Below are 72089 nucleotides of genomic sequence, written 5' to 3'. Positions count from 1 at the left end.
CTCTCACATGTTGGTAGATTATATAATACCTCTTGATTAAATAATAAATTTGTAAAACACTGTAAACGATTAAAAATAGTTATGATCTTACATGTAAATTTATACTCAGAATTTCATTTCTTAAATCAAGCAAGTGGTCTGTCTGGGCAGTTAGTTTGAAATGTATTCTTGATAATGGCAGATTATGACATCGTAGATAGACTTTGATCGGTTCATGCACAATATAATATCCAGGAGGTGCCTGAGGCGTAAAAATGTACAAAATATCTCCTTACTGATCTTGATTTGTTTTTTGTTGCAAGATCTGTTTGATAACTACCATTGATTGCATCACATACAACACTGACTGCAATAGTTGAAGTTATATTCACAATTCCCGGCGAAATATGACGACATTCGCCATATCGATTATTGTTATATCGGAGACTATTTGCTAGTGGTTTTTTTATTTTTTTCATTCTTCGAGTATTTTAGGAAAATATTCATCGATGATATCGTCGGTTAATTTATTTAACTCGGCTGCGTTATATCCAGGAAAATTAAAAGTCGGTAGATCTGCTTTTGTTATTGAATATTTATTGAAAAATATCTGGCTTAAGACTCCATAGCTGGTACCATTATTGATATAACAATGATTTAATTATAGCAGCAGAGGAGGTGAGCAGCAGAGGGGGTGAGAAGACCACTTTTTAGAAGGGTCCAAATGCCGAAATAAGCCTTCCTAAAAAATAATTAAAATGGCGTAAATGACCTTAAAAATCAAAATATTCTAACCACGTTTAGGCTTTTCTCCAAGAGAGACTCTTGGGGGTTAGTTCATTTTTTTCCCCTCTAACGGAAAACTCAGCAAGATAGGCGCGAACATATTACAAATTGAACCAACTTGAGGTCGCACCGCCTCTGCTGCTGTAATTAAATCATTATCATATCAATCTCTCAACCAAATATTTTATCAAGACCCACACGATATCTTGTTCTGGGATCATGTAAATTTATTGTTATAAATCCGTGTGGGGTTGACTGTTCCCGCGAAAAGAAGTTTTTAAATTTAATTATATCCATGTCACCGCCACGCCAAATTTGATGACTATTTCGCAACGTATACGTATCGACGCCATTAAACACAACTAAAATATTACAGTTATCTCTGATCACTTTTGGTATTCGTGTATATAGCTGAGTAACATAAATCACATCAGAATTTTTATGTCTTCCTCGAGAAAATATTCTAGCTGGATTTGATTGTTTGTCCAGCATCACATCCTCGTATACAACTAAATTATTAATAAATTTGTCTAAATGATCAAAACTCGGCGCTTCATCAATATCAGTTATAAAATTTATAATATCATCACCATTTTTGTCCAACAATCTTGCGTTTTCATTAAAATCTTTAAGTACATCGTAGCATCTCTGATCATCGACTGACGGAGCTACTAAATACAACTTATCCCATTTGAGCCATCTCATTATCAAATTAAATAATAATTGCATCTTACCCGATCCAGATGGACCTATTATTATCATTCTGATAGAATTTGGTAGCGCTGGATGGTCTTTAACTGTCTCTTGCTTTCGTGTCGCTGAAAAATTAATTATATCTATATTATATAAATAATATGAATTTATATTGTTTACGTTGTAGAGCTAAAATCCCAACTAATGATTTATCTACTGTTACAACAGAAAAAAAAAATTAATAGCATACGGTAGAAGATGTGCAATATGTAACAGAAAGAAATGTTCGTTTTTACCCAGAATTCAGCATAAAACGGTGGTGATATTGCTACATTAATGTCAAAGTTTCCAGGAACTCCATGGGCTAAATACCCAGGAGAAAAACATCTTCCAGGATATAATTATTGTGGTCCTGTTACCCGACTTGATATCAGGCTTGACAATCAAGATCAACCAAAACCAGATGAATATCCCATAAATGATAGTGATAAAGCATGTCACGTTCATGATGTGGCATATAAAAATAAAGATCTAAAACATAGACATATTGCAAATATGAAGTTGATTGATTCATTAAATTCCATAAAAATAAAAATATAAGAGAATCATAAACTAATTGGTTGAGAAGATCTGCGATGAAAAGTAAACTAGCGTTAGGGGCTGGTAATTAATTATAATGAAATCAATTTAGTATAGTCCAAGGGGATACTGGAGAGGTTGAGCAGCTATTAGCAAACTCGCTGATGCAGCAAATATTACACGTTCTACCACCGCAACATGGTTAGCACGACAGGCGATATGGCAAATTTAACTACCACCACCGAAACGAATTCAGTTATTTCGATGTCAGCGTTCCTAATTAAGTTCATCAGGCGGATATTTTATTTTTACCACATGATACTATCAAAATTGGGAGACGTCAAATTACGTACAAATACGCATTAACTGTCATTGACGTTGCAAGTAGATATAAAGAGGCAGAACCATTATCAACTAAAACAGCGACTGAAGTTGTATCTGCTTTTATCAACGAGGATCTGTACCACAAGGTGGTCTACGATAGCCACATCTATTACAAGGTGATCCCGGCAAGGAATTTCTTGGTCCAGTATCATCGTTGATGAAGCGACATAATGTCAAAATCCGACGAGGGCATAATGCAATTCACCGCCATCAGGCAATTGTTGAGCGATTTAATCGAATACTTGCTGAGCGGTTATTTGGATATCAGTATACAAAGGAAATAATTCAGGATACGAGATCTCGCGAATGGGTTGCAAGATTACCAAGTGTGATTGCTGCGTTAAATAATGAGATTACTCGTATAACCAACATGAAACCCATTAATGCAATGATAAAAAAACATATACCAATACAACGACATGCTTTTTCAGCGCAGCCAGTACTGGGTAATGTTACTGTAAGATATTGATATGAACCCGGTGAACTTGAAGGTGGTAAAAAAAGAGCGACTGATCCTATTTGGAGTATTACAACACATAAAATTTCTAGCGTGTTAAGATCTACTGGTAGACCCGCAATCTACAGATTAGATTCAACTGCTCCTAAGCAAGGATTTACACATGAACAATTACAGGTGATTCCTGAAGATACACAATTACCACCGCGATCACTTAACTAGCACCTCTATACCGATTACATTCAAGACAGGTCAGCATCGTGTTTTCGCGTGTATGACCAAGACTACTATCTTTTCTGTCTACAGTAAATTGTCTTGGATTATTGTTCGAGTACTGCCACAACATTGTACAATTACAGCTCGCATCCTCAACAATATTGACATCAACTAAAACAATGTAGTTTAATACAAGATTTTGTTTCTCGGTCTGTACTGGTATATCAACGTCAATATTTTGCCGTCGTGTATCTGCTGGTCCATAACACAGCGGCACTGGTAATTCCGGAAACTTTTCTTTATGTAACATAAATTATTGTTGATGAAGTGTATCATGAACTATCTTTCTACTTGCAACTTTCAATTAATTTGGTCTCCACGTTTGCACAAAATCGTTCATGGAAGTTTCTTAAATTATTTCACTCATTACTTCACATTGAATTTTATTCGGTTGTAGTCTGATTAACTTTTTAAATTCTATTAATTCTACATCAAAAGCTCTATGATCATCAGTTATTTCTTCATAATAATCAACAAAGTTTCTCAGCCATTCGTGTGGAGTTAACCCAACAAAAGGTGGTGGATGACCATAATCGCCACACATTATCACAGCAGTATTTTTTGCTAATAACCAATCAGGAAATATTTTTAGCGTTTCTAAAGACATTACATATTTCATCCCAAACGATAATCTTTGGAATATATTTCTCTCCCATTCGATCAGGAGTCCATGCGTCACCCTTGTATCGAAAAAAGCCATGATAAGTACATGACTGCACTACTAGTTGTTTCATTTCTCTTGCGAGTCTGTGTGTAGGTGTTAAAACAACTATATCTGAATACTGTCGAAATAATTCGATCGCTCGAGTCGTCTCACCAGAACCTCCCGGTCCGTTTAGATAAACAGTCTTGTGTCTGGATATTGAATTGTACACAGATGCCGCAGCCGATAATTCTGATATCTGATTATTTTTATAATAAATATCTTTAATCGCAACATCTGCGGATTCGGAATAATTATATAACATTTCTTCTTTTATTCTCCATTTGCCCCATGATGCACCAGTACTTGTAAAACAAGTCAGTAATTCTGAATATTTTTTTCGATATAAACTGAATCCGTTGCAACTCTGACTGCAGTGACAGTGAATCTATTTATCATCGAGAATAAATTTATAGAAACATACGCAAGCATTGAAGATCTTAAATGAATAAATTGAGGTGACTCGAAATCAGTATAACCAACAATTGTACCTAACCGTGATAAACAAGCGTTTTCTCGACTCACAAATATATCTCCCTTTGTTGCATCAGCGATTATAAAATCATATTCAACATCGTCTATGATTAATCGTGCATAATGTCGTTTATGATCATATGCTCCACCTTGAGTAAATTTACCAATTATTCTTCTACCAAGATCTTTTGCGGTTTTATCATCATCAGGTGGTGGTAACCAAACGTCGGAATGCTTCCGATATGATATAATTGCCTCACTTGCAATCAACGATATCAGTATTTCACAATCAATCATATATCGTAATAAAGTTATTGGTGCCCAACGTTTTTCTGAAAAGTGTTTACCAAACCAAACATAACAAATAGGATGAAGACCCTTAGCAAACTCAAATGATATAATACGAGCGAATCCGGTTAGATCAAAATCGGATAGTCGTCCATTTACTGATAATCTTGTCATTTCGTTTCTTTTTGGTGTACAAGTCTTTTAATATATCCAGAGCATCCTCCGTAGCCAAGAAAACTTCCCGGACCATATCAACGGAAATAACGTCACTGTAATTATACTTGGCATTCCAAAATCCACCGTGTCCTTATCCACAGCAACTTAATTGTACGTATTCGAGAAGTTCAAATCGTGTCGGTTTCCACGAATTTTTCTGTCTTGCAAAGTGAGCTGCAACTGACTGAACCGTAAAACAATTGTTTAGTAATTGCTAAATATTTGTTGAACATTTCTGTGCAAGATTTTTCATGTCTTCGTGGAGAGATTCTTTACGATATATTTCGCCGTTAGGGCGTACAAATTGATCATATTTTTCATCATCTGAACTTTTAAATAGCCATACTGACACAGGATCGTTTTTACTTATTTCGTGAATAAAACCAAACATGTTTCTACCAAGGTCTTTCTCTGGGTAAAATCTTACAGTTCGATCTCGTGGAAACATTGTGACTGCGCTGGTCCAGGCGTGAGCATTATGATCAATGATGCTTATCAAACTCCTCTCGATTTATATTTCGATTCGTACAATACTTCACCTGGTTTTGTTTTTATTATTATTGGGAATTTTACTTTTTTTTCTAACTCAGCAACATCTTTTATAGTAGCTCCTTTTTCCTTGACCGAATCAACCCATTTGTTTATTTTTTCACGTCGTAGATCCGTTAACCCTTTTCCACGCATCGCGTTTGTAAAATGTTCTGTTACTCGTTCATCTACACAATTTATTTTTGAAAATTTCATTGGCTTCAGAATTTCAACGCTGTGTTTTTCATTTATCCGATAAATTCCATAAATAACCGCGGTTACAGGGTACGATCGCACACAATACGGTTTGTCAATACCAGTCCACATTCCTCGTTTGGAATTTTTACTCTGTATGGCAATTTTTTCATTATGAAGAACAGGATCGTATTTGTCACGGATAATCCAGTTATCTGTTTCTGTTAGCATAACAAATTTTACTCCGAAAAAATATTTTCGTTTGTCAAGGTAGTTACTGATAGTTGCTGCTCGTTTGTCGTTCATCGTGGCATCGATGACGCCGTTGCGTATAATTTTGAACGTTGACCATACGTGAGATGCGCCATCTGTGAGGAATTAATTCTTGGCGTCGTGAATTTTATTAATAAAACTTTAATTTTTTGGACCAACCAGAGTTTTTATTCGCAAGTCATGTGATATTCTATCAAGATTAAATTTATCTTTAGAAGGCTTGATCTTGGATAATCTTTCAAATTCGTTCATATTATAATCAAGACAAACATTTAAATAAAAAAATATTATATATACAATGTTTCAAGCAAGAGATAAATGCAAGTGACTGATGATGGACTCCTTGACTGCTTGTAACAAGGCCTGCGTAAAAGAATTCTGCGGATATCATTTGCAAAGCGTTCGTAATGGAAGTTTAGGACCAATACCGTGTCTGCGGTGAGGAGTTGGAGTTAGAGAAAAAACACAATTACGTGCACAATGTGGTGTTAAAAAATATAGAGAGCTCAAAAGATATTATGATAAAAAAATAATGACAGTGACAGGGCTATAAAGTGTGTAGAGGATTACCAAATTCAATTTTCAAAGTAATGATTTGCATAAATTATTATTTAAACAAATAATATTATATATGATGAGTCAAGAATTTGTAAAGCATCCTACAATAACGAATTATGAGGCAAATCGTGATCGTATAATTAGACACTGTCATTTGAAAAGACCAGATGGTTTTGTTAATAATCAGGGTTATCTAATGTTTAGTGTAGGGAAGAAAAAATTGCTGTCACAGGTTTGTATACGAGACTTTTCATGGGGTGATCAAAGATGGTTTTGTGATCGATCATACTGACTCAGACCCCAGAACAACTGTTTATCCAATCTGAGAGTTGTCACGCAAAGTCAGAATTGTAAATCTGGTGATACTGGCTGTAATGATAAGAGCGCCAAAGCAGTTGTATCCACAAATTTAGAGACTGGCGAAGAGATAATATTTCGACATATGCAGCTCGCAAATATTTTGATATTGACAGTTTTTCAATACATTCCGTAGTAAATAAAATATCCAAATCTGCTCTTTCAAAAATTGTAAACAACAAATACACTTTCCATTATTGTTAGAGATAACTGTCAAACTAAGCTATCTCCGGTGGGTATTAAGTAATTATGCCGTTTATATTCATTAACTATTTTATTTAATTTCTTCTTTTTGTTGATGTTGTTGTTGTTGTTTATATTCAACATCGCTAAATCTGAGATTTTAAAATAAATGTCAGCGTTATTGAAGGGAGATAACTCCGTTGAGGATACGTAATCCTATTAGAGTTACCTCCCTTGTTAAAGGTCACTCGACGTCTGTTAAGAATAGTACTTGTCAAATTCATGATACAATATTAATTTCGTCATTCTGAGATTTCTATCATCGATAGTCGGGGGTGTCAAACTTTATGACATAATGCTCATTTCGTCATTCTGGTCCTTTATTAACAAAAAAAGTAATAATCATGACATATGTTGGATAACGGAAAGATTACAGTCCTTACCCTTCTTGATTTGTCTGCAGCATTTGACACAATAGACCATGATATATTACTTCACCGTCTCCAGCATGTATTTGGCATTCATGATACAGCCTTACTGTGGTTCAAGTCCTACTTGGTCAACAGGACACAAATTGTATCTGCAAATGGAATACACTCTAGCCCAGTTGATCTATGATGTGGTGTTCCACAGGGGTCTGTTCTTGGACCTGTTCTCTTCATTCTGTACACTCAGTCGCTCTCAAGTGTCATAGATCATCATCCAGTGTCTCACCAACTGTACGATGATGACACCCAAATATACAAATCTAGCCACCCAACTGAAGCTGATGTTACCATCCAAGGTGTAGAGAGATGCATTTCTGATGTGAAATCATGGATAACATGTAACAAGCTGCAGATGAATGATAATAAAACTGAGGCCATTCTCATCACAACACAAAGACTTTCTCATTCACATCCTTCACCTCAAACAATAAATATCAGCAACACCAACATTAAATTCACACAATCAGTACGAAACCTAGGTGTTACTCTGGACAGTACTCTCACATTGCACCAACATGTCATGAACATATGCAAGGCTGCATATCTTGAGCTGAGACGCATCATCTCAATTCGCAAATATCTTTCAGCTGATGCCACTAAAACACTTGTGTGTTCATTAGTACTTTCAAGACTGGACTATTGTAACTCAGTTCTGTCTGGTTCATCTCAATATCTGCTCTAGAAACTTTTTTTATCTTATAGGTGTTGTCTAACGTTGTGAAGCGCTTAGAGCTTCTAAAGTTTATGCTCTATACAGTCTTTATTATTATTATTATTATTATTATTATTATATAGTTTGTTGAGATTGGCTTAATAAAGTATTAGTTATCTCCCTTGTAATTCCCGTTGTTTATTAAGGACTGTCAGTACAGGTAGGTGTTATCGTTTATTAAGGACAAATAATATATTTTTTAAGAAACAATATTTTTTTTTTATCCTGGTTCATCTCTAATTTTTTCTGTGATTGTAATTAACAAAATAAACAGCGAGTAACCACAACGTTTTCTGAATTATTTTCGGGTATGTATATTGTCCAGAAAAATAGCTAACTTTTCAAATCTGACTTGTTGAGCAGAAATACGTTTATATAGCGAATTTCTTCTGAATTCGTGTGTTCAGAACTAAATTCTAGTTACATCTTGCGATCAAACTGGGAATAATCCGGAAAATATATATCCGGACTTTCCGCATTGACATATATATTGATGATTTCTAGCTGTTAATAAAGGACCGGAAAGGTTTTATCATGAAGTCTGGCGCGGTACAAATTGTCCTGTGTAAATAGTGTGTGATGAAAAGTAGTAAATTTTATATTCTTATACACGGCTAACTTTATAATGATTTCTAAAACATATATCTGTCAGATGCTTCCGTAGCTCATTGTTAAAGCATAAAACTGTGATACTCGACGTCTGGCGATCGAATCCCACGACTGACAAATGTCGAAGGTTACGCATATTACGCGATTTTTATATATACGTGGGGGCTTCAGCCCAGCCTCGAAACTCAACAGAAAAAACACACCTCCTCATCACGTCAGGCAACGTGGTGGATGCTCATTTAGCACCACTCACGGGTTTTATATTGGGTGTGTGTGCAAAAATCTGTTGAGCGTAGAGAATGGCTCCAGTATATGTGCTGTCCTTGTTGTATATACTATATGTTTTGCTGTCCTTACAGTAAATATTGTAAATACTGTAAATATATATTCTTGAGCCCGCTAGAATGTTATTTGACAATCTAGGGGTTTCATTGGAGATTGTGCCGTCCTTATATATACTATATGTACTGTTCCGTCCTTACTGTATAATTCTGGACTTGCTAGGATGTTATATGGACCCCCTAGGAGTTCACACAAGGAAATTGTGTACTCTGTCGTCCTCCACTAAACACGCCCTCTTGAGCCTACTAGACTGTTGTTTGACAGGTTAGAGATTCACATAGGGGGTTGTGTTTCGTGTGCCATCTGAACTTTCTAGAATGCTAGGAGTTCACATGGGGGTTGTGTTGTGTAAATATTTCGTGCCCTCTGAACTTTCTAGAATGCGGTGGCAAGCTATGAGTTCATGTGGGTGGTGTTGTGTAAAATATTTTTTTAATTTTAAATATATATTCAGCATATATAATGAACTATGAAAACATCAGTGATATTATTTCTGCTATGAAAAAATTAGAAAAAGACGGCATTAATATATCTGATGAAATAAATCCTGAAAAAATTATTTCTGATTTTAAAATATTGCAAGAACGTAAATATGATGGTGGATACAGGCTACCATCTGAATACAAGTTCGTAAAACGAATTCAAACGGCGATGTTTCAGTCGCTAGCTGCAGTAAAAGACGACAAGGTGAGAGAATTCATCCCTCTCTCTACCGCAGTAGAAAAAATTAGATTAGAATTATCCCGTGAATACGAAGCAAAGAAAACAATTAATACTCGTATAAGACAATTAAGAAAAATTATGTCTGTTACTGATGAAGCGATATAAAATAATTAACTTGGGTCCCTGTCTCTGAGCACGTGTAATCTTTGGTCTTTCCGATTTATTTAGTTTTCGAAATATTTTATTATTAATGATTTTTATTTTTTCTGAATTTTGATCAAAATTTCTTATTTTTCATGAAATTTGGTTAAAATTCATCGGTTTTTTAAAACCCATTTTAGTCGTTTTTGTCAAGCAAAATCTAAAAGATTCTCAAAATCGTGAGGGTGAAAACCCAAGCGATTCTCTAATTGATTTTGTGGGATTTTTTGTGCTTTTTGTCCCAATTTTGCTTAAAAATCACTAAAATTTTGTATTATATTTCGACCATAAATCCTAAAATCAGTTAGAGAAAAGGGTGCTGGAATTATTGCCCTCAAAATTTAAGAAATTTGACTGATTTTCTTTGACAATTTTGCACCCAAAAAAATAATTTTGTCATCATAATATTTCTCGCTGAGGTTGAAAAATCGTTAAGATCCTAACAAAGTTAGGGATCGTAGATCTTACATACAGATTTATAATCAATTCTTCCCCACGCAGGTCAATTAAGTGTCCCAAATGATCAGTGAGTGTGAAATTAATTCGCGATAATAGATTATTATGACACCGTAGATACACAGGATTGATTGGTTCTTGCACAATCAAATCCCCAGGAGGTAATCGTGGCGTAAATGTGTATAATCCTTGTTGAGCTTGATTTGACTTTCCAAGATCTATTTGATAGATGCCGTCGATTACATCACAAATAAGATTAACCGCGATCGTTGATGTTATATTGACGATTCCTGATGATATATGACGACCGCCCCCGTATGGATCATTATCATGTCTGAGAATAACTGGAGGTGGATCTATTTTTTCCATGCCTCGACGATTCTAGGAAAATTCTCATTAACAACATAGTTGATTGATTTTTTTAGTCCGTCGGTGGCAAACTCCGGTATTATAAATGCTGGTGCATCTGATTCGGCTATCTTATAATGATCAAGAAATATCGGTTTGACGGGCTCTTCACTAGTTGTCGATCTAAAGATATGTGTTTAGAGCCAATTAACGGTCAATTTATTAATATGATGAAGATCATCCACAACTTTATTCAAATGCTGTAATGTCTCAATAATTTTTTTCTTTACATCGTCATTAGGATACTCGAAAATATAATCCTTAAATAATTTATTTAATTTTGCAGATATAAGTGTATATTCGTCCTTAACTCGTTTAGCTAAAATTTTTATTGCCGATTCATTGATGATCATTTTATCATCTTTGCCAGGAATAATTAACGAAAAGTAGTAAATATGTCGATCAGATTCTAATGGAGTAACAAATTTTGTTCGATATTCCGGGGTTGTTATGTACGTCTTTTCGTCCATTAGAAATTCATTTAACTTCGGTTCTATTGGTCCATGATATTCCGGTGGAACATCGGGCCAACCTAGCACGGTTCTTATCGATGATTGATAAATATCAACGACGTGATCAGGAGAATTTATTTCAATCGTATATGATAACGTCGGTTCATGAACATTAATCAATATTTTTGAATCTCTTCCGGTTACTGATTTTATTTGCGCCGACATTCATCATTGATTTGTTCAATCTCATAACTGCCAGTGGATATTCCAACAACCTACCAGTCGGGAGTGCCATCTGGTTTGTTTTTATTTGCAAATACAAGCGAATTATTTGCTGGCAATCAACCAAATAATTTTGATCTGATGTTTGGCCAGCTGTAATTTACTCGTAATTGTGCCAGTGCGATTTCTTTTACTGGAATCGCAGTTGGAAAGTTGACGTTAAATTCAGGATTAGTCCAAGTTACTGAGATCATCGTGGTTTTCAACGGAGTTGTGTTTGCTACAATTTGTTGAAGTAGCTCTTGCGATGTTATTATTATTTAAATTGGACACTTTTGAACCTTTAATACCAGCGCCATCGTGATATATTTTAATCATTTCTGAAAACTCAAAATCAGAAATCATTCCATCATTAAGGCTGTTTGACAATAATGATGATAATTTGGAGTATGCTGTTGTCGCTGTGTGAAACTTTATCGTATAATCATTTAATTTTTCATTCGTGCAGGTATATATTTTTTTGCAATGATATTGAGAACACCGGCAATTGTTGTTGTAGCTGAAATACAGATCATTACAGCTACTGGTTCCTTCATTGTTATCGTTGATAGTAACAACAGCAGACACTGAATAAACAATTACATTAACAATAATTGCGACATTTCTTTATTTTTATTGTGTATTGATCGACGTATCTTTTAATTTTGCTTGCCATTCACGTGCTTGATTGTACCTATAATGTTGCGATGCAACGTCGATTGAGGTACTCGTTATATTTTATACAGTAACCAACTGAGGTGTTTCAGCCCCAAATTCTAGACACCACCAGTAAGATGTTGCGGTTAATTTCTTATCAGCTGCTTCTAGAATAAATATTTCTTCGTTTCCTTTATTTAATATGATAGACCAACTCCAGACAACTTGTCGGTTGAATGACGCCATGGATACGTTGTAAATATCTCGAATTTTGCAGCACTGAACCCTGATGATACTGTGTATACTATGTTGGTAATCTGCCCGTGCGGGACTTTAATCAGATTAATTTTGTTAATGATCTCAGGAATTCCACTTACGACATCTTCATGTGTTTTTTTAATCGTGTCAATGTTCGTCTTGATATCAGAGAGTTTCATGGCAACGGGCAACGGAGTACCAAAGAAATCATTTGCGATTTTATTAAGTTTTTGAAAATTTGAATATTCACATGAACGTCATATTCGGCCCGCAAAGTGGATAATTTATCATCTACTGTATTGTAGTTAACGTCTACATATTTTTTTGTCGCAGCATCTTCATCAGATGCTGGATCTCTTAAAACAACTATCTTATTCCCGTTCATGATGAGTTTGCCTGTCATTGTATCACCGGTATTCCGCAAACGATTAGCAACGCTTCTTGCAATTTCATCTCTGATGGTTGCAAACGATATACATGAGTCTCTGATTCTACCGCCGTGGGTAAATATTGGAATGTTATCCGTGACCGTATCGATTACTCGTCGAACTATATCATTCCATTTGATGTTGCTCGTTTTTAAAACACCGTATTTATCCTGAAAAACAATAACTTCATCTCGGTCAACTGCAGCAAGATTCATAATATCAGCAAGTTCATCTTTAGTCGCGTATTTTGACAGATCAATATCATCTTTTTTTCTTTCTTAACACTGGTGGAAGAAGATCTTCCGTAAATATTAACCATTATAATTTAAGATCTGTTTAAAACGAAGCGGTGACTTGAATGCACAATTTTATGAGGTGCATTGGAAGACTCTGATATAGCGTTAAGTACATTAATTACTTCACGGCCGCATATTGGAGGGTTGTGTCATTGTTTGTGTTGGTAATGTTGAATATCAAACTTTTGCGTGAAGTGGCGCGACATACTTGATAAACTCATGCGGTGGAGCTAACCCGTACGAATCGAAATAAACGATTCCACGTGGTTCAATTGCGTATGATACCCAATGAGTACCGGGTCCTGAATTATCATCAAGATTAATAATACCCGTTTCAATATTGTTTGGTCGTTGTGGTAATTATTCTCGCATAAAAACACCTCTGAAGTTTTTTTAATTTTTAGTTGTTTAGCGAGATCAAGTAAATCAAAATTTGACATCGGTAAAAAAAAAAAACTATCTAACGAAGTGTTCCTGGAAGCCTCAGATCTTTTCCTCGATGAGTTCCTGGTAATCTTAGACCCAGTCCACGAGTGGACGGCACTCTTTTTTTAAATCCTTTTCCTGTTGTTTCTTTAATGCCATTACAGCAGCGGTTCCAACAGCACCTAAAGCGGCTGCTTTGGCTACGGCAGGTGCGGCTGCGGAAATTGACGCTGAAATAGCTGCAAGAAGTGGAAAAATACCACCTGTTTTAATTGAGTCTTTAATCGCACCCGCAGAGAGATTAAGTTTGACGCCTGTTTTTGATTGTTTAGCGCTGTTGAAATGTTTAAGTTGACGTTCTGATAATGATAATTTAATTTGACCACCCGTGATTTGATCTCGCTTTGGTGATATTTTCATTCCGTAGTTCTTTGCTGAATTCGATTGAAGTTTTTTAACCTGACCAGGAGTCAGACTGACACTAACGTGATGATATGACATTTTATGATAATACTCGTGTTTGTAAATAACGTGGAATAAAGATTTTCAACTGGAGCATCAATGACTCCCATTCGTCCACCAACACCTTCAAGCAACATTGATTTGTCGCTAAATATAACAGCAATTGCTCTGTAAGCACCATGAACAACTGGTGGACTAACCGCGGAAACATGAGGTTGTGTTACCTGAGCTCGAAAGTGAATATCAACGACAGATTGTCTAGATAAATCAAGATGTTCCAACGAAAAGTAATAAATCGGATATAATGTTATAAATCTAGTTGTGATATTCGTAGAACAGTATCTATATTTTGATCATGTCCCATGAACGACATCAAACGATGATATGCACGCGCTACATGATTTTGATCAAAATTTAACAATATATCTTTAGCTGGTTCTTGATGTCCATTTATCCGCAAAGAAACCTCATTAACTCCAAGTTTGTCAAATATCATATGACTACGTGTTTGTGAATTTATTTGCGTAAATTCATGAAAAGCAACAAATATATGTCGTGGTGCAGAAACATCCTGCTGTGAAGCAATATGCCATGTAAATAAACCAGCAATATTGCTCTGAATAATGTCTGTGGTCACTGTCAGCCATGATAACAATGATTTACCGCCTGAATCCATAAAAGAGAGTAATTTTTGTTCTTCAGCAATTGATGGAGTCATTACTGGCATCCACAATGATAGTTTTGTCAGTATTACTCTACCAGCATCACCAGCAGGTCTCCAAATTGCATCATCGTCGGTAGCTTTTCTTACCAGTGCAACTGTATGTCTAGCACAAATGATAACTTTTCTAACATTTCTGCAAAATCCAAAGATGTGAGATAATGGAATCGCGCATGAAAATCTTCTACGATTACCTCCTAACGTCGATCGTCGTGTTAAAAATCCTAGATTGTAATTTGGATTAGCATCATGAACATCCGGCCACATATCAGCATCAGTGTTAATGGCAAAATTTCTTGGTCATCTGATAGTATACTGTCTGTGAACTGGCGAACATCATTGTCGGACCGGCTGATCTTGTATAATCATCTGAATATCTTGCTAGACCTATTTTCGTTGTGGCAACATCAACGTCTTTTTGAATCTATTCAAAATTTCTTCCATCAATCACATATGTGGCACTGTCAAACAACGCCATAATACCGTTGTTGACAAAACCGATTCTAACATCACCTGCGTATTCAGTATCATCTGCTTTTATAATTTCACCTTCTACTTCAATAAATGCTTCAGCGGGTAAGAAATATCTGCTTGTATCCTGAACTTGTAATTCGATTCGACCACGTTGATTTGGTTGTCGTGCGTCGTAGGAATGAAATTGATAATCGCGTATCGATTCATCTTTGAGAACTGGTGCGTCTAGATCAAACGCCGGATCGGATGCACGTTTAAACATATTATTATATTTATTAACGTCTAACACGAAAACCGCTTCCTGCTATTAAACTTGAGGCTATATTTTTTTCTGCTTCACCAGCCCCATGATTTATCAAGGCTGACAGTTTTTTTATTTGCGGCTTGATTTATTATTTTACTGACATTTGCGGGCATAACTTCAGTGCTGGCCAGTTTCACTGGCTGCTGTGGTTTACGTCTAATTAACCGTGCTAGTCTATCCTTGATTGTCGAGATCGCTTTACCGGCAACATTATCAATTGCGCCAGGAATTTTATTACGAACAGCCTGAATAGCCTTCATCCCTAATTGTTTTGCAATCGGTATTGCTTTTGGAGCCATCCTCCTGAAAAGATTTATTTCGGTATTACCAAATCTCTCTCTGTAAATTGTTCTGTAAGTTGGCAGTCGTCAGTTTACTAACCTGACCATGATCGGTCCACACTGAGCAGTGTGTACAACCATTTTTTATATATCTACTAGTTGTTTGATCACTGTAATGATCATCGGCAATTTCATCAATGAGAGATCGATAAATGCTGCGATCCATAATACCGCCAGTGAACAATCTTCGACAAATATCAGATATTTCATTGATAATTTCCGGACAATTATTTCCTGTTCGTTTTCCTCCTATGAGAATTTCTAGTCGTTCTACGTCAGAGAGAACATTATTAGGACAACCAATAACACCACTTCCTGATGTGATCGGGAAACCACTTCCTTTATCTTCAGGAAAAGGCTCATCAGAATGAACAAGTTGTTATCTTTCTCTCTCTGTGGGATCACCACGACATCGTCCTCTTCCACTCTCTACCTTTTCCGACGACTGTCTTGTGGCGGAAGGAGGATCATCAGGTGAATCTGTTTGTCGTCGTTGAATTCTAGGAACAGGAAGGGGAGAACTATGAAAAACAATATCTGAAAATCGTTGTCTTTCTTCTTCTACTCTTTGTCGTCTTTCTTCGTCTTCTCTTTGTCGTCTCTCTTCTAGTGGTCCTCGTTGTACCCCTGATCTTCTTCGTTGTCTTTCTGCTTCTTCTACTTTTTTCGTCTTTCTGCTTGTTGCTTCGCTCTTTCTTCTCTTATTTTCTCAACCTTCTCTTTTTCTTGTCTAATATAACCAGTCGCATTCTTCATTTGTGCTTTTGATATTTCTTGCTGAATAGATTTTTTGGTGAAGGAGGTTCTGTTAACAATTTTTTTGGTAGAGAGGGTTCTTGTTTTTCTGTTTGTTGCAGAGGTGTAGGAAGTTGATGTGAAGGACTTTGCTGTGGTGGAGGAGGTTGTTGTTGACTTTCTGTTTGTTGCAGAGGTGTAGAAAGTTGTTGTTGTTGTATAAATGAGATATATTGATCTACCATATAAATAAATAAAATATATATAGAATTAGTGTTTCTAGCTTGTTCAACTCCATAATGTATACGAAATATCCATTTGTACCAGTTTTCACGACCTATAACATCATTGCCATACTCGGGTTTTAAAACTTTTTTTTCGATCATCATAACTTTGCACAGCGTACGCAGCTAGATCCCTTACGTCTTTAATGTTTTTTATGAGGTTAATGTTTTTCATTAAATATTTCGTTTAGAGCAACTCTGATCCTTGCTTGTCCTTATTTTGAAGTAATTTCTTTAGTTTCATCGGAGGGAAGCTGAGCAGCAGCTATTTCAATTGGAAGATCTCGTAAAATCTTTTTCGTTTGTTTAGTTCTTCTTGCTATCTTTTCAGTTTGCTCAGCAATGTGTCTTACTGATGGAAGCAGACCTTCAGTAGCTGTTGCAACTCTTTCAGTAACTTTTGTAACTGGTTTAAATAACTGTTCTGTGCCTTCTGCAAATTCAGCTTGTGCTTCTTGACGTTCTTGCAATTTTTGTCTAACAGAATCACGAACAGGAAGAAATTTTTTGATTGCTTCTAATCTCTCTCGAGCTAATCTAGCAGTGTGAGATTCTTTAGTTGGTGGCATTATTGATATGATAATGATTTAATTACAGCAGCAGAGGGGGTGCTACCTCAAGTTGGTTCAATTTCGTAATATATTCGCGCCTATCTTGGTGAGTTTTCAGTTAGAGAGAAAGAAAAAAAAATGAACTACCCCCCCCCCCCCCAAGAGTCTCTCTTGGAGAAAAGCCTCTACGTGGTTATAATATTTTGATTTTTAAGGTCATTTACGCCATTTTAATCGTTTTTTTTAGGAAAGCTTATGTTGGCATTTGGACCCTTCTAAAACGTGGTCTGTTCACCCCCTCTGCTGCTAGGTGCGACCTCAATGAAGCGTCACGGTGGGGAAAACACGCGCGCATAATTTTTAGAAAACACTAACGACAACAATAAAGTAACAACAACAAAAAAAAACACAAACCCAGTTAGAGATACTCTTGGTTAGTTAGAGGCTTTGGTTTGACGTTATTGACCTTGTGTTTTTCTTTTCGTAGGAAGCCTTATTTTTCCAGCAAAAGGTCTGTCCACCTCCTCTGCTGCTGGTTCTGTTAATTTCTTTTTTCCACTTCACCGTGATACTGCTATAGTTCAATGAATACCTTGACATTATCTGACTTTATCAAGAAATAAAAGAAAATATGGTCCAGCTAAACAACGTACCTACATATTTACTTGATGACACTTAATTTCTAATGTGCAACACCTTTCAAATTCACATCGCACTACCATCTTTAATAAAAGCATAATAAATAAATAAATAAATAATTTTTATAGGTGATACACTTGCTGAACTACCATCTTTAATGAAAGCATAATAAATAAATAAATAAATAAATAAATAAATGATACACTTACCGAACCTTTTCAACCAATCTAATCTTGAAGAAGAAAAGAACATAAATACGTTGATTATCTATTAAATGTGATATGCATATATTACATGAGGTTTAATTTTACACTGGCAGCCTTGATGTGAAAAAATTATCTCAGTTCTGACTCTGTAAATTGTGTTGTCTACGTTGATATATACGGTAATTCGCACTCCTGGTTTGCAATAAGAAATTATAATGAATTTCCTTAAGTTGCAAATCGGTTACCAATTGTCTATAAGGAAGTTACTTGATTGTATTACTGAAACATTTTTAATCTGTCGTTTTCCTTCCCTTTACTACACTTATGTCAATTCTTTTTTTTTATACATATATAATATGTGAACTAGTTCCCATTTTATTTTGCAAGTAGAAGAATTAATTTTTTTTACATCAATATAATTATGGGGGAAAAAATCTGCATACTTCAAAAAGAATTTTACGAACTTAAAAAATGCTTTTGTGAAAATAAGAATCCTTTAAAAAAAAATACTTGTTGTAAGTACTAGCAATTTGTTTCTCTCTTCAATGGTAAGTTTCAACATGCTATTTACGCTATAAATTGCTATAAATTGTGATAATTTCATCTCCAATATCGTTTTCGTCATCGTCTTGTAACAAATTAGTATGCTTCTGACTGGTTCCCATTTCGTTTGTACAGTGAAAACGTCCCTGACCTTTGATGATTAGCATGTCATGTGATGCTTGTTATGTCTGTGCGTCCCACCATTGTCACAGCTGAAACAAGCGAAGGAAAGTCTGAAGAAACAGAGCACCAAAATGTTAGCCTTTTTCCAGAGAATATTAGATTGGTTCAGAAGCCTTTTCTGGAAAGAGGAAATGGAGTTAACGCTAGTTGGGCTACAATATTCAGGAAAAACCACTTTTGTTAATGTAATAGCAGTAAGTATCCCCACCCCTCTGTTAAACGGTAACGGGTTGCTTCCTGTAACAAAATCGTTAAGTTATGTCGCCAAAAAAAGAAAAGGAAACGGGGAAGCATTTTTAAAAATCTCTTAAATAAACAGTTTTCGCATAAAATCGAGCACGCTTCATAAAAAATAAGGATGTGGAATGAAAGCTACCTATGTAAACAATCTAAACCCATTTCATTGGGACCCATTTTCTTCTCTCAAAAGTGAGTATTCATTAGCGCAGTGAAGAGTGGGACATTCACAAGAGAGTAATTAATCTGTTCACAGTTATAAGTTGTTGTAACATCAGCATACACAGAAACAAAATGACCTGGATCTACTCTGTAATCCAATTTTAAAATCGTATAATAAATTTACGTTTTGGGTATAAGGCAGTTCTTCAAAACATGATAGGCTTTACAACAAAGCAGCCAGTATAACTGGTGCAGGAAGAACACGTAAAAAAAAAACCCATTGGAGGCTACTGGCAAACTTTCTCATGTACCCACATTGGCAAAGCCTGAGACTCGAACCCATGGAGACGGGTGAGATGGCAGTCATCTGTAATGTTAAGTGCTTTAGACCACTTGGCCACCCTGGGCCCCAACTTATTTATGTAGGATCAATAATAAGTAGTAATACCAGTGTTTTCCAGAGATATCAAAACCAAAGAGTCATTTGACCCTTGGCACCAAAATCTCGAGTCTAAATGAAAATCTTGAATCAAAACTGGTATCAAAGTGTTATTTGTTGTTTAGTCATGATCTCATAGCTGGGTTTGTTTGTTATTCATGGAGCAAACTGGTTTTTAAGATTTCTGTATAACTTTAGGAGATGTATTATCCTTTTCTTCAAAATTGTTATAAATTTTCAGTTTCTTTAGAGTCAGAGGGTCAGAATGAGAGGATGTTAGCCAAAAAATATTGTTCTCTGAGCTGTTATGATTAATTAATGCAAGACAGAGTATGACAATGGCCACTTTATGAAAAGATGCTGCAATGTCATTGCATTAGATGTTTATCCACCAGAGTTACAAATCAACAACATTGCAGAAGTAATGAAGGACACATAGACAGATTAATCATCACAACATAATTACAGTTTGATTTTGCTATCGTCATCATTATCATCATCATTACCATCATAATCATAATGATGTTGGTGAAGTAAATATCAATGTCAGTAGTTGTCTTGTCTAGATTTTCCCTTGAATCACTTTATTTTTCAAAGAATAGATAATGTCTTTTCTCTATCAGAATGAGAATGTGGCAGTGACAAAACCACGCTCAGTCAGCAATTAAAGTTAAAATTTTTGTTTTTCTTTGGCAGGGTTTTTAAGGTTACTGATTGGTTTCCATATTCCTCCAATCTAAGTTCATCCTGAGGAGTAAGTGAATTAGTTGGACATGAGATGTATTCCCAAACATTCTTGTGAGATGTCCCACCATCGCTTAATTTGATGGCCAGATATCTATTGTTTCAAAATATTGGAACAATAATTTGGGTTTTACACCTCCATTGGTAGTGATCATAAGCATGAACTTTTTTGTTGCAAACAAGAAACTTTCGTGGCACAATAAATATGCTCCAATCACTATGAAAAAAATGCTTTTAGTTTTGTTGCTGCCTTCTTTTGATGAAAGGTCTTCGGCTTGCTTTGGTGAAGATACAGGTGTTGAAGGACCAAAGAAATGCTAGTTTGTTATTGCTACAGCAATATCAGATAATTGTAGAACATTGAGATAGACTTTACTTTTTGTTTTCTCCATTTGCTTAGTATATATGCAGAATGATTTAATCAGTTTTGTTTGAAGTTTCAGGAAAACTATTCTTTTCTGGTACATTTGTCCAAAAGAAAAAAAATATTGTCATTGTCTTGTTGATTCTAGTCATTCCCACCTTCAGATGTGGTCAAGTTTAGCTAGTAAGGAAGCACAAATATTTTGGTTATATTACAGCACACAGTGCTAAGGCCAGACATCAGCATAAGCGGATTGTGATATAACAACACCGTGTTAGGGTGGTTTGTCAATGTGAACAAAGGATTTGTTTATGCAACAGTAGATTCCAGTGCAATTTTATATCCAAGTTTGCGGCTTCCTGTCATGTTTCCTTTGAATTTCTCCACTACGAACCCAAGACTGTATATACAATTTTTAACAGCCAAAAATGTTGTTTCCAAAAAATCACCAGATATTATATTTTGTCGCCAATAAGGGGGAAAATTGCATTTTGCGACATTGGCAAAGCCCAGCACGATCCCTGACTATTCATACATAACACTCTAAAATGCATAAAATTACAGATACCACTCCTTTATAGTTGGTATATGAACTAAACCCTTCTTTCCAACCAAATCAATACAGACATAAGTGTATCTATTTGTAGAAGGAGGGTTTTTTGTAATGTAACCACTCATTTCATATAGCTTCTTTACAACAGTCCATTGACAGGATTGCATATTTGTGGTTTATTTTTTTGTGTACATACTTGTAGTAATTTTAGGCATTCACTGCTTTTTTTCTCTCCATATTTTCAGTCAAGTCAGAAAACAACTTTGACCTTAAAACGCTTCATGCGAATTATGCAACACCGCATTGTCCCATAGGTTTCTGACCTGCATAATTGCATTTTAAAGTTAAATCTTAAATAACATAAAACCTTGGCTTTTCTTATGAAAATAGACAATCTGATATATTAAACTGGTGCTTTTAGACTCAGCGATGTCTTCCATTATTCCCTATTAATGGTTCACTTACAGTTTCAAACAAATTTTTTGATGAAATTGTGTACAAGAGGCATTTAAAATATTAGGCTACTTAGGCACCCACTTCACCTCTTAGCCTAACCCTTGGTTTTATTCCAGAAATGGGAGAAAGATTATGTTTTGGCATTTCAACATGAACTAAAACATATATCAACTGCCCTTAAATATTCATCTAAAAACATGTTGAACAAAACAATAACAATTGAATAATACACTCAGCCAAGTCATAAAAAATACTTATAACAAATTGTACTAGCAGCTTCTTCACTTGGTGAACAGCATTAAGAGGCTAGCATTGGGACTGGTCGGCCTGGTGTCAAATAATGTGACTGGGTGGGACATCATGCTAAATGCAGACATGATTTTTGTCCATTTTAAAGCGGAATTCCGCTTTTCTCCTGACATGAATCAGATTTTTCTTGATATAGTCCGTTTTTATATCATCTCTGATCCATTTTTTAATATACAAAATGGTCTGTCCAGTTACATTCCACAATGACCCTTGTAAATTATTTGTTCCATATATTAGTTAGCACAAGAGTCTCCTAAAGAATATTCTGATTGGTCAAAAGTTTAAATTCATCCAATGAATCTTCATGTAATGGAAATTGATAGCAATGGAAAGAAGAAGCATGCTTGCAATACATGGCGTCCTGAGAGAGACCATGACACAAAAAGTTTAGATAAAGGTTTAAAAAATGTATGGAAATGGGAATGGCTGGAGCGAAAAGTTGAGGGAAATTTAGTTGGTCAGTTTATAAGAAAACTGAATGCTAGAGGACTGGCATTTTGTGACCTCTGCAAGAAAGATCTGAATTATGGTAATTGCAGTTGGAAGAGTTTGGAACAGCACCTACAAAAGAAGCTGCATACAGAAAAATTGAAGCTCAGAAGGCATCTGGAAAAAGTGCAGTTAAATTACTATAAGAAGAAAGATTTCTTGCAGGAGAGAACAGATGTAGCCCTCTGTCATAATATGTGTATTGCATGTTGCCAATACAAGAACCAGCTTGAAAGAAAAAAAGGCTCTTGTTGAGAAGGAAATGAAATGATTGCACATTCAGCAAAAAAAGTCAGTGCTGAAAAAACAGGAAGGCTAAAGAAATCTTTGCCAAAGCTGCAAAAAGCTCCCGACTGGTATATCAATAGGTTGTGTCCACTTGAGAAAAAGACAAGTGAATGTATGGGATTCATTATTTGTATGTAGTTGATGTACTTGGGTGTGTATTTTACAGATTTGTTATGAAAAGAGAGAAGTATAATATGTTTGCTGCATAAATTGACAAATTATTATGACTTAATTACAATGTGAACACTGACATGCACATGAAATAACTTCAGCATCAATAGTATTGGAGAACAAATTCATGTGATAATAAATATTGTAAAATTATAATTATTCAAGTTGAACATTTTTGGTAAGTTTATTAGTTTTTCAGATGATTATTTTGTTTTATATTATGATCATAAGTTGCACCAAGAGCATTTTTTTATGATTGTAAAATGCGTTTATGGAGCCCTGGATCTTTGGCATTTGCCCCTTGAGACCCCATTGGGGGAGGACCCCCAAACCCCCTTAAAAAATTCAGCTTTTTTATGGAAGACCAAAGTCATGTCTGTAAATGTCTGCAGCATGATGCTCCAGTGCTAGACATCACTATAAACTGCCACACGGCAGACATCGTAGCGATATAACCAAAAAAATGTATAACACCATGTTAAAAATTCAAAACAGTTGAAAGTGTTACTGCCTAAATCATTTTTGGGTTGGTCTCCTTTTTATCTCACCTCTGCCAAAGGTCAGTGGATTTTTATTAAAAGACTTGAAAGCCTTGGTGGACCACCTTCTGATCCCTTTATTGTTTATAGCACCTCATAAAAATCCCACATTTGGTCAACTGTGAGGCAATCAATAAATGGTTTGTTGTGTACACATATTAACCATCATATGGTTACTCAGCACAAGAAAGGTGCTAGATTTCAGCTTGAAAATGGTTTATATGGTAGAGGACCTTTAAAACAATTTTTTTCTTATTACTGGTAGAGTTGTATATATGTTAATGGGCAACAAATGAATACTGATATCTGACCAGAAGGTAATCAAATCATGTCATAATTTATCCCTTCTTCTTCAGCTGTCATAAACCTCAAAGATAATTTCAAAATAATTTAACCATGATGCAGTTATGCCAACTTAGCATGACTATTGACTGTTAGCTCAGAAGGGTTCATATTGATTTTGCTCAGATACAATATTATTAGCAGATAAAGTGTAAACAGTAGTCAGACAAATGTTGATCACTGGCATATACAGTCAGTTTGTTATGAACATTGTAAGCTGAGTAGAAATTATGTCAGAGGGTGAATCAAGGGTAATTAAGAGTTAAGACAGATGCTCTGGCCCAAATCAATGCATGTCATAAAAATTCACAGGATGGAGTTTTATGCTTCAGAAGTGGGTAAAATTTAAATTCCAAGCATCAGAGCCTGAGAGTACATGTCTGTTGACAACCCTGAATACAATTAATACATATAACAATTAAATAACCTTGACACAGTTGGTTATACAATCGTCATAAACAGTTGTGATACATGCATACATACATACATACATTGTGGGTTGGTGGTTCTTTCCAGGGTTCTTCCTCCACCATTAATACTGGCCACCATGTATAGCCTATCATGTGCTGAAAAATGGCGTTAAACCCTACAACAACATACATACATACATACATACATACATGAAGACATAGAAGTTTGAAATGTTTACAGACAGTAAATGTAGACACACAGGTCCAGCATCACTCTGCAGACCACTGTATCACACTTCCATTAGTCATGATGCTGCAGATAACTGTTAACTGGTATATTTGGACAAAAGTATGAAACATTCTTACATTTTCCCCTTAATACTCCACATTAACATTATGCAAGCAACAGCAAGATGGCAGCATTTACCAAAATGTCTAGAAATGGTTTATAATAGCCAGAAGTGATTTGAAACTCGACATTTTCCCATCTAACAGTTAGGCTTACTAATTGTTGACAGCTGTTGAAATGTCGATGCCATACTTCACTCAACTTGCAATTGTTAAATTTTCTGAAAGTCTCTTACCTCTTATTATAATACGATTTGGTTTGTTAAGATACTTTTTGTATTTTGAGGTTGGGGCCCTAGGTGGCAGGGTGGTCAAAGCACTCACCTTTACCGATCACTGCCATATCACCTATATCCACATGGGTTTGAGTCTTTTATATGGCCAATGTGGGTATGTAAGCATGCCAGTAGCTTCTTGTGGGTTGGTGGTTCTTACCAGGGTTTTTCCCAGGTTCATCCCCCACCATTTGTAGTGGCTAACATATCTAACCTATCATGTGTTGAGACATGACATGAAACCCAAAACAACATTTTGAAGGGCAGCCTTGTTTTTATTGCATTGTAGCACTCAGTTTATCATAATAAAAATAATAATGTTAATTCATTACTGGGCAGAAAATACCTTGATGATATTAACAAGAATTCTTCCTCCCATTATGGTGAACTAGAAGAGTTTAGAACAGGTTTGAACTGGTCCTACCTGTAGATACCTTGCCCGTGTGCACTGCCCTTCAAACTATTTTTTTTTTGTTGCAGTCATTACAGGCTGTTTAAAATGTGTCATAAATTGCCTTCTTTTCATGTTCTGTGTTGTGATTTGAGTTTTCACTTTTTATGCATCATTATTATCGTGTGCAATTGCCCCTGATATTTTTTTCTCTTTGAATTGAGCTCTCAAGAGAGTTATTCTTAGTTTTTACTGGTTACTTCTGGTATATTACATTTAGGTTCTTACCATGCAGGTGGAGTGGCCGAGTGGTCTAAAGTGCTGTCCATTACGGATCACTGCCATCTCACCTCTGTCTGCGTGGGTTCGAGTCTCAGATTCGGTCAATGTTGGTATGTGAGAAAGCTTGCCAGTAGCTTCTCGTGGGTCGGTGGTTCTTTCTGGGGTTTTCCCAGGTTCTTCCTCCACCATTAATACTGGCCGCCATGTATAGCTTATCGTGTGCTGAAAAATGGCGTTAAACCCACAACAATAACAACAACCATGCAGGTGTGTTTGGGTAATTATTATTGATGAGAACTTATTTCTTCCTCAGGGTAGTTATTTAATAAATATCCCTACCGTTGCCAAATTTGGTCTAAAGACATGATATTGTTATTTGTTTTTTTTTTTTATTATAGTACTAAGTTTCATATTTCATATTTTCCTGTAATATGACTTTTATTATTTTTATCAGGGGGTGGGGGAAGTGGGTTACACATCAGTCTTTCCCTTTATGTTGTGTTTAGTTTTTGAACACCAGTTCACTCACGTAATTAGATTTGGATAGCATTCCTTTTTATAAGCAATCTTTACAAACTATTTCTGACTGTTCTGATAGCCTAAGTGGTTAGAGTATCTGCTTAGGATGCAGGAGGTCACAGGTTTGAATCCTCGCCAAGTCATACCAGAGACTTATAAAAATGGTACTAACAGTTGCCTGGTGTCAGGATAATGTAACAGGCTGGGACACTGTGCCACATGTCTGCGGCTTGATGCCCCAATGCTGGACATTATTATAAACTGCCACACTGTAGACATTGTAGCGATATGACTAGAAAATTGTTAAAGCTATGTTAAAAATCCAAATCACACGTGCAGTCAATACACACGTTTTTTTTGTCACCAAACTACTCCTTTATTTAATCCATTTCTACAAAGTAAGTATTAATCATTAAGTGGGCTGGCTATCAAAGTACATGTGACTGCAAAGGGATTCCATGAAGCAAGCCACATAGGTTAGATCTTAGCAGATAAGGAGACTATGCCACTTGTTGAGTATTTGCTGGTGTGAAATGATCATTTTGATCAAAGACTACATGTGATAACACACATGTGCTGGGACACTAGCGCTTTGATAAGCATCTGTTGGCCCATTGTTAATCTGTCATTTTTTAAATCCTTCCATGATGTTTGGAACACTTGCATTTTAAAGTATACCCATATAGAGAAAATAGTGCCATGATTCTGAGACTTATTTTTTGTTGGCAGATTACAAACTTTTCATGTTAATCATCATAAATCGTCATCAAAACAGGATGATTCTGCTATATTAATTAGGGCCATCTGACAGCCTCAATTTCCATTGCCGGCCAAATTTTTATTTTGGAATATCCCATTTGAAAGTTAGTAAAACATGAGTTTTGTGAATATGGTGCCACATTCTTGGGGATGAGTAGATGCTGTCAAGTGAAATGTAACGTACAGCAGACATAAATCTATAAATACCCTTTCCTTAAATTTGCCATTATATATCAATTCTGTGAAGTACACTCAGCCATAATGTTCACAATTTTTTTATTATTTACCTTTAGTCTTTTGTATCAACAGGTTTCAGTGTAGAAAATTATATGTATGAAAGAGAAGTCTGTGCTGTTCCTAGCCAGATTTAAGAAGCCATTGAACCCTGCCTTCTTAAGGGGATGCACTACTCTTTTGGGGTGCACCTTGTTGGCTGTCATGTTATAAATCTTTGAAGCTACAATAAATAACATATGGTTACATTCACTATGTGTAATGTAGGCATCAGCTTTGTATAACTGAAGTCTTTTTTATATACCGGCAGCTATTCACTTTAGTGCAGTGCAATACATAGAAAATTCGTTCTTCTAGAGAGTTTGCCACAGATAATTTACTACACTTAAAATTCCCTGACAGGCACATAGCACCTTGCCCAAACTATATGTAGTGGTCTAGTGACAACGCTAATTCATGTCTATATAAAGTACATAGATTTTGTAAAGTACAACATTTTTATTTCACATTAATGATATGCTGCATTACTGCAGTAACATCACTGATATGAATTTCCTATTTATTTTGCAGTCTGGTCAGTTCAGTGAAGACATGATTCCAACAGTTGGTTTCAACATGAGAAAAATAACAAAAGGAAATGTCACTATTAAGGTACTATATATATATATCACACAAATTGTTGTAAGTCTTGTTTGCGATCTGTTTCTTATTCTTTACTGAAGGTTTAGCCTCCACCTTATCACCCCGTATCGAGATGCAGGAACCATTGGTAATTGCCTTAGTTTTTTTGTGCAGCTGTCCGTCAGTGCGTTTTTTCATTTCTCTCTGTTCAGACTTCTTATAAAAACCATCATTGCCATGCAACTCTTATACGATTAGATTCTGTTGTTGCTGTAGGGTTTAACGCCATTTTTGAGCACACGATAGGCTATACATGGCGGCCAGTATTAATAGTGGAGGAAGAACCCAGGAAATCCCCGGAAAGAACCACCGACCATCGAGAAGCTTCTGGCAAGCTTTCTCACATATCCACATTGGTCGAATCCGAGACTCGAACCTACGCAGACAGAGGTGAGATGGCAGAGATCTGTTACAGACAGCGCTTTAGACCACTTGGCCACTCGGGGCCCCCGATTAGATGCAGTTGATAGGTAAATTGTCATATACATGTATATCAGACTTTTAAATGTTTCCTCTTTACAGATTTACTTTTGACTTGGTTATTGACTTACTTCTATCCATATTACATCTCCACAGGAGATCCAAGTAACTAGTCTAGCTTTGGAACATTTCAGCATATGCTGATGCAGTTTGGCATGCACTTTGTCTCAGACCCCTTTATGTACATAGTATGAATTTCATCTCATAAACTCTATTTTAAATAATTATGGCCTGTGACAGTTAACTCAAGATCTTCACATTGATGTTTGTTGTAAATGGCATAGCTCATCAACTTTTACACATAATTGGATGCCATGTTTTAGGCCAATTGCCTGTGTACCTTTTAATGGTTTTGCTTTTCAGGTCCAATTTAGCTGAAGTTACTTGCCTTTATCCATCAGTATTAAGAAGTTGACTGCTTCAGATATTTTAAACCAGCATAGCTCAGGAGCCTTTTCAGCATATTCTGATGCAGTCTTTTGTGTAAATTGTCTCATAGCCCATGATATGTCCTTTATATGTTTTGTCTTGTCAGCGTTTGTTTGTTGTTTGTAACACATTTTTAATATATTATTGGCTACCGTAATTAGCTGTGTATAATGTGCACTTTTTCACCTAATGTTCTGTTGATGAGCACTTTATAGAGGTCTTTTTTTCCATTTTGATCTGATGAAAGAATGAAGGCGCTATAGCTGCCTCGATATCATTTTTGTGAAATATTATATCTTGTGCACATTGCATTGCAACTAAATTGTTTTACTGGTACTAGCCTTATTACAGGAATAAATAATGCTTACAAACCTTGATAGTCTTCTTTGGTTGCTTACGTTAATAAACTCATTTTATTTCAGTATCTATATTGCAGATGTAGAGTGCTGAATAATTGGATCTAATACATCTTTGTCTTCGTTTATTTTGGTTGAATTGAAATATATTATTTAGAATTCAAGCGGTGTTAATGTTCCTTTAATGATAGTATTTTGTATTTTTTGTGACTAGACAGTGATCAGTGCTTCATTGACTCTGTGTAGGCTTTTCAAGGTTATTAGCAGAACAAGTATATGATTACCCTACCGTAAATGTTCATTATTCGATAACTATGGATCTCATTCATTTTTCATTTGTTCGTGGTTGAATGGAAATATAATGCTTAAAATTCAAGCAGTGTTAATGTTCTCATCAGAGGCACATTTAGGGACGTCTTTTTCATGGTTATGGTTAGTCCATTACTGCCCCGGTGACCTACATGGTTAGAGTTTCTGCCTTGGATGCTGGAGGTCGTGGGTTTGAATCCTGGCTGAGTCATACTAAAGACTTATAAAAATGGTACTTGCAGCTGTCTCGCTGGGCACTTAACATTTAGAGATTAGTGTTAGGACTGGTTGGCCTGGTGTCAGGATAAAATGACTGGGTGGGACATGGTGCTATGTGACTGCGGCATGTTGTCCCAGTGATAGGAGTGAAATTTTTTAAAAAGCTGCATTAAAAATCCAGATCCCACACACACACGTTTAATCTGTTACAGTAACACTGACACGTCCTGAAACAAAGTAACCACTGTTTCAAGGAGTTGGACAATATTATTTTTTTCCTTTGGCAAATAAACTTGGTTTTGTAGTTTTATTTCTCATCGTAAATCATAGTATATGATATATCTTTTTGACTTTACAGTGATTAATGCTTCATTGTCTTATTGTGGTATTTTAATGGTAATCAACACCAGCTAAGCTGTACTGAGCATACTTACATTGCTTTGTCTGGGTAAATTTGTGAGTTGTTTACTTTTCATCAGAAAATAAGCTTGGTCCTTTGTTTTATTTCTAATCTTAAAACACAGTATTTGATGTATTTTTGTTACAATAAAGTGAGTGCTGCTTAATTGACTCAGCATTGTGATTTTAAAGGTAATCAGTACTGGCTAAAAATTTTATATGCTAACATAATTATAAAGTATTGTCTTGATAAATTCTATCTAGTTCAAATTAATATAAATACGGGATATAAACTTTCCTAAAAGCATCATGTGTTTGATCTTGAATTGCCAGGAATCATGATACACAGTGGCTTTTTGAGAGCGATTACGAACCTAAAAGTGGCCATTTTAAGGGACAACCATTTAATCAGAAAGATATACTTTAATGCTTGCCACTTTCTCATTCTTTCTTTTATAATATCTGTATTAAAAAAAGTATTATTATCAGGTGCGTGTACAGGCAGGAAAAACTCTAAATAGTTATGTACTGGTTTATTCTAATGAATTCAAACTTCATTTCAGAAATGATGATTAGTGGACTGTTAAAAATGGCACCTTGAAATTATCAAGATTTTAAAATTTGTTATATCACATGTGCATTATGTAGCAGAATTACATTTTTACCTCTTATTCTGGACCAAAAATTGGGGTGTGCATTATACATCAGTACGCATTGTACTGTATGTCATGCTGATAAAATGGGAGCTAAGTGTCTTTCTTATTAAGACTCACTGAGGCATCCCTAATTGTCTTATCAACTTCATTTTGTATACAGTTATGGTCCTTGAAAATTAACTTAATATCTTCACCGAGGAAGTTGATTTTCAATGGCTCAAAAGCTAGTCATTATATTCTGATACAGATATGTCTGTGACTTTTATGTTCTGTTATTGGGTTTAGTCTTCATTGGAAGAGTTATGGCACTTGTCCATCTGACCTTGCTTTCTGCAAGACAACTTCATCAGATTAGTTGGATTTCAACCAGACTTGGCATATGGTGTCAGATAAGTGAAGCCTTGAGTGATATCCAGTGTTCCATGGCATCATTTACAGGAGTTTAACCAAACCCCAGGTTGTCTATCATCCATTTGTTTTCTGCTTTATGCAGCTTTTATGCATTTCAAGTCATATTGGGCATGCAGTTTAATATAAATGAGATGAATGAGTTTAATTATAAATGGTCCACATTTATCATATAGAAAAGTCATGGTCCTTGTTTGTTCTCATAACATGCTTCTTGTGGCATAGCTTTACTAAGGAATATTTATTGCATTTCATTTATCAGGCACCTTTATGCTAACAACCTTGAATGAGTTGGATTTCCAGCACACCACATCATTTAGAAAAGTTATGGCCCCATAATGTCCATTTTCTAAAAAAATTAGTTTTCCAACAAACGTTCCAAGCAAATGTAGACCTCCACCAATAACTTCTAGATCTGGTTCTCTTTTTTTCTGTTATTCTTTTTTTCTCCCTTTTTCTTGGCTACTTGATCATTTGTTTGCTATATATATATATATATAGCTTCATAGGATAACTAACTCACTATAGTTCTCCAAAGATCTGGTGTTTATAAGCATGTTTATATTTTTTTAGGACCAGCATATCTCAGAACAAGGGGATGGCAGCTTTCTTCTTCAAGTCACATTGACAAAGATTGAATTTTATTTTAGGCATTGTTCATAAGATCTCTACTTCATTTCAGAAATGATTTTGGCTACACAAAGCTTAATGGACATGGGCATATGTTGTGCAAGGCATTTGCCTGTGGATGTTAGGTCATGACATTCTTGTCTGTTGGATCTGTTTTAAGTTAAGCAGTCATGTAGGCCTGTTTGTGGATTGTTGGAGGATCTATTCTCTTCATCAGTGCTATTCTTTTTCATTAAGAGAGGAATGTGTAGCGTTGTGCTGAAAACTTTTTTGATAACATTTGGATTTGTTCATGTAACTTTAACAGTTTGAGTCATATTGCTACACTGACAGCAGTAAGGCAGTTTATAGTGATGTCTAGCACTGGGACATCATGTCCCACCCATTCACATTATCCTGACACCAGGCCAGTCAGTCCAAACACTGACCTCTTAATGCTAAGTGCCAAGTGAGGCAGCTGCCTGGTACCATTTTTGTAACTCTTTGGTATGACTCGGCTAGGGTGTGAAATCGCGACCTCCCACGTCTGATTCTGCCAAGATGCTCTTTCAAGATCGTTAAGAACTATATTGAATCAAAATTGGTTGACTCTTGTTAATTGTGATCTCTGCTTTTTGATGGTTCATTAATTTGCTTCTGGATAACCTTTGAATCTGCTGGTAACATGATAAGATGTATTTATGACGATGTGTATGCTGACATTTAAATTGTTATTTTTATCTCTTATCTGATTCTGGAGTCAAATGTCAATAACTGAAAGAAGAAAAATGACTTTGGATTAATAACTTAAACCCTACATAACAGACTAACTTACACTTATCTATGCACATACTTGTAGTTGGCTTGGAATGCTGTAAGCTATGTACATACATGTAGTTGGCTTGGAAAGCTGTAAGCTGTGTACATACATGTAGTTGGCTTGGAAATCTGTAAGCTGTATACATACTTGTAGTTGGCTTGGAATGCTGTAAGCTGTGTACATACATGTAGTTGGCTTGGAATGCTGTAAGCTATATATATACATGTAGTTGGCTTGGAAAGCTGTAAGCTATGTACATACATGTAGTTGGCTTGGAAAGCTGTAAGCTGTATACATACATGTAGTTGGCTTGGAATGCTGTAAGCTGTGTACATACATGTAGTTGGCTTGGAATGCTGTAAGCTATATACATACATGTAGCTGGCTTGGACTGCTGTCAGTTTAAAATTTTGCAGGAGAAATTTTGTTTTCCACAAATTATTTCTGTGTTTTAACTTGAACCCATTCAAATAATTATAGGATTTACTTGAACCAGTTATGCATATGTGTGTTTATATTTTACAGAACAAATGGAAGTATACAGTATAGCAAAATTTACCATTGCAGCCAACTACCTTTTGCATGTTCATTTTAATACTTCAGAGAAATGCTGATTAGTTTCTTGAGATCACAAGTGTCAGTGTTTTTTAAAAGTCATATTAATTGATACTGTTTGTTTATTCTTCCACTATTTGTTATTGTGATCTATGCATGCTGACATTGAATTTTATTCATAGATTTCAATTTAGTTTTCACTGTTTTCAGTTGTGGGACATTGGCGGCCAACCTAGGTTCAGAAGCATGTGGGAGAGGTATTGCCGAGGGGTAAATGCAATTGTGTAAGTTTGATATATATTGTATTTTCTTAGAATCAAGAAGAATTCTTCATCTCTGTACTAATTTTAGTGTTTTGTGCAAAGATTATTCAGTGAAATTTACAACCTTGAAAATATTCTGAGGTCTGTGATCATGAACACTGTCAAAAAGAGCCATTTCTGTTCCTCTAAAATGGATTCGTTAAATTTACTGCAGTTACTAAATTTAAGAGATTCCTTCAGCAACATTTAGCTCGTTGGCCATTAAGTTACCCATTGTGCATGATCTGTTTACAGTTGTTATTTACTTACTTTATAAAAAAGAAACACTTTACAAAATTTGACTAATTCTGAAATCATGCACCATGGCATGAAGATTTTTAAATTTGTGCATATGACGTTGGTCAATCATTAAATATGAAAGCAGTTACTAAATTTAATGGGAAACTTGAAACAGCATCTTGCAAGTGCTTAACATGACTGTGCCAAATTTGACAGAATGGATCTTGATTTAATGGTCTTGAAGATTTGTGGCCGTCATTGCTAAAAATAGGTAAACCTGAAAAAGCAAATTGATGGATAGCAACCTGGCAAAAAGGTCTTTCAAATTTGTTATAATAACACAATTCCACCATCAAACATGGCTGCTGTTACTAAAAATAGGAAACTTTGCGACTGCTGATCAGAATTTGCCCAAGCATCCAGGCATAGATGGCTTTCAGTATTGTATATGAACACTTAAACATGAGTGCCATTACCAAATGTAAAAAAAAACTTAAAAATACTTATTTTCAGACAACACTCAACAGAATTTGACAGAAATCATTCAGGTTTAAAGAGCTTTAAAATGTGTACAAATGATGCCAATCCAAAATCAGATATAGCTGCTGTTAACTAAAAAAATTTCCAACATGAAACAACTTATCAGAAATTGCTAGGCAGAAACTGATCTGATTTTTCAGATAGCATTCTTGTAAAATTGGGCATTTAGATTTTTACAAAAGAGATCAGTCTGCAATCATACTACCACCATTCCAAGTTTGTACAAATGGTACCAATCAGCTATAAAATATAGCTGTTGCTGTGGCAAATAGACAAAACTTGAAACAACTTATCAGAAACTGCTAGGCAGAAATTGATCAAATTTGACAGCATTCTGGTAAGAATGGGCATTTTTACACACGAGACCAGTCTGCAATTGATATGGCTACCATTACTAAAAATATGAAAAAAATCCTTCAGAATCTTCTTTTCAAAATTACTAAACAGAATTTAACCAAATTATACAGAAAGCATTCTGAAATAAAGTGACTTTAAATTTATACAGATAATGCTACTCTGCAATCAAATATTGCTCTGGTTACTAAAGATAGAAACTAAATTATTTTTAGCAACAATGCATCACATATTGCAGTTGCCTTGCTTACCTCATTAAGGATGATAGTACTCTCATCCTAGCTCATAATTCATGACCCCCATGCCATAGGCCCATGCTGGATATACTTCCTGTTTTTCTTGAACGTTCATGTAAGGCGTGTGCAGGTCAGTCATGGATAATTTACCTTTTGTGTTCCAAAGGCGCATTTTGCAGTTTAATCTGTTTTCTATTTGAAGCCAGAAGGGGTCGTTCTTCAGAGCTCATTAGACCAGAGAAGAAACTACCTTTCACATAAAGGTAGCTTTTTCCTGGAAAGGTCATCAAGTCCTAATGGTTACATCATTGTTTTCACATACAAGGGGCCTTGATTTTTGTAAGACAAAGCCATTGTGTTTAGAATCATCATGTCTTGTGAGGAAATGCAAAAACTGACTGATAATAACAGATGACTAACACAGATTTTCAATAAAGATCTTTAATTTTGCCATTTTTTTGTACAAGATTCACGTGTATACATTAATTCTCAAACACATCTAATAAATGAACCAATACAAAGTCAAAGCATAGCACTGTCTTTAAAAGAATAACTGCTGCATATTATTGGGTAGTGGGCTTGCTATCCTGAAAGAAACTCATGAGAACACAGACTATGCTAAAACGGTTTCAGACTGATTTATTTTGATACTGTTTGTAAGTTAAGACTAGATACAGTTATATTTACTCTATCCGTGATATTTGAGGATTTCATTATTTTGGAGAAATGTTCTGATGCTTTTTATTTTGGAGAGTAATAAAACAAAGCTTTTTCCTTTTTCTATTTATTTTTTATCTTTTTCTGCCTCTATCAATAACAGAAATCAAATTTAGCAGTCTGTGCTTTGAAAATAAATATCTGTACCAAATTAAGGAGAGTAATATTCCTCAAATGAGGTAAACTGTTTAACAGTTAAGATCATAATGTGTTAGTGATTGATGTGACATAGTTATTACTTTTTTGGTGATAATGCCATCATCAACATTATCATTCTTTTTGTGACTTTTGAGTTAAAGATTTTGCATGTCAGATGTCGTGGTAGTACAGTACTTAATCACTGTTATGCTCTTTAAGAAAGTCAAATTAAGTTCCATGTTGCAGGTGAGGTTGTCTTGTATTGGGGTATGTTATTCGTAGTACTTTGCTATTACATAATGTAATTGGGTATGTTACCATACTTGCTTTATAAAAGGGGTTGTGTTATACTGAGGTACCTTTTAGTGAGGGACCACTGTAGATGAATGCAGTGCACATGCAAGACACTTCTGTGAAACTCCTGTACTTAAATGGTAAATCTTTCAAAACTTAACAAATTTTTAGTTGTGTTATAACAGATTATTTGATACTAACAGCATTAGTTTTTTTTATTAACTGGTTGTATAATTTCAGATACATGGTTGATGCAGCTGACCAAGACAAGATTGAGGCTTCTCGAAACGAACTACACAATTTGCTCGACAAACCTCAACTTCAGGGAATTCCAGTTCTTGTTCTAGGAAATAAGAGAGATTTAGCAGGAGCATTAGATGAAAAAGAATTAATCGAAAGAATGTGAGTTATCTTTTTTACCTGTAGGGCTTTGTACCATGTGTATAGGATCATCAGAAATAAAAAAAAAGTTATTATTCCATGCTGAATTTGTGGAAGGAGTGTATAATATTAACTCTTTCCATCTGGCCATTCTTGTGTCCATCTGGTTAAGTTTTGCATATTGGCCAGCCTCAAGTAAATTTTTGGCTGCAGTCACGCAACTTCTGGACACTCCTTAGTACAACTCCACCCTCCCAAAATTTGATGTCTGTGACATTTATTCACACTTCAATGACTTTGGTTCATACAAGACAGTTTCATGAGAATTTTTGATTGTAAAATCATGCATAGCTGCCAACCCTTACGATTTTGGTGTGAATTTAATGAATTTCATGAATTTTTCACCAATTCATGGATTCACACAGCATGCACAAAAATCACAAAATTCCCCAAATCTCAATTATTTTAAATCTTTAATAAAATAACTGATTTCTCATTAAGCGCTAGTCATGATAACGGCAGTTGCCGAAATGGTCCGGTACTGCTGGTCGCGATATTAGTGGAACTATAGATGATTGGTACAGTTGGCCCGGTAGCAAGCATTTTAGCATATTTTAATCTATATGTATAAGAGTAGTTTACAAATGCTTTTGAGAGAAATTGGGGCCTTACTGGAATTTTGCACCACACATGTGCTGCAGACACTGATTTGAATTACCATTCGGTACTGCATCTTGAAAATGTCTTCACCAACAAGGAAAAAGAAATGTGTTGCACAGTTTTGACAAAAAGTGAAGTTTAGTTTGAAATATACCAAAAATTGGCCATGCATTCAGCCATCAAACATCATGATTTTGGCACTCAGTGTGCCACAAATTTTAGCATTGGGCATGGTGGCAAAAAGCACATAGTGGTTGGGAAAATTAAGAACTTGCAGCAGATTTCAGCTCTCGATGGAAGACCTGCAAGATACTGATGCTGAAGCATTGTTTGTGAGTGTTCTTGTTGAACACAATCTACCTTTATCAGTTGGAGACCATGCTAAACATTTGTTCCGACAAACATTCCCAGACTTGAAGATCACTTCACGAATTCGTGTCAAAATTCACAAATTGTTATCCCTATTTTCACTAATTGCGAGCCTGGAGGGTTGGCAGCTATGATCATGTCATTTTTTGTGTTGATGCATCTTTGTGTATACAGTATCATGCTGAGAAAAGGAAGCCACTGTGAGATCACATTTCTCTGCTGTGAACCCATTTTTGCATATAGTTTTATAGTTTGAATTTATTTTAGTGCTCTGTTGAATTGGCCGAGAAATGGGGTAGTTTTTTTTAATACACATTTTTTCCCATTCTTGCAACAATACAGTTTATCTTCTGTAAACATCTGTTAGATATTGATGTCCAAATTATCACCATTTAGAACTTATGTCAAGTAGAAGAGATCTGTGGCATTACCCTCAGCATCAAAGTCTACACATGCAAGACATACAAGTGCAACATCGCATTGGAACCATTTGTTCTTTTTAGGTATGTGGGCACCAGTTTGGAGTGGGTTTCATGGCACCCGTCAGCTGGGAATGTGGCTATGGGAGCTAACTTTGTTCAGACATGACACATTATTGGTTTCTTTATGCTTTCCGTTTATGTCAACATATATTTTAATACCCTTGTCATAAGGCATGGAACATTATTACTCAGATGTTGCCCATCTTTAAGTGCATTCACCAATTTTGTTTTTCACATAATAATTTGAATTCTCCACCATCTAAAGTCATCAAACTTTGTAGTTGGCTTGCGCTTGGAGTAAAGAAGAATCATGTCAATTTCCAAGTCGGAATATCAGAAGTCAAGGTCACTGTCTGAAAGAATAAAAACTATTTCGTCTTATGCTTTCCACAGTCACATTAACATAGGAAATAAAACCCCACAAAGCTCTCAGATTCAGAATATTCTGTATGTCGTGTCTTGTTTTTTCCGTTTTGCTTTCTGGGGGTGAAGATACGCATTTTATTGTCATTTCTGATATACAGTGGTGGCGAAATGTGATTAATGCAAGAATTCGTTCATGATATACTAAGCCTACACAAAATACCTGGGGGGGGCCCCCGAGTGGCCGGGTGGTCTAAAGCGCTCTCCGTTTCGGATCACTGCCATCTCACCTCTGTCTGCTTGGGTTCGAGTCCAGGATTCGGCCAATGTGGGTGGGTGAGAAAGCTTGCCAGTAGCTTCTCGTGGGTCGGTGGTTCTTCCAGGGGTTTTCCTGGGTTCTTCCTCCACCATTAATACTGACCGCCATGCATAGCCTATCGTGTGCTGAAAAATGGCATTAAACCCCACAACAACAACAACAAAATACCTGGTGGCATTTCCTTTCAGTGTTTGCAGGCCAGAGGAACATGCTTCATGGCATTGAGAGTAAGTCAAAGCCATAGAGAGACAGGCCAAGTCAAAGTCCATGGATAGACTATGCATTGGTTAGCTTTGGATGAATTTCAATGCTTCATTCATCATGTCTTTCTAGAACAGGCTTTAAATTGGCGGGGGATAATCCTCCCAAATGTTGGCAACCCAATGAGAATAAACTCCCCTCCCTTCAAGCCCAAGCATGGGCTAAGTGCTAAGTCCTGTCACCTGAGGTTTCATACTGACAGCACCAATATGTTTTATCAGTCGTTGTGGCTGCCAGCCACCATCAGTTTCACCATCCATCTAACTATTCAGCCAGCCATTCCAGTGATATGTTCCATGTTAGTTGCCCAATGTTCATAGCATATCTGGTAAATAAATACCTTGTTATACCCAGGGATGTTATGCTTGGATAGAAAGTGATGCTTGATAAGAACTACTCCCACAGTGAGTGCATGGAAGAACCTTGATCTGTTGGCTCACTTTGATGATGCAGTGGACAAGGTGGTTGATAGGGCAGCACTGCTCATTGGCACTATGTTCATTGTCTTCTGATTTATCACTGTTGTGTGGCAGTCATAAAGAGGCTGCGAAAAATACAAGCTTTTGTCAGCATCAGTCTCAACCACAATGGAGAGATACTATAAAAGTCTTAATCACACTTATCAACTTTCTCAACCACAACTTAATTATAGCTGGCAACAGGTTCCAGTCTCAAAGGCAGAATAATAAAGGAGACAGGAAACCAAGTTTCTCCTTTCCCAAATCAACAGTAACCTAAGCACTTAATCGTTAATTAGTCACATGGTTGATATCGAGATGCCTTCTTTGTCCTCTCTCACCATAAAGATGCAGAACAGTCCCAGAAGATATTGTATCTGTGAATAAAGTTTTTGATAGTCTCATGGATGATGTTGAGATGCCCTCTCCACCTCCTCATACAGATGCAAAACAGTGCCAGGACATACTGTGTCAGTGAATACAGTGGAAAGCACAGGCAATTCCAATCAAGAATTGGAATCATATATAATTAGTATGCCTCAAAAGACTTTGTTGTTGATATGTCAACAAGAAGAAATGGCATGTATGTGTTGGAATACCACTGGCAATAAGTCTGGGACCCAGCCAGTGAACCCTGAGGGCTCACAAATAAATACATGTATGACCACACTCATGAGGTGTGAGTGCTTGCAGTCATCCCACCTACGAGACAATGAGGGTTGACAGTCAAACTTGTCTGTTGTCCTCCACTTGCAAGTCAGCTGTTTGGTTGTATTGACTATTCCACACCAGCTGACAAGACCACAAACCATATATTATCTTTGGTATGTCATTCTGACTGCTGACAAAATAGTCCAGCCATTTAAACGAGCTATTTATGATTACATTGGTCAGAGTCTGTTATCTCCTACTGGCGAATTGGTCTGCCAGCCACAGAGACTGCATAACTGGCTGGCCTGCTGTACTAACCATACCACACCAGCTAGCCAAACTGCAGAGCATATACCATCTAAGGTGCACCCTTCCATCTGTTCCAGCCATAAAAACAAGATGTGTATGTTTACAGCAGGGTCAGGAGTCAGTTCAGTCCAAATGGCGAGCCAGCCACTTGACTGGCCACCCAGACAGACCAATCGACCAGGCCACCCTTCCTATGAAATTCATTGCAAACTAGCATTACTTATGAAGAATTCTGACTGAGCCAGACTGGCCATTCCAGATCAGCATTCTATAATGCAATCACTATTGACTGTATATCCGATGGGCAAAATGATGATACATGCAGATGATACTTCATTATCATTTCCATGTGGCTGTAACCTTTGACTCTGGGTGTACAGGAGAAGGACAATCCCCACATTGATGAAGGGTGATGAAACATAAATGCCAGAACATACTGATCACCAATGGAACAGGCAGAATTTAGTTCATGGCAGAGATAGAGGAAATATGTATGATTTTGTCTCCGTCAGAATGCCCTCCTCCACTTTCAATCATATCTACCTACAGTGTCATTGTCCTGATGGATGTAGATGATGATGTAGGCAGTTTGCCATTCAGAATCTTGCCACAGTTGTTAAATACTGCAAAAAATTACTGGGCATCTTTTCGAGCATTTCTGATCCCATTAATGCCCCATCATTCTTGCTGGTGAGTCAGTTGCATGCAACTTTCTCAGCCCACTGGTAAAAATTAACATGTTTATTTTATCTACACATACCTTGTCTAGATGTTGATAAAGTGCAAAATAAGTCTTAAATGCCACTTCAAGAGTTGCCCTTTAGCTCTCAGCACAATCTCCTATCTCTGCATGACCCTGTTAGGGGACATACAAGAATAGAGATGATTTTCACCAGAAAATTCACAGAGGCAGTTCTCAACAAAGGCAGGTTTTTTTTCTCCTGGCAATTGTAGGTAGTCATATGCCCCTAGTTTTGCAGGCAGGCAGTCAGGGGAGAGGGAGGAATAGTTTCTCACCAGAAAATATTGTTTTCTGCTTGAAGAGGGTAGTGCAGATAGTTTTGGCATGTCTAACACCTAGTTCCTTATTCAGATTCATGTGGCTCCAATCTAGGCCTTTCAGCGTTCACTAAGAGTTCAGGATGTCAGCTGTGGAGACAATTACATTCAGGCACGACACAACCAAAAAAAAGTTCAATAATTATTGATTCACAACATGAACAACCTTCCCTCATTGTGTGGTGGAAACACAATATAGAAAAGTAGAACCTTATCCCTTCTCAACATTTTGTCCATTCAGGTATGGAAACCTTATTCAAATTAACTTGGTGTATTCCTTCCAAATGCATAAAAAGTATCATTCTTGCATTGGAGAAGGCACCAACCAAGACAATGAAGTTGGACCTTGGGTAAGATGTTGGACCTAGTTCAGGATGTGGAATTCCTGGATGACATACTAAAAAAGTCATTCAGTATGTATGGTTTTGGTTTTATGGCATGAACAACCATACTTCTTTCATTTGCAGTACAGAGTGGATTATCAATTTAGAGATGTCTGACCTTATCCCTTCTCAACATTTTGCCCACTGGGTGGAACTGGTTCCATGCCAGTTTCCTGGGTTATGGAGTGTACTTACTACTAGGCTTGTGATGGTCATTGGCACATTGACACTTTAAGAGAATGCTTCACATCAACCTCTTGGAAATGAAAGCCATTCTCAGTGCCTTTCACATTTGGTTAGAACATATTCATGGAAACAGTCCTAATAATATCAGACAATTTGATTGTGGTGATGTACCTCTAAAAGGAGGGAACAGTCACAAGACCTTTGCCTCATAGTAGGGGAATACCTTCTTGGGTATTCCCAATATCAGGTAATATTAAAATCCTACACATTTCAGGCCAGCTTATTGTCCTGGCCAACTCCTTATCAGAGGAGGACAACTGCTTCATAAAGATTTGTCTTTTAGGAATCTTCCATCATCATATGGCATTTAGGGCCATCCGATGTTTGACATTTCTTTTTTTACATTTTCCCACAACCCCAGAAGCATGGGCCACATATACTCTATCAATCAGCTGGGAGGTAATGCAGGCATATACCTTTCTACATCAATATTGATGATGACTATAATTCAGAAATGAGGGGCACAAGCTGCGGTAGCGCTGATTACCCCACAACGATGAAACATCCTGGAAAAATATTCTGCCCGATTTAGTGATGTAAGTAACTAGGCAAGTCATGGCAACCTCCACTCCACTCAGGTAGTCAAGATTGCAATTATTCTATCCATATCAGGAGTAATTACTCCATCACATGTGTCTTCTTTCAGGGATGTCCTGATTGAAAAGGAGTTCGGAGCTTCAGTCATAGAGGGGATTGCAACAGCTAAGATCCTCCACTTTGAAGACATACTTGAGAAATCGTATTGTCAGTGACTGATGTCACACCACTCTCAGCACCCATTTCCCAATGACAAACTTCTTTCTCTTAAAAAACAAGAAGTTGGCCCATATTACAATCAAGGGATACTGTTTCGTGGTCTCAGACACGTTCCTACTTCATGGAAGATACATTGTTGGCTAGATCAGTGTAATCTTGCAGTCCAGTTATGACATACCCAGACCATTCTCACTGAAGTAGCTATCATATATAACTTGCAATTTTTGATAATGTTAACTTCAGCATTCAGAGTGTGCAAACCACATACAATATCCGTTAATCTGAACTACATGTATATTCTGATGGTTAAGTCATTCTGCAGACATAACCTGGTTTCCTTCCTAAGCACAGGCTGCTGCTGTTAGTCATTGAACAAATAACTCTTCACTCACTCTCAGTCTGTCAAGAGAGGTAAAGCTGCAGGACCCCGTCTGTATCCTCAGATGTTATCTGAGATTCATGGATAAAATCTGCATAAACTGTAAAAGTCTGTTCCTACCACTGAAGACATGAATGCAAGACATAACCCAACAAGTGCTGGCCACTCGGGTAATACGAGTTTATTAAATCAGCATACTCTGAAGTATCACAGGCACTAATGAAGATTTTAGCTCACAAAATATGAGGGACTTCCATGAACCTGGTCTTGAATATAATGTCTCAGCTGAGTGGCATGCCCAGTCTGCCTTCTGTCATTTACATTTGCATGACATTGCCTCACTAAGCACAGAACTGAATTTTATTGGGTTTGTGGTAGCTACACAGGCAGAGACCACTCTCCATTCATGAAAGTATAACCTTAGACCCAGGCATGAATTTGCCACTTGCGCAGGATTTATCAGGGAAACTTTTAATGGTGAGACGGTAATCAAGTGCAGAATCCCACAGGGATCTCCCATACATGTGTACAAAAGAATTGTCTCATCATTTTAGTAGAGCAATCATGCTTCTACTTGATAACACAGGTAGAGGTAGGATGCTCAGCATTTTGTTTCTCTTAATATTCAATGTGATTAAGTAATATATTTGACAGAAAGCAAATTTTTCTTAGTAAATTATGTTTCTCCAGTAATACTTCCTTGAGTACATTAAAAATAATTCCTCACACCTTTACCTACAGTGCATGCATCCTTTAAGGTTTTGTTCGAGTAAAAACTGATACATCTGGGTAAAATGGTAGCCACCATGCAAGTAGAAGGGGAGTTAACCTGTAAGAGTTGCTTCCCTTTGTTTATATTGGGCTATAAACAGACATTTTTCATCTTTCCGGGAGAGCTGCATTTGGAGGTAGCAAAGAAAGGTATCCTAATGTAATGTGATGATGTTCATATAACTAGAGAAACATAGTTAACTAAGAAATTTGTTATGTTTTAAATGAAATTCTCTCAACCTTTTATTTATTTTGTTGATTTATGGATTGCACATGGCTATTGATGAACCATTCAGCTTTCACAATGTTTGGGGCTTGCTTGTAATAAGAATTATCTTTGTCAAGTTACATGCATGATCCAACGTGAAGAAAATTGTGATAACCATGTTTAACTATTCATTAGCTTGCTGACACTGATATAACAAATATCATCCAGTTGAAACAAAGTTACTAAGCTGTGGATAAAAGATCTCAAACGTAGATGCATAACATGACCACGTTACCCTTTATTAAAAGAAGTCTTGTGATGAGTGTCTTTATCTCACGGAGTTTATTTAATATCTCCAGTGTGGATAATGCTGAGACCTGCATCCAATTAAATACCAGTTGCATATGTAATTATTGGTTTCTGTGAATAATAATTATTTATTTTAATAAAATTGAAAATAAGCAAAGATGTCATAGCCTTTTTTGTATTTTATATGTTAGGAATATGAAGTATTCAAAAATAAGCTTGTTTGCTGTTAGTCTTATTAAAGAGTCAGTACAAGTCCACACAAACTTAATTTCAGTATATGACTGGTTGTAGTTTTAGTCCGATTTATAATACAGGTGTAGAATGAAACTTTGACAAATGAAAACTTCCATTTTACTGACTTCATTTTGGTCACATCAAAACATTGTGATGAATCTAAGCAGGTCCCCATTTCATTATGTTTTTTAGATCTAAACTGAAGTCATTTTTGTTTGGTTCAACTAAAGCCAAGCTTCAAATTTTACCCAGTCAAAGGAATTAGTTAAAGAATTCAGCTAAGTCTGTATGTTGGTGGAATTAAAGCTTGGTTTAATATGGCTATCTTTCTTGCTGTTTAATCCATGTCAAAATTCTGAAAGTTGTTACCAAAGTGTTTGGACATTGACAGTTTAAAAAAACTTTTTTTCTTCTTCCGATTCAAATAACTTTTTTCTTTAAGAAACTCTAAATAAGTTGATACTGAAGAATGAAATGAAAATTATATTTGCCATTTTTAACTCAATTTATACACTAAAAAGAATATGTGCAAAGTGTGTAAAAAAGTTACAGGCAATAATGGTCTGCAGCTTGTAGGTGTTTGTTATTTATTCACAGCTCCAGTATTTAACTTGCTTAAACGTGAAGTTGTTCTCATAAGTCATTTTTTAAATAAAGATCTGTCTCATTTCTTTCAGGAACCTATCAGCAATACAAGACAGAGAAATCTGCTGTTACTCGATATCATGTAAAGAAAAAGAAAATATAGGTAAGTAACATATGTAAACAACATAATACATATATGGAAATTGAGACCTTATCAAATTTTTTACAGATTCTGATCTATATATCCTTTGCTATCTAGCATTAATGGTTTGCCAATTATATACATTTCATTACCTCAGAAAATACTTTTAGTTCTGTTGGTCCTATACTAGACAAGCTTATGGGATGGTCTATTGTTTATTATCTGTCATAACTTTGTTATTGCCACTCCTCCTAAAATACTTAGTGGATTGCCTGGAAATTTGGCACACACATTTATCCCATGGATGAGTTGGTCCTAGATGAAAATGATGCTGCTCAGACGTCCAGCATGGCCTCTACTCGCCATTTTGAAAATCTTGTTATTGCTTCTACTTGGATGTGAGAGGAGTTAGGACTGGTTGGCCTGGTGTCAGGATAATGTGACTGGGTGGGACATGAAACTACATGTCTGCAACATGATTCCCCAGTGCTAGACATCACTATAAAGTGCCACACTGCACACATCATAGCGATATGACTGAAAAATTGTTAAAGCTATGTTTTAAAAAGTCCAAATCCAAATGCTACTCCTCCTCAATGGATGGTGATATCAACATGGTTTTTGCCCCAAAAAGACTTACTATGATGTCTAGCTGGTTCTAATTGAAAAACTGAACTGATATCCAGTATGGCCACCACAGCAGTCATCTTGAAAATCTTATTGCTAATACTCCACAGTAGATTATCATGTAAACATAGGGTATTCACTTAAAGACTTCTTATGAAGTCTAGTTGGTCCTAAATGAACATATCATCATTGGATTGTCACTGAAAGACTTCTTATGGTGTCTTGCTGGGCTTCAATAAAAAATGGTGCTGATCTGAAGTCCAGTATGGTCACCATGGCAGCCATCTTGAAAATCTGTTGTAACTCATCCTGAACAGAAATATTTATTAATGTGAGGTTTCCACAAAAGGACCTCTTATTATGTCCAATTGGTCTAAAATGAATATGGTGCCAATATGACATCTAATATGGGTATTGCACAGTGGCTGTCTGGAAAATATTTGTATCTGTTGATACTCCCACTGAATTGATGGTCATATTAATTTGAGGTTTTCAGTGAAAGTCTTCTTATAATATCTCTTTAGTCCTAATTGATATTGGTGGTGATTAGACATCCAATATGGCCGACATAGCAGCTGTGTAGAAAATCTTTTTTATCACTACTCCTCCCAAGCAGGGGAAAACTACATTGACATCAGATTTTCAGCAGAATACTTCTTATGATGTCTATTTGGTCCTAAATGACAAAACCGCTTTGGTGGTCTAGTGGTTAGTGAATCTGCCTCGGATGCAGGAGGTCGTGGGTTCAGTCCCTGGCCAAGTCATACCAAAGACTTACAAAAATGGTGCATACAGCTGCCTCGCTGCATGAAGAGGCTAGTGTTTGGACTGGTTGGCCCGGTGTCAGGATAATGTGACTGGGTAGGTCATCATGCTACATGTCTGTGGCATGATGCCCCAGTGGTAGACATCACTATAAACTGCCACACTGCAGACATTGTAGCTATATGACTGAATTTTTTTAAAGTTATGTTAAAATTCAAATCACATACACACACCTAAATAAGAATGGTGCTGATCAGGGGTCTAATATGGCTGCCACAGTGGCCAGCTTGAAAATCTTGTTATTATAATTTCTGAATGAATGAATGATTTTATCATCTTGGGTTTTTCACTTAAAGACTTCTTAAAACATTTTGATGATCTGTAATTAAAATGGTTCTTATTTAATGACCAGTATGTGGCAATATTGAAAATCTTGTTTTATCTAGTCCTTTTAAAGGGGAATTCATTCTGACATGGTATTTTCATCAGAAGACTTTTTATGGTGTCTACTTCATCCTAATGGAAAAATGACAAATTGTTAATATGGCCACCATTGTTGCTGTGCTGAAAATAGTGTTATCTCTAGTCCCATATTAAGGCTGTTTCATCATGGGACCAATCTTGTAGTCTTAAGTGGTTAGAGTATCTGCCACAGATGCTGGAGGTATCGAGTTCAAACCCTCGACAGGTAATACCAGAGACTTATAAAAATGGTACTAGCAGCTGCCTCGCCTGGCACTCAGCATCAAGAGGTTAATTTTAGGACTGGTTTGCCTGGTGTCGGGATAGTGTGACTGGGTCGGACATGATGCCACATGTTTGTGGAATGATGCCCTAGTGCTAGACAATACTATAAACTGCCACCTTGCAGACATCATAGTGATATCACTAAAATTGTTAAAGCCATGTTTAACATCTGAAAACACACAGATATATCAACATGAAGTTTTCACCAATAGACTTCATATGATAACAAACTGAAAATGGTGCCAGGCATACATCCACAATATGGCTGCCATTACAGCTGTCAGGAAATCATGTTGTCACTACTCCCCCGGAATGGATGATCAATATGACATGGGATTTTGACTAATAGATTTCTGTGTGATGTCTACTTTGTCCTAAATGAAAATGGTGCCAATTTAACATCCAGTATGTACACCACATTTACAAGTTAAAAATCTTATCACTTAAGAATATCAGAGATGGTTTCAACTCTCAGAACTTAAAAGGTCTTACCATTAATTCCTGGAAATAATTTAAACTTTGAAGAGTGTTAGTCCCTTCAAGGGACTCTTGTTTTTTTTTTTCTTCTCTGATATACCTCTTATGTGTAATATTACAGGATCCTACTTAACTGTAATAATGTGGCACACATGAGTTTTCATGTTATTGCGGTGAATGACTGACTGCGCTTGAAATTATAAAAGTGGTCTGTTTCCAAAATAACTAGAACGTCTCTAAATTAGCTGTTTACATTGCAAACAGATCATTTGGTCAAATTATTATGTTCATTTGTGTGAATATTTTCATTAGCAAAAAGAAAGTAAAGTAGGAAAATCTTTGTTATATTGCAGAATTCTTGTTTCAAGTCAAAGCATTGGGATTTTATGTATTTTATGTCACAATCATTGCAAATCTAGAGAAAATCTTGCCATTTTAAAACAAAGAAATTAAGAAATTCAAGCTTGGAAACAATCATAATTTCTAATCAACCATTTATTTTGTTTCCAGACATTACACTGCAATGGTTGATTCAGCATTCCAAGACGGGGCGTTAAAACCAACAATGTTTACACCTACGGCAGTAGAACAAAACTTGTTATTGACATTAACTGTATAAATGACTGGTCTGCTTAATTGGCAGTTCAGTTCAGAATTACAAAAGGAAGACGAGTGAAGGGAAGCTGTGTAGTGGAAGAAATGGAGTGGAGACCTGCAAAATAGGAACACTTTGAGCCTGTTTTGCAGGGATACACTTTGAGAATATGTATATAAGCAGCACTTGTACATGTTGGACACATCAAAAAATGTTTAGTTATGTCTTTGTATCTTTTCATTATTCATATTATGACAGCTTTTAATTTGTAATTTAGAGCACAGCGCTGGCTTTTTTTTATAAATATGTAAGTGATGGTCGGGAAAAATATGTGTTTCTAAGGATGTGTGAAGAAAACATTACACATTTGAGCCAGGATGAAAGAAACTTCCTTTGGATAACTTGACTTCATCATTGAAAAATAATGTTGCATCAAGAAATTTTCAATACCATTCTGTTCTGTTAATACATTAAAATGATGCATCTTGATTACTTATTATGATATCCACATGAAAGAAACTGTATTGAATTCAGGAAAATCAGTTCCTTTCAAATTAGACTTACTGTCAGCATGTCAGGTATTTGCTTGAAGGGACATTGACTTGTGCTGTGGCCCATTTATGCATGGAACTCAAAGCATAAAAATAAATTTGTATGTATATCTGTAATCTTAGTTTTTTTATATACATTTTAATAATATACAGATTAAAACAAGTGTATTATTTAACTAAATATGCATTGTTTATAATTATCAAAGCAACAAAAGTCAACATTTTTTTTGTAATGTTAAAAGCATACTAAACTACGACCAGTCTTCTTGTGGAAGCTGCAAACCGTCTTTGAGTTACACATCATCTACATCCAGTTCGAATAGTAAAATTGATTAAATGCTTCAGTGTGCAAGACTGAAGACAATCCTCCAAAACTAATGAAAATTGAAATTACTGACAGCAAGTAAATCCAACTTAAACTCCTTCATGAGAATGTACATGTTGTGTATCCGAAAATTGGACACAAGATCTGCATAAGTTCTGTAGCACCTCAGCACCAGTTAATAACCTTTGAGTGCAATAAAAAGTAGTTCCAGTAAATAATTTCAGATGTCTGTTCTTTTAAGGTACATAATTAAGGTAGAATCAATGTAGTACACTGATCACAAAGCTGTATCATCTCATGTGACATCGACAGATTACAGTTGACTCTTTGCATCTCATTGAGATTCGCTGATATCTCTTGCACTGAGATTATACGGTTTTTAAGATCAACTTTCAGAATTTTGATGGTGTTTTATGTCATTATTGTCTTTGTATGATTTGCACTCTGCTGTAAACAGAATAGATCAAGATCTGTCTCTACATTATGTGGCAGCAGATCCAGATCTGTCATTGTATTATCTGCCAGGAGACCAATGTCTGTAATTGCGTTATATGCCAGGAGATAATATGCCATTGCATTATATGTGTACAGATAAGGCTCTGTTGTCTCATGATGTCACTGCAGATCAGAATCTATCATTGCATAGTATGCCAGCAAATCAGAATCTGTCATTGCAATTTTTACAAGTAGATCAGGATATGTCATTATGTCTTGTGCCAGTAAATCAAGATCAACACTGCTTGAAATCTTAAGTTCTAGTATTGGAAAACTAGAAAAGCTTAAAGATCAATTAATGGCTGATAAAAATTAAAGATTCATCAAAACCAATCAGCCATGGGTGTTAATTGGTTGGAGATATTTTTGATGGACAGTGTCATTTTCACATACTTGGAATTGGTTAAGTTGCTTGCATCCTGTAAAGTCAGATTGTTTACTGTCATTCGTGGTACGTCATAGATTTTAATTTGTTTAATGTATTGTCTTTATTTTATTCATGGACAATGTCATTTTCACATACTTGGAATTAGTTATGTTGCTTGTATCCTGTAAAGTCTAATTGTTTACCATTATTAGTGGTAAGTCATACATTTTAATTGGTTTAATGTTTTGTCTTTATTTTATTTATAGATAGTGTCATTTTCACTTATATAATAATGGTTAAGTTGCTTGCTCCCATAAAGTTTAAATGTTTACTGGCATATTTGTCATTTGTCTTGCAGCTTGGTTTGTACTAAATTTTGAAAGACAGTATTAACTTGAGCTGTTATTCTCATATTTCACTTTTCCTGAAAGGTTTCTTTTGCAAAATTTGAACAGTGAGAAGAAAAAAATATGATTTTCATCACTTACATTCAGTTACAGCTGTTCCAGTAAAACATAGCTGTGACCCAGGGAAGGCACTTTTAATATGAGGTATTCAGCCAATGATGCAGTTTAGAATTTTCTTGTGATTTTAATATGAACTATTTGAAACCAAAATACCCTGACATATATTTATTTTAAAAACTACCATGTATGTTTAAATGGAACAGTCCTTATTAAAGATCATAATCACACACTTGGGCATTTGATTTTTCAGACTAGTTGTTGACAATTTTGATTAATCATCCCACCGCAAAAATATAAGAAAAAGTGTAGACTCTGAACTGTTGGTGCATTTTGTGATGCTTGTTTGGGTCTGTGCTGCTTCACAGTTGCCAGCACATTAAATACCAGAAAGAAAATGCAGATATCTTTGGTTTTTGACTGCCATATTTTTCCATTCAAGAATATCTTTGAAAAGAACCATACAGTTTTGCCATTAAGTCATATTCCTCAAAGTGTAATAAACAAATACTGAATGAAATACTATTTATAAAAATAATAATTTATAAGAAACTAATTGTATTTTGTTTTACCTTTTATTATATGGTGTATACTGTCAGAGATATGTTTAGATAAGCTTGTTATAATGAACATCTAAGTATTTGCTATTCTATTTATATAAAAAAAACTTGTACAGTTATTAAGGTGTTGGACTTATGACCATTAAGCGTGATAGTTCAGTTCTCACCTAGGTCAGCTATCATGTTGTGTTCTTGGGCAATTTATTTGACTTTCCTTTGTATGATATAATTTTCGTAGTCTTATGCCTTAGAAACACAAACATAAAAAATGTATGTTGTGCAACCAGCAGGCATACACATAATAAGAGTGTTACAAGTTTGATGCCCACACAGGACAGCCCGTGTTAGCTGCCTCAGTGTGTCCATGGAAAAGGCACTTAGCTTCCATTTTCATGGCTTGATATAGCTAAAATAATGTGTAGTTAAATACCAATCAACCATCCAGGAAAAAGGTGAACCCGTTATAACATAGTACATTTTTATGGCATACTTGAATAACACTTTATTGAGGCATCACTGTACATCTAATTTTAAATGTCCAGCATGGATCCCAATCTTCCAGTGCATTATGCATGATCGATCTGGGTCTTTTGTGCAGATGGAGCCATAATTTACACAGGCATATAGATTATGTCATACTGGTCTTTTTAATTATTTACCTAAGCAAATGACAGTTTTAATGTCAGATGTTGAGCAGTAAATTCAGTTAATGATCATGTTATTCACTTGGTTTGAGAAATTAAATTGCTTTAAAAACACACATTAAATAATTTTTCATTTAGTCTTAATTAATTCCTCGATTAAAAAAATTAAACTTGATGTGATTTTATATTTATTTTCTGGGCACAATGTACCAGTCAGTAATACATATCATCTAGCATCCAGTACAACAGCTTACCTAATTTCAGTTATTACCATTCTCTTTTTAAAACTCAACTTTAATCACCACTACATAGCTAAGATTGTGATAAGTGCTATTAAACCCATACATACATTCATACATAATTTTGTTTAGTTCAAAGGTCACTTAAGTTAGGAAATTCCAATTAGTAAAGAAAGAATTATTATATATAAATATTTAAAAAGAAAGGGACTCTAGTCATTTAATTTTTTTTGCAAAATTTAATTGCAAATAAAGACTCGTACTAGAAAGTATTCAGTGTATATATACCTCTGAGATTTTGTACATTAGTTCTGTCCTCCAGTTTGCATGGAGGCTGTGAATGCACCTACACTTTTTTATGGGACTTCAGAAGTTTGATCATTATGCAGCTGTATTGATTTGTTTTCTACCTTTATACTTGGCCTCAACCAGTGTGGTTGCGTGAGAAAGCTTGCCAGTAACTTCTTGTGGATAGGTGGTTCTTCCTGGATTCTGAGAAAGCCTGCCAGTAGCTTCTCGTGGGTCAGTGGTTTTTGCCGGGTTTTTCGAGGGTTCTTCCTCCACCAATTATACTGGCCACCATGTATGGCCTGTCTTGTGCTGAAAAATGGCATTAAACCCTACAACAACAACAAAATCTTCTGGATTCTTCCACAAAACAGTTATACTGGCTGTGATGTATATCTTATCATGTGCTGAAAAATGGTGTTAAACCCACAACAACAACAATCATACTTGGCTGGAAATTCTTTTAAATATTTGCCAGGAATTGAGCTTTCCATTAAATTGAAACTAATTCCAGATTTTTTTGCATATTTTAAAAAAAACTTAAAAGCTATTATCATGAAATGAATATGTCCCACAAGCTATTTTTTCTTTCTTTTTTTCTGTAGTTCTGGGCAGTTGGGCATGGAGGTATTTCAACCCATCCTGTGTGATACACATTTAATATCGTGGATTGAATGAGAATATACTTAATATGGATGGTTTTCTTACAATTTTTAGGCATCTTGCAGCTCATTACCTCATGGTTCCAGTCTGTGCTTCTGCTGTAGTTCCTCAGTTATAAATGATATTGTAGTTCAAACTAAGTGTGGTTTATTTTCAGGTGTTGTAGCAACGTATTTCGAGTATGTGTGCGGTTTTGAGGAAATATTTTGTGTAGTCAGAATTTATTATTGATGTCTGTTTTAAAATAAGTGAAATCTGAATTATGATTGGCTGAACCACATTGTATGAACAATTAACATCTTTTTACAGATTTCCAGTCCCGTTTCATTGCAAGACTCATCTCTCTTTGAATTGAGATATATATTATTTAGCTAGAAAATATTCTTAAGTATTTAATTTTTGGTTTAGAGGTAAAAATAAATTTGGAAATGATTCAAATTGTACATTTTGCATGAAGTTTTTCAAAAGCAACAGTGGATAAATTCCTAAAATCTGAGAAACCCTCATTTTACTGAGAGAACTTCTTGGATTGAAGAATTCAAGATACATTTAGGAAGCCTTTATCTTGATTATAAATATCAAGTTGAGATTTTATTTTCTTATGTAGAGCTGCAGGAAATGTGGGCAACACTATAGAGACTGATTCCCTTAACTTGACAGATGTTGTGTACAGTCATCTGTCATAGAGGTGTGAAGAAGGGCATGGGTGCTGTGTAACATATTTTGAATGCAGAGACAGTTTTTTGAATGCAAGTGTTGACATGGATCTTGTATGTTTTGCAGCAGTTGAATCTGTGTCTAGTGTTTAGCTCTGTCATGTATATTCTCTCTGAAATGAACCTAGAGTGCAAGTGGACCCTGTTAAACTAAAGGTTATTCTTATCTTTCAGTGTAATTTTCACTTTCAAACATAAATAGCTTTTCATGCTGATGTAGTAAATCAGCCAGAACACAATTTTCATTGAAGGATTTTTTAAATATAAAATTCTGCCAATGAATGTAACAGTTCTAAGAAAGTGTTTTTCTTTTCATGATGTGAGATTTTAAATGGTGAGTGGTTTATATTTTTATCTGGGCAGTGTATTGATTTATGTTGATTTCATTTGTAGTTGGTACCCATTACAGCTTGTATTTATTCTCCAATAAACTTATTAATTTTGAGGCTTTTCTGTCTCTGTTCAGGTTTTTCTTTGATACCAGCTAAACCATGCTCCTCACAGAACATACTCTTTCAGAATATGTTCCCCCCTGGGTCATCTAGACTTCAGTCTCTCATCTTATATTATTATATGAGAAAGTTAACTGGATCCTACTTTATCTTGTTAAGATTAAAATCCAGCCCCAAACCAGAAAAACAAAGAACCAGACTATTTAAAGTGGCCCAAATGTGCTTCATGGTTTAATCTGTTTGTTGTGGTGTTTGTCATTTGCCTCATCGTAACATCATTAATAATGTGCTCCATCATGCTACATAAAGAATTTCTTATTCATTCCTGCTACATATTTGGCAAAATGTTCCCATTCTGCACTGAAAACACGAGAGAAAAGACCATAGTGCAATTTAAATTTGGTGTGAAGCAGTTTTCAAAGCATATGTTTTTCTCTGTATAGCATTTTATCACCAAATTTACATATCTGTGGCAGTGGCATTATTCTGCCAAAGGGAGGTAACCAACTGTGAGGAGTCTGGAGCTAACCTAATTTGTTTTCTGACAAACTGGTATGCATTTTTCCCGTGTGATAATGGACAGATTAGATTATATGAAGAATTCTAAATAATGTAGCATTAGTTAATATAGTTAGTTCCATGTCTTTTGGGGTCCAAAAACGATGAAGTGTTATTATATGGGATAATTCATAATTATGAAGTTTATCATGGCACAGGACCTGCATGTTTATATTGTGAAATACATGTACTGTTTTTAAATTGAACCAAGGGTTTATATGCTTATAAACAAGATGATGAATTTTAGTGACCGAAGAATGTGCAGTAGCACAGGGCCACTGTTATTAGAATATGAAATACATGTATTGTTTATTATTTGAACTAAGGATTTCAATGTTTATAAACAGGATGATGAATTTTAGTGACAGAATATAGTGCAATATTAATTGATCAGAATCTCTAATATCAAATAATAATAAAACTATAACAAAACAAATGATTATATGAAGTATTCAGTTTTTAAGAATTTCCACTGAAAATATTTATTTTATGGGAAAGCACAATCTGATACCAACTTGCTTAAATGTCATTATGTTGGAGGCCACAGAGGATAAACAATGCAATGATTGCAAGCCAAGTCTCCTACCCTCCAGAGTTACTTAATTTTACTGATACTGAGGGCTTACTCTGGCATTAACATAACCACTGGTGTTGACATTCTAAGTAACTTCATACCTAGTATTAAAAGTAAAACATTTTTTAAAAATAGGTTTCCAGTTTTCAGACAGCTTGGTGTGCTGAGTTAGCATTGTGTATTGACTTTCTTGGTGATGTTATGTTAAGCTTTAAAAAAAAAAAAGAACATTTGCCAGAATGTTACTTTACAGGGTCCAGAGTGACAGAGTAGTCCAAGGTACCTGCCTTTACAGATCAATGGCATCTCGCCTCAATCCAACGTGGCTTCTGGTCTCGGGCTCAACCAATGTGGATATGAGAGAAAGATTGTCAGTAGCTTCCAATGGTATCCATCTAACTTGATTGTACTTTTATTGTCATATTAAGGCCTTTTCATTTACTTTAATAAAGTTAACTTATCTTTTGAATAAACAAATACTGACTATGGATCTTGTTCTTTATATTTATACTCATTTTTGTGTAATTTTAGTAGATATATCATTTATCAAGTATAAATTATCAAAGGATGACTTCAAACCATTTACTGGCTCATTGTCTGCAAGATGTCAGGTCAGAACTTGAGATTTTGTTAAATATGCCAGTAAGTTGATATTATTTCATAATATTTCATCACATAAATATAGTTAAATGGATGTCCAATAAAGCGGAATTTTATTCATGTGCACAAAAATTTTAACTTGGCATAATCAGCACATTTTGGATGATCTCAAAGTAGTTTATACCGTCTCTTTGTCATCCGTGTCCTGTTATATGTATTCTAATAGTACACCTCAAGTTATTCAAAAAAGTTCCAAAATAAAACCACCATTAAAATCAACACACTAACAATGAACAAAGACCAGCCAAAAAAATGTTTGATATGCAGTATACATTGTCGCCCTTTTGTGTTCTTCGAGAGGTCTTGTAGTTTGTGTTTTGAAGTCGTTATTCACATTTGCTCTTGGAAAATAAATATGTTTATACTTAGTGTTAATTTCTAAAAATTATTTTAATGCATTACAATTAACATTACTGTATTAAATTAGTTCCACATATATTTTTTTTTGGTGGGGGCAGAGTGGTCTAAAGTGTTCACCATTATGGATCACTGCCATCTCACCTCTCTGCGACAGTTCCAGACTTGGATTCAGCCAATGTGGGTATGTGAGAAAGCTTGCCAGCAGCTTCTCATGGCTCAGTGGTTCTTTCTGGGGTTCTTCCTCCACCATTAATACTGGACGCCATGTATAGCCTATCGTGTGCTGAAAAATGGTGTTAAACCCCACCACAACAACAACAACATATTTTTTTTAATGAAATGCTTCCAAATTGATATTTTTTTAAAAAAAATTAAAGGTTATCACAATAGTTAAACAGACAAGAAAACTAAAGAAATTACAATTGCTTGTCTATATAAGTCAGGAATATTGTGAGGAATGCATGGAAACAGACAATGAGTGACCCTTAATAACATTGTAACCTTAATGAGAATGCAAATATGACGTGGCTGTAATACTCAAAATGGATATGTCAGCTGTGGAAAGTTTTATGAGTTTGGCTTGGACTGTTGAGGAGTTTGTAGATTTGGTGTATTCTTTTGGGGTGATTTAACTGAACTTTAACATTTATGAATGACATATTTATTTCTCCCATAAAATAATGAAAATTTCAAATTATCAGTGAACATCTATTTAATGTACATAAATTTGATGTATATGCTGAATGTACCTTTATCTTATGAAAGATAAAGCACTTGAACACAGGGTCTTATGATAGATCTAGTTGCCATTTTCATGTTATCTACTTGTTATCTCATGAATATCTTTACCCAGCTATGTTTGTTTGAAGAATGAGAAGAGAACACAGCTCTCGGACATAAAGCTTCATGTGTGTTTGTTATCACTAGTGATATACTGAATGTGACTTGGGGGTGGGTGTATTTTATTCTTCATGTACCAGTGGTTACTGCAGCAAATGCATTATTTTGTGTTAAAATGCTAAGCTTAGCAATGATATAAATAAACATTTTCATTCTAGGCTGCATAAGTAATGCAAATATTTTTTGTATGATACTGATTGATTTTCATTTTATACTTTTTCCATGTGTTCAGTTTTATTGATGTGCAAGCAATGCATAAATGACTCATAATTGTAAAGCATTTCTTCTGTATTTGCTATAGGGTACAGTTTAACAGAATTAATGAATATGTATGTATCTCTGTTAGTTGTGTGATACTATGATATATAATACAGATTCAGGGACTATTCCTGTTGAAGCTGGATGAGAGCACCAGGAAATAATATTTTCATTGTGTTTTAGAACAAGTAAAAGAACAATAACACTGGTAGTTTTAAAAAAAAGCCTTTGCCAGTTTGAGAAATGGATTGGTTTAAAGGGTTTATTTTTTATGGCCAATTTCGATGCAGTTACCTCCTCTTTCCATCTGTATTACATATCCACTTCAGCAGATCCTTGTAACTAGTACACCTCAGAAACCATTCATCATATTCTGGTGAAGTTGGTAAGAACTTTTTCTCAGTCCAAGTTGGTTCTTTTTATGGGCTTTGTCTTGTGAACTCAACTTTGAAGAGTTACAGTCTGAAAACTAATGTTATACCTTCACAGGCATAACTCAGAAACCATTAGTCATGTTTTAAAGAGTTATGGTCCCTGACTTTGGTTTCTTCAAGATAACTTTTAACACAGTTTGTTGGATTTCAACCAAATTCTGTATTAGGCTTTAGATTGATGAGATTCATAATAGGTTAATTTCAAACGTTTCACATTATCATTTACAGAAGTAATGGCTCCTGATTTCCCCTTGTCATGACTTTAGCTTCAGCAGCATAATTTTACTAAGCCATGTTGTATTTCAACCAATCTTGCATGCCTCATTATGTCAATAGGACCTTGAATGACTTTTGAGTTCTGGCCCCAGACCTTTTTTCCCGACATAAGTTCTTTCGTCTGAGGTCCTGCCAAGTAAGTGCTAGAGTGTGTGGTCCCTTTGAGATGCATGCATTGCAGTTAGTGCTAGTTATGTTAATTTTCTTGAATGTTATCTAAAATGGAATAACACTCTTATTTACAAATATGAATTCCAAACATTTTTAATGGAAAAGCAAGATGTTCTGATGTCAGAACATGTGGTTTATTCATTTTGTTGGAACTTACTGCTAGTATTTAAACTATTTATTCTTTCCATGTTATGCCTGTTCCTTAGAATTTGGAAAAAATAAATATTTCAACAGAATTCCTCTTGTAAAGTTTTTTTTTTATTACATAAAATACCTGTACTTCTACTACTAACGTCATCTTTTATATTTAGTGAATGAATCGACTTGAGCATCAGTTGCCAAATAAATTTTTTGTTCTCATCATTTAAAAGTTGAACTGCAAATAAGAGAGATCACAATCTACCATTACATAATGTGCCAGTAGATTAGTGTCTTTGTTCTTTGTTGTACTGATTACTCCTGGCAAACGGCATAGGCCATTGTCTTCCTGATCTGTACAAATTGAAATGGGACTTATAAACAAGACTATGAGGTAACATAGGATTTGGTTACAGTTGTTGACAACTCATCTTGGTTCACATTAAAGTAGTCAGTACCAGATGTATGTGATTGATCCACATTAAAGTAGGAGGTGCCAGATGTTTGTGATTGGTCCATGTTAAAGTAAGTGGTGCCAGATGTATGTGATTGCTCCATGTTAAGGTAAGCAGTGCCAGATGTATGTGATTGGTCCACAATAAAGTAGGAGGTACCAGATGTATGTGATTGGTCCATGTTAAAATAAGCGGTGCCAGATATATGTGATTGGTCCACATTAAAGTAGGAGGTGCCAGATGTTTGTGTTTGGTCCACATTAAAGTAGGAGGTGCCAGATGTTTGTGTTTGGTCCACATTAAAGTAGATGTCATATGTATGTGATTGATCCACATTAATGTAGGAGGTGCCAGATGTATGTGACTGATCCACATTAATGTAGGAGGTGCCAGATGTATGTGATTGGTCCACATTAAAGTAGGAGGTGCCAGATGTTTGTGTTTGGTCCACATTAAAGTAGGAGATGTCAGATGTATGTGATTGATCCACATTAATGTAGGAGGTGCCAGATGTATGTGATTGGTCCACATTAAAGTAGGAGGTGCAAGATGTATGTGATTGGTCCACATTAAAGTAGGAGGTGCCAGATGTTTGTGAATGGTTCACATTAAAGTACGAGGTGCCAGATGCATGTGATTATCCACATTAATATAACAGGTGCCAGATGCATGTAAATGGTCCATGTTAAAGTTGGAAACGCTGAATGCATGTAATTGGTCAACATTAAAGTAGCAGGTTTCACATGCATGTGATTGGTCCATGTTAAAGTAAGTGGTGCTAGATACATGTGATAGATCCATCACATGCATGTGATTGGTCAGTGTTAAAGTAAGTGGTGCTAGATACATGTGATTGGTCCATGTTAAAGTAAGTGGTGCTAGATACATGTGATTGGTCCATGTTAAAGTAATTGGTGCAAGATACATGTGATTGGTCCATGTTAAAGTAAGTGGTGCTAGATACATGTGATTCGTCCATGTTAAAGTAAGTGGTGCTAGATACATGTGATTGGTCCATGTTAAAGTAAGTGGTGCTAGATACATGTGATTGGTCCATATTAAAGTAAGTGGTTCTAGATACATGTGATTGGTCCATGTTAAAGTAAGTGGTGCTAGATACTTGTGATTCGTCCATGTTAAAGTAAGTGGTGCTAGATACATGTGATTCGTCCATGTTAAAGTAAGTGGTGCTAGATACATGTGATTGGTCCATGTTAAAGTAGGTGGTGCCAGATGCATATGATTGATCCATCACATGCATGTGATTGGTCCATGTTAAAGTAAGTGGTGTTAGATACATGTGATTGGTCCATGTTAAAGTAAGTGGTGCTAGATACATGTGATTGATCCACATTAAAGTAGGAGGTACTAGATGCATGTGATTGGTCCATATTAAAGTAGGAGGTTCCAGATGCATGACTTGTGCTTTGTTTTCAAAAAATACATAAAAACTACTTTAAATCATTTATATGTCTCCACCAATATTTAGCAAAATGTTTAATATTTTCCCATCCCAAGCTAATTTTATTTGTTTATCCACAGAGCTGTTTTTTTGACAAATGAACCAGTCAAAAACAAAAGTTAGAATTTCATAGGTAAATAATATAACTTTTGGCCTTTGATACCCTCCATAACATTTTGATATGAAAACAAAATAGTTAGGATTTGGAACATCTAGCCTATTATGTAATTAAATTACATACAAACAGCAATCTCATAGACTTAAAGAGGAACGGTTGTGGTATAATTTTTGGCATGCAGGACTTGATATTATTGGGATATAGGTTCAAATCCTCCTTGAGATAGCTTATGTTAAATGCCATAAATTGTGTCTGGTAATGGGGTTTTCACTAAAATATTTCTTTTGATGTTGTCTTAAATGAAAATGGTTTAGAGCTAATGTCCGTTATGGCTGCCTATCTTGAAAATCTTGTTATTACTAGTCCTCCTACATGGAAGGTCATATCAGCATGGGGTTGTCACTAAAAGGACTAAAATATGTCTAGTTGGTACAAAAAGAAACGGTGCAGATCTGACATCCAATATGGTCGTGATGGCAGCCATCTTTAAAATCTTATCACAACTCCTGAGCTGAAAATTATATGAATGTGGGGTTTTCACCAAAATTCTTATGATGTTAAGTTGGTATTAAATGGAAAATGGCGTTTGTCTGACGTCTAAAAAAGCCACCACACGGAAGCAATACTAAAAACGTTATTCTTACTCCTCCACAGTGGATGGTTGTATCAGCATGAGGTTTTCAGAAAAAAAAGAACTTCTTATAATGTGTAGTTAGTCACAAATGCAAATAGTGACAATCTGATCTCCAGTATGGCCACAACGATAGCCATCTTGAAAATCTTGCTGTTGCTACTTCTCTTAGATGGCTGGTCATACATATTTCAACATTGTGTTGTAGCAGAATACATCTTATGATGTCTAGTTGGTCTCCAATGGAACGACGTGCATTTTCAGGCTAAGTATTATGGTCTTTACACAGTTGAAAAGAAAGTAAATCATTTAATTATATCATCAATACTCCTGGGAGGTGAAAACAAAAACAAATATGCCATATAAAATATGTTAAAGGAGTAAGTTGATAGAGACAGCCAGGTTAATCATGCAATTAATTTAGTTGTACCAGTTCCACACTGTGAGGATTTAAGTGATGGAATGCAACTGGACTATATTGACTCTGGAGTAAAAAATCTTCTGATTTCAGAAATTATTATTAATCCAGACCAGAAACCTTCACATTTGCAACAAGAAGAAAAGAATGAACTAAAACAGTTTTTAATTGAATATGAGCACTTATTTCCAGATGTTCCTACAAGAACAAATAGAATCTACCTTGACAGTGAAATGTAAATTCCACACCTGTGAAACAACACCCATACAAGATGAACCCTCTCAAACAGGAATGTTGGAAAAAAAAAGAAATTCAGTATTTGCTGCAGAATGATTTCATGGAACTGGGTAAAAGTGACTGGAGTTCACCATGTATACTTGTTCTGAAACCAGATAATACTTTCGGCATGTGCACTGACTATAGAAAGGTGATCATTGTGACAAACAGAATCATTTCCATTACCAAGAATCAATGACTGCATTGATAAAATCGGAAATACAAAGTATGTCACCAAATTTGACCTTCTGAAATGATTTTCGCTAATTCCACTGGCGGACAAGGCAAAGGAAATTTCAGCATTCGCAACTCCAGATAGACCTCATCAATATAAAGTGATGCTGTTTCTGATTAAAGGTTTGCCTTGAACTTTTCAACGTTTAATGAACATGATTATATCTGGTCAAGATAATTGTGATGCTTCCATCGATGGTTCGATGGTGTCATCATCCACAGTGACACCTGGAAAGATCATTTAGCGACAATTCGGAAATTCTTCGACAGACTCACTGTTGCAAATTTGACAATTAATGTATCTAAAAGTTAGTTTTGCCGTTCTTGTGTAACACTTCTAGGACATACTGGGGACATGGACAAGAAAAATTTATAGATGCTAAGGTCAAGGCTATCTCTGAATTCCCTGTGCCTACAAATAAACAGCAACTGATGCTATTTTTGGGTATAGCTGGATACTATCAGAAATGTTGTTCCAATTTTTCCATATCTGCTGAAACCCTGACAAATGCATTGAGCAAGAAAACCAAGTTTCATTGGTCTGAAAAATGTCAGGAGGCTTTTCATGAGTTAAAGGCCATACTTAAGAGTTCAATAGTTCTTTCAGCTTCAAATTTTAGTCAATCATTCAAATTGTCTGTTGATGCAAGTGATGTTAGGGTTGATGCAGTATTGATTCAAGAAGACAAAAGTGGGGTAGATGATCCTGTGTGCTATTTTTTTCCAAGAAATTAAATAAGCACCAGAGAAATTATTCCACAGTCGAGACAGAATATTTGGCTTGAATATTGGCATTACAACACTTTGAAGTCTGTACTAGTTCAGCTCTTTTTCCGATTATTTTATTTAGTGATCACAACCACCTTACTTTCATTAGCAAGATGAACATAAAAAAATCAGATTATTAAGGTCGAGTTTGATGTTGCAGGAATACAATATTGACATCAGGCACGTCAAGGGGAAAGACAATTTAATAGTAGATACACTTTCACGTGTATATAAATATATTGTTTCAGTATACTTTGTATCATTCATAAGATTTCATCTTACGTATAACAAATACCACGTATAATTGACTTATAGTAAAAAGAAAGCCTTATTGCGTAAATCATTCGTTTTCTTTACGAAGGGAAAAGTTATGTATATTTAATTTACATTGTTGGTTAGTTGTTTTAATTTATTACATGCTATTTTACTGTGACATTGTATATTGGACTTGACCTTGTCCAAAACCGAGTTCATTTCTGTTTGACTCAGATTGACTTTTTTATTTTATTCTGTGTAAACAACTAATAGATAACTAAATTATTATCTACGTGCATGGGATTAAAATCAGTATTATTATTAATAGAAGTAAATATGTTTATTTGGATCCAGATCTAGGTTTTGGAATTTGTGTATTTTATATAATCCAGGTTATGATTTTTATTTTGTAAATATCATGATCATTCTAGAAATTTCCATTACATAATTTTTTATTATAAAGAAAACGCTAATTGTGACCTGAGGTCAAGTAGAGAACTACATAATCTTGTAAATGAGATGTTTTTAAGTCCTCATTTAAAATGTAGGACTTTGAAGTTGTATTAGATGGTGTGTCTAGTTGGGCTAAATTTTATTTCTTTAAATTGTTGAATTCTAGTGATTATTTTCTCTGGAAATACCAAAGTGCTCTGACAAAATTCTGTTTGATTCTTCTGTTTCAATTTGGAGACAAGAGATTTTTGGGCTATTTATTGTTGCCTTGTGGTCGTCTGCTAGGCTAAATCTGGATATTGAGCTGGTGGTCAATCCAGCATTCTCTTATTCTCAGGACCGACCTTCTTCACTTCTCCATTCGGACATCCTGCTTGTCTTTTCTCCTGACGATAGCGTATTCAACTAGGTACCAGTGCTTTGAAGAGCGGTTGCATCCTGAACGTCTTGTTAAGGTTTGGCATGTAGAAGACTGCATTGGTGATTAAGAGGATGTACTAAGCACATTCACTCAGTAGTAGAAGTTCACTTTTGTTACATTTGCCAGTGCCATATTTTTGCCGATGACGACCGACCATGTCTTGTGTATTAGTTGTATTAGATGGTGTGTCTAGTTGGGCTAAATTTTATTTCTTCAAATTGTTGAATTCTAGCGATTATTTTCTCTGGAAATACCAAAGTGCTCTGACAAAATTCATGGACAGAGCCATTCATTGGAATTTACAGTGGATTCAAACCTGGAATTATATTACTGTGATTCAACAAAAGACTGTTGTCGCATCAGTACTCTATAAGCTATCACAGACACATCATCGCCTTCAGTTTTGGGATTTATTCTTGAGATTTAATTCTCATTTCTGTAAGTTCTTTTTTGTCATTTTCACTTTGTATTCTAGGGAAATAAATGATATGTTGAATTTTACAAAGCTTGTTGCCTTTCACTCTTTTCTGTTGCTTAGTTTAAGAGCATAGGCTCGTAACAGCCTTATGTCCCACGATTGACAATGCCAAAGGCTTTTGCCACGTCAACGAAAGTGGCGTAGAAGGTGGAGTTCTTCTGTCATTTCTTCTGTATATGTCGAGCTGAAAACACGATGTCTATGGCCTAGTGTCCTTCCTGAAGCCAATCCAACTCTCATGAGTGATCGTGATCTATGTGATGCACAAGGCAATTCAGGAGATTTGTTCCGGCTATAGAGAGCAAGAAAATGTCCGGATGGTTGTCGCAGGATTGTCTGTTGCTTTCCGCTTGTACAAATGGACGATGTATATCGGTTTTGTAGACTTCTTCTGGAATATCATCAGCTTCAGGTTCTTTGCCATTTGACAGCAGGTAAATTGCTTTCTCAGCTTCCATCAGCGTTGGAGGATCAGCAAGAGATATATTCATTTCAACAATTATCTCCTCAGTGAGAAATGACTGTTGATTGATGATGCTGATGAGGTGTTCTGTCCATTTTTGCAGTATATTTTTTTGTCATATTGAGTATGGTGATATAGATATGTTTAGATGCTCAGTGATACTCAGCAGTGAGTATTAAAGATGTTCTGATGAACGGCCCATAAATTGTCTTCGAAGCAGCTCAGGAGGTTTTCATTTCATTCATGTCTGCGCAGGCTTCTGTTTCATATGCCTTGTTGCTCAGCCATGAGTCTTACGACTTTATGAGTTTGCATTGAACAGTCCTCCTGATGTTGTTGAAGGCTTATTATTAGATGATCAAGTGTTATCTTTTTAAAAGGCCTTTTGGAGCAGATGTTTCTCATTTAATATTCTTCGCGTGTCAGGAACGTTCTCATCAAGCTAATTTTGATGGTTACGTTTGGTGGGACCAAATGATGAGGATGAAGCTGAGTATACAGTCTCTGCATGATGCCCTGTTTGATTCTTCTGTTTCAATTTGGAGACAAGAGATTTCTGGGCTATCTATTTTTGCCTTGTGGTCGTCTGCTAGGCTAAATCTGGATATTGAGCTGGTGGTCAATCCAGCATTATGTTACTCTCAGGACCGACCTTCTTCACTTCTCCATTCGGACATCCTGCTTGTCTTTTCTCCTGAGGATAGCGTATTCAACTAGGTACCAGTGCTTTGAAGAGCGGTTGCATCCTGAACGTCTTGTTGAGGTTTGGCATGTAGAAGACTGCATTGGTGATTAAGAGGATGTATTAAGCACATTCACTCAGTAGTAGAAGTCCACTTTTGTTACATTTGCCAGTGCCATATTTTTGCCGATGACGACCGACCATGTCTTGTGATTACGTCACCAATGGTGATGAGCATGCCTGATTTCGGCACTTGTGCCGACTCCGTGTTTTTGTAAAATTAGTCCTTGATCTCATTTGGATTTGTAATTCTCCGCACAGTGGATGTGTCATCTGCATGAGTCATTCGGACCAATTGCTTGGTTTTTGAGCTTGTTGACAAGCTGTGATTTGATGGCAAACTCATCATCGGTTTCACGTCGCCCCTCTTTACGTCGGCCCCATCAGAAGAAAGTGCAGCCGGATCCAACTTAAGTGGATTGTCCTTCCGCAGCAAGAATAGTTTCACTCAGGGCGACTATCTAGCAGTGGAATATAATCAGTTCTCTACCAATTGAAGCTATTGTTTTTTCTGTTCTATCTGTTAAAGTACTGTCCACTGATGTAAGAACATTCCAGACACCAGTTGTGAGTGGCGTCGCCGTTGTTTTTGTGTGCATTGTTCGACTGCTAATGGGTGATCCCCACTAACCACGATATGCTAATCTGAATAAAGATGAATCAGACAATATTTAGGTCACCTTCTTACCACCTTCTTCGTGCCACAAAGGTGAGCAACGCGACCCTAAATAGGAATTGCTCAGTCGCCCAAATGCCTGCAGAGTTCCAATGTACTCTATACCTTAGGCGATGATATTATGACTTGCGCTTGAGTTAAAGTTAAGGGAGTGAACGTTGTGCAGAGGCACCATCACTGTCTCGTCCAGGCTAGTCGGAATCCAATGGCACGACAGTGTCGATACGTCTTGAGACGAGGATGGACGCAATAGATGCCCATCAGGTCATACCACACCGGAAGTGATGTCCTGTGCAGTCCACACAGCTCTTGCCATCTGCCTTTACAGCCGGGGTGGGGGATGGGATTAACATATCTGCTTGTCCACCTGATCCATTAAAGATTTTGCAGATGAAGCTGGGTGTAGCTGTCCACTCTAGGTCAACAGTCTCAGGAAATATCGTCTACTTCCGGAAGCAGGCTTTAGTCTAACCTGGTCATGAAAAGAAGGTATATTAATCACGTGAAGTACACAATCAACTATATAATATTATTTGGTAACGTGTTAACCATTAACAATTTTAGCACATTTATAAAACTATATGTTACCATGAACAAGCAGAACATTAATGGAAATCAACTGATTGTTTTACACCGCATGGATATTTAAAACTCTAGTACGCCTTTGCCACTGCGGTGATATACAGATTTGAAAACACCATTTGTGTTTTAACTTTTTTTATAAAAAAATATAGTAGTAATTAAACGTAAATTACTCAAACGATACAATCAATATTTGAGACAAATTTTTTAAATATCTTTATCTGCTAACTTCAGTCGCCAAAAGGTACATACTATCTGACTGTGATTTTGTACTCCAGTTGTTAGAAAGATATACTAGTGAACAAATAGATAGGTTGAATTATGCAAGAAGGGTCACAGTACCAAATGATTTTCCACAGACCTCGATGTTAAAGTCTGGTAAAAGAAATATACTTTCTACCTACTTAAGCAAGCTTATCGCACAGTCACAGAAAGCAATTTTAGATTGTCAATTTTTCGAGGACAGGACTGTGTTTTAATGGTACTAGGTCTAAATTGCCAAACCAATCATATGCTGGAATCCCATTAGATAGATCGTGTGGCGGAGTGAGCAGCAGGGAGCAAAAGAAGCAAACAATCCCGGCTGCTTCTTCCACGAAATATACTGACCGCCATGTAAATCTTATCCGATACTGACACAAACAGCGTTAAAAAAAAATCATTGTTTTCGTCAAATACACAAGGCTAGTTTCCCTTGCCCAAATATTGTTTTCACAATAAACATATTAATTTACTGATACGTGGAATACCACCTGTCCATTTCCGCCGCTGGCACTTATTGCACCTCGCTACGCATTCATTTAGCAAAACAAACATAAGTAACAATAAACGGGTATGGCGCTGATGTTTTATTGGATTCCACCGACATAAGACCTTTCCATATAAACTGGTAACCATCGAGGACCACCCCCCACCCCCATGTGTCCGGAATAATAAAGACTCTTGATATGTTGGTGTTTTCCCCTCAGATCACTGACATTGTATTTTCGTAAAAAAAATAAAAAAGAATTTAGCCGCAAAAATTTATTTAAATATAATTTTGATTCGGGGTTGATATTCCTAAAATATAGTGCTAGTCAGTGTTCCCAGGTGGGTTCCCCAATTTTCCTATGTTTGAAATTAATGGGTCCGTACTCCCCGCCAGATACAAATATATAAGGCTGGTTTCCTTCCTCTCTTCTCTTGTGACCTTGAGCCACAAGGTCTCACTACTGTTCTACTGTATGCTGTAGGACTCACGGTACTAATTCCACTCCAATGGTAAACATATGGAAACACTATCATATTCAAAATTCAATAACTTAAAATTTATGGGTGCTGATAATGACACCTATAATTTTTCGTGCACATCTAACCTTGGTGCAAGCTTATGTGTGGAGAACACCATATGACCCGCGGCAATTTGTTTACATACATGTGCATGAAACACGTGTTATTGATTCTGCACCAAATGAATCAGGTGCTACTTTCAGTATTGAGTACTCCTGAGTCAAGCCTGTAAAAATGCTAAAATTGCATCAGTAGAAATTTGTCAATATTTTTTTTACATTACATATAGGACAAGCTCTCAAAAGATATTTTTCCTAAAATTTTAATTTTCATTATTAACCAATTATGGACCACCAAACCTGTAAATACTCTATCATTTCTTCACCCATTTCTAGACTGGTTCACAGTTCTTCCGTATAATTAGTACCGTGTGTCCTGTATGCGTTATGCTATATTGTGTGTATGCATGATTTTCGTGTAACGACGGCACATATATCGAATCCATGTTCTCTTGAGCTGTGTATTAACATATTTATTTGACTTCGAAAGAAAAAACAATTGAAAGGGGAAGTAGCTTCCATTTCACTCTCCCCTCACATATCTCACAATTTTAGAGAATGGTTGACTTTGAGAGACTTGTCTCGTGTGTTTATCAAAACAAAAAATAAAAAATAATTAGATAGTGAAAGTAAATCCCTATTCCATGTTTATCTAGTGTTGTGTGTGCTATTTTTATGTTCCGTGTCTCTCCTATTACAGGCGAAGTCTTACAAGGGCCTCGATTTTCCATCTTCATTAACCCTTTTCTCGACTTGACCTGTTAATTCTCTTAATGTAAAACCTGACTCAAACAAAAGCATAAAAGGAAAACATATATATATATATATATAAAACCTGGAAATAAATGTTAAAGTTGTTCGTGCTTTTATTTCGTACGTATGTGTGCTTAATAGTTTGATAGGAAAACGGTTAAGTACAGTGCTTTTGTATTTTAAGTCTGCCCTTGTGTAAAGCATATATTCTGCTAGCTTGATTTCCCGAGCTCATCCATGGGCTAGTCCTACATATAAGACCATGACGGTGCTATTTATGTTGTGGGCGTCAAGGTGTGTGTGTGTGTGTGTGTGTGTGTGTGTGTGTGTGATTTGCAGTTTTAACGTAGCTTTACATTTTTTTTCAGTCATATCGCTACAATGTCTGCAGTTTGACAGTTTATAGCGATGTCTTGCACTGGGGCATCATGCCGCAGACATGAAGCATGATGTCCCACCCAGTCACATTATCCTGACACCAGGCCGACCAGTCCTAACACTAACCTATTAATGCTGAGCGCCAAGCGAGGCAGCTGTAGGTACCGTTTTTATAAGTCTTTGGTATGACTCGGCCTGGGATCGAACCCACGACCTCCCGCATCCGAGGCGGACGCTCTAACCACTAGGCCACTGGAGCGGTGCGTCAAGATCTTACAGCCTAACGGCGCTACGTAGCGTGTTTTGATGTCGACTAACATCGTTCCGAAAGTCACGTTTTCAGGAGTATTTCACACAACTGACAACTACAATAACGACGCTTTTCTACAAAGTAAAGTCATAATGTTTTAGTCAGACTTTACTTACTATGATGTATTTTCTCTAATAAATTCAAATTCTCACAAAAGAAATGGGCCTGTTTTCAAGTTTCGTTGGCCTACATTTCACTTGGCTGGAAAGCGATGAAAGCCGGACATGCCGAAATCTGGTTAAGATGAAATATTATTCTTTAACGAAACGAATAAAAAATATTATGCCAATTGGAACTGTAAGCAACGGTTCGTTTCCTTCAAGAAACATATCTCCAACATGTACCTACTTGAACTTACTTCTGCATACCTCGACTACCGTCACATTGCAACAAATTCAAATGTATGCCAAAGGAACGTGAAAATGCGTCCATTTGCTATTATCATATTTTCATTCCACCAGGATAAAGACGGCACAGTAAGTATATTGATTACACATAAATTAACGGAAGAGTGTCGATATAGGATGCCAAGTGTCCTGAAACTTTGATTACACTGGACAACAAATTTTTACAAAAGTCATGTTACTGAAATAAAATTAGTCAATTCTTATCAATTTTTATGTGCTGAACACGAATATGACAGTCAAATTGCAAAATTGGCTCTAGTTTTTTTGTAATCTGCAAGAAATTAATGTTTACATAACAAAATGCATTCCAATAGTAAAAGGTCAACTGTAATAGCCTACCTATAAAAAATCAAGTCATTGACTACATCTTAGATTTCTTCGCCTGTCTCTTGTACAGCTGTTCGGGAGCATCTCTGAGGAGTGTCCAGCAGTAGTCAGCCAGCATTGTAGTGGACCATTTTCCCTGGTATCTTTGTTCCATTGTTGCGATATCTTGATGAAAACGTTCGCCGTGTTCATCACTAACAATACCACAGTTGCTAGGAAAGAAATCCAAATGGGAATGAAGGAAGTGAATCTTTAGAGACATATTGCAGCCAAGTTTCTTATACTTCATCAACATGTCTTCTACTAGTTCCTTATAGTTTTCTGCCCTAACATTTCCGAGGAAGTTTGTAGAAACTAGGCGAAAAGCATTCCATGCTTGTTTCGCGTCACCTTCCAGCAAGTTGTTGAACCGGTCATCTTTGAAAAGCTCTCGAATCTGAGGACCCACAAAAACTCCCTCTTTAATCTTTGCTTCGCTGAGTCGAGGGAATTTTTCATGCAGGTATCGGAATGCTGGCAAAGTCCGGTTAATGGCTTTCACGAAGTTCTTCATCAAACCTAGTTTGATATGAAGGGGTGGTAGCAAGATTTTCTGAGCCTCAACCAGAGCTGGGTGTTGGATATTCTTCTCTCCAATGGCTACATTCTGCCTGTGAGTCCATTCCTTCCTCATGTAGTGCATTTCCCTTGCTCGGCTATCCCACTCGCATAAGAAACACATGTATTTTGTATATCCTTGCTGCAGTCCCATTAAAAGGGCAACTACCTTCAAATCACCACAGAGGTGCCAGCTGTACTTGTTATACTCAATGGAATTCAGTAGCTGCCTTAAGTTATCGTATGTCTCTTTCATGTGGACAGCATACGCTACTGGAATAGATGGAAGAATGTTTCCATTGTGCAAAAGCACAGCCTTGAGACTCAGTTTCGAAGAGTCCACAAATAGTCTCCATTCTTGTGGGTCATGAGTGATTTTTAAAGCATTCATGAGGCCCTCAATATCGGAACAGAATATCAGATTACTTTCCTTTCTGAAGAAAGGCTCCAATTGCTGGTGGCGCTTTCGATATGCAGTAATTGTGACATCTTCTTCTAGAAGATTCCATTGTTGGAGTCTTGATCCTAGCAATTCTGCCTTGTTCTTTGATAAGTCCAAATCACGAATCAGGTCATTTAGTTCTTCCTGTGTTATTCTGTGTGGGGTTGATGATGCACCACAGTGAAAATCTGGATCACTGCATGCTGATGGACCAGGAGAAGAACAGGTCGACTCACCTTTGTCTTCGTCAGATGAATCAAGAGAATATTCTGCTGGAGGTTCTGGAATAGGAAGTCCCTCACCATGTGGATCTGGTCTCAATGCAGACGGAATGTTTGGGTAGACTATTCTCGACTTCTTTCGCTTCGTTATTCCGCCGGAAAGAGGAGGAACCAAGCAGAAGT

The 72089-nt window shown here is 36.0% G+C and overlaps 1 protein-coding gene across 1 annotated transcript; it reads left to right on the top strand.

The window, feature by feature from the left end:
• Positions 1-19006: 19006 nt before the first annotated feature.
• On the top strand, positions 19007-58809 carry LOC149789275 (ADP-ribosylation factor-like protein 8A). The gene is made up of 6 exons (XM_089975461.1): positions 19007-19223; positions 27911-27991; positions 33472-33545; positions 36323-36484; positions 45358-45428; positions 48534-58809. Exons 1-6 carry the CDS (start codon positions 19101-19103, stop codon positions 48578-48580), a joined length of 558 nt encoding a protein of 185 aa, XP_089831587.1. The 5' UTR covers positions 19007-19100; the 3' UTR covers positions 48581-58809.
• The last annotated feature ends 13280 nt before the right edge of the window (positions 58810-72089 follow it).

The sequence above is a fragment of the Sinohyriopsis cumingii genome, chromosome 11 (assembly GCF_028554795.1).
Source record: "Sinohyriopsis cumingii isolate HCF-2022 chromosome 11, ASM2855479v2, whole genome shotgun sequence".
Lineage (NCBI taxonomy): Eukaryota > Metazoa > Mollusca > Bivalvia > Unionida > Unionidae > Sinohyriopsis > Sinohyriopsis cumingii.
The sequence above is the reverse complement of the archived record's forward strand: the minus strand, read 5'-3'. Positions and strand labels throughout refer to the sequence as shown.

Excerpts from the sequence above, each read along its gene's own strand:
- LOC149789275 (XM_089975461.1), top strand. The coding sequence starts at position 19,101 with ATGTTAGCCTTTTTCCAGAGAATATTAGATTGGTTCAGAAGCCTTTTC. Across the intron at positions 33,546-36,322 it reads CGAGGGGTAAATGCAATTGT|ATACATGGTTGATGCAGCTG; the intron begins GTAAGTTTGATA and ends GTATAATTTCAG. Across the intron at positions 36,485-45,357 it reads AAAGAATTAATCGAAAGAAT|GAACCTATCAGCAATACAAG; the intron begins GTGAGTTATCTT and ends CATTTCTTTCAG.